The sequence below is a fragment of the Gossypium hirsutum genome, chromosome A12, assembly GCF_007990345.1.
Source record: "Gossypium hirsutum isolate 1008001.06 chromosome A12, Gossypium_hirsutum_v2.1, whole genome shotgun sequence".
NCBI classification, from domain to species: domain Eukaryota; kingdom Viridiplantae; phylum Streptophyta; class Magnoliopsida; order Malvales; family Malvaceae; genus Gossypium; species Gossypium hirsutum.
In genome coordinates this window covers 107015978-107067097 of record NC_053435.1, presented here as the reverse complement: position 1 = coordinate 107067097, position 51120 = coordinate 107015978, and the positions used below count along the sequence as shown (strand labels likewise).

The window sequence follows — 51120 nt, the reverse complement described above, 5'->3', positions numbered from 1 at the left end:
TAATTGTAATTAAGAACATGTTTGATTAAATATTGGTAATCAAAGTACCGAATCCATATTAAAATGAGGCTATAAGCCATGAATGACTAGTTTACCTAGTCGATTTTGATATGATGAAATTGATGTATAAGATATGTATATATGGTGAGGCCGAAATGGCTAATATTAAATGTGTGCAAGTTATCTGAATGGCCTTTATGAAAATGTGTGCTATCTTATTTGTATAGTGAGGCCGAATGGTTACTTAGAAATGTAATATGGCTAAGTGGTTATTTAAATGAAAGCAAAGTATATGATGTATTAGCAAGTAATTATAAAAACATTATCTTATATATGTGCTTGTGTATGTGGTGTGACCGAATGGGCAAGTGTGAAATGTACATATGTTTATGTGTATATAATGTGGCCGAATGACCAATTGTGAAAAGTGTGTATTATTAGATATTTGATGAGGCCAAAGTTAGTAAAAAGTATATAAAATAACTTGTGCTGAGACTGTATCCGAGTTTAAAGTCCCGTAGGCTTCGTGCTGGTGTTATGTTCGGGTTTTATACCTCGCAGGCCAAGTGCTAGTGAATTTGATAAAGTATATGACTACGAGATCCTATGCTAAGATGATAAATTGAAGTCGTATTAAACATTAAGTGATTCATGTATGTTATATATATATTATATATGTGAGATTGATCTGACGAGAATTAAGAATGTGTAATGAGAAGCATATGAAAAGATGTTGTAAATTCATATGTATATTTGTATATGTGTGCATTCAGTTATTATGCAAAGTTACAAGATAGTTTTTGATATGCCATTTAACTATGAATGTTGAAAGTAAGTGTGGGTAAGAAATGATACACTAGTGAAATTTGAAAGAATTAAAGTTAATCCAGAAGCTTGTAAATACTATGTTTATATGAGTTTGAGTATAAACGGAGTAAAATGATATGTGTTTGTGCATAATCAGCCAAATAGTATTGTACTCAGAAAGTGTTATGTGATTTCGAACATTTGGTTTGTTTTTTTTAAAGTTCAACTGTTTAAATTGCTTAAGACTTACTAAGCTTATGAAAGCTTACTTTGAATATTATGTTTCTCTGTTTATTTTTGTAGATCGTTTACTCTTACTATTAGCTCGAGGATCGTCAACACTTCGTCACACTATCTACTATTGTGGTAATCATGTGATTTGGACTTAGCTTATGGCATGTATAGGATAGACTATAAGTAGAATGATATTTTGACTATTGTATATAAGCCATGCGAATATGGCATCTTATGGAAGTTTACTTTTATAATTTTTAAATTCGATCTTTGTTTGTGTCTATTAGTTATATAAATAAATGATCTTTTATTTAAGAAAAGGTTCAAAATTTTACTGTTCTGATCCGATTCCTAATTTATGGTAACGTCTCGTCCTATTCCGACGACGGTTACGGGATAGGGGTGTTACAATAGCAATATTTCATGCTCCATCATTTCCATATATTTTATGTATAATTATTCCGATAACAGCTTATATCAAACTTAACATAAATTATATTCCATGTACTTATACTTATTTCGTTTATCTATCTTCATAATTATTTCATACAACTATTTTGTACATATATTTCCATATGACCAGTTCTTGTAAACATTTCACACAACCATTTCATATAACCATTCGTCATTTGATACATATTACCTAAATATCAATTGTTCAACAGATGTCATAGCGTCTCCCATCCACGGTCTTATTTATGTTTGACATGATGCCATAGTGTCTTTCAACTATGGTCTTACTCATTTTTTGTCATGTTGCCATGGTATCTTTCAACCATAGTCTTATTCATTTCATGTCACGCTGCCATGGTATCTTTCAACCATGGTCTTACACATTTCATATCATGTTGTCATGGTATCTTTCAACCATAGTTTTACACATTTCATATCATGTTGCCATGGTATCTTTCAACCATGGTCTTACACATTTCATTTCAGAGAGCACACTCCCGCGAATCTCATCTTTACAGCGGGATTACCAGTCCAGGCTAAATCCCCTTGTTCTATTGATTTCAATCTTCATCTTAATTTTCTCTCTCCTTCAGCTTCCATTTCTTGAATCCAACTTGATATTTTAACTTCCATAGCCTCTTTAACATTTTTCTCTCTTGGTAGCTATGGGAATTCTTTTGATTTTTGGGTGAAAATGGTGAATTTTTAATTGAAGGACCAAATTGTAAAGAAAATAAAGTTTCTTTCTTCCTTTTCTCTCATACGTTGGGTGCATGGGAAAAAGATAATGATTCTTCATCTTTCTTTCCTTAAATATACTAAATAAAATAACAATAAAATAATAAAATATAATTTAAAAATTAAATTAAAATATTAATAAACTAATATTTATTTATTTAATCTAAAATATCTCCAACATCATCATTGCTTTCTAGATTTCTCTCTCTTCCAATTGACCATTTTACCCTTCATTATCTTTTAAAATTCCATCCTTGAGTCATCATTTAATTTGATAAAATTACAATTTAGTCCCTCATAGTTCTTCATCTATTCAATTTGGTCCTAATTCATCCATTTTCGTTAATTTCTAGATTATTCCAATCTTAAAATATTTACACTATTGGTCCTTCAACTTTTTCATATTTACACTTTAACCCCTCAAATATTGAGTATTTACTCTTGTGCAACAAAATTTTTCTCACTTTTACAATTTAGTCCTTTCTTAAATTAATATATCATAATATACTTCTCAATTTTGACATAACTCAGAATTTCCCTTTTTGTCACTTTATTTCCTTATTTTACTATATCAAGGATAATATCTTACTGTAAAAATTTTCGTGGTATCACAAATACAGCCTGTATTATCATTACCTACCACCCACTACAACAACTAAAAAATAAGGCTATTTTACTAAATTAACCCAAAAAATTCTGATATTTACAAAAATGATCTAGGTTCAAAAACAATCACCAAAATGACTTGAAATGAACAGTAGAATGGGGTTGTGGCCTGTCAATGGCCGGCACCAACTCGTATTTTGCACCCATGATTGCCTGATGATTGTGTCAGGCTTTAAAAAATTGATTTTTTTAGTTTTGGCCTGTCAATGGCCGGCACTAGGGTATTTTTTTTAAATTTGTATCATACTGGTATACAAAAATACGAGTTTTTTTTTAAAAAAATTTGATATTGGCCTGTCAATGACCGGCACGTATTTTGGTGCCGACCATTGACATGCCAGCACCAATTTTTTTTTTTAAAACTTGTATTTTGATGCCGGCTATTGAAATGCCAACACCAAAATTTTTTTGAAAACTCGTATTTTGGTGCCGGCCATTGACAGGCTGGCACCAAATTTTTTTTTAAAAAAAACTCGTATTTTGGTGCTGGCCATTGACAAACCAGCACAAAAAAAAAATTGAATTTTTTTTAATACTGGTGCCGGCCATTGACAGGCTAGCACCAATTTTTTTTTAAAAAACTTATTTTTTTGTATACTAGTATGATACAAATTAAAAAAATACTCTGGTGCCGGCCATTGATAGGCCAAAACTAAAAAAATCAATTTTTTAAAGCCTGACACAATCATCAGGCAATCATGGGTGCAAAATACGAGTTGGTGCCGACCATTGACAGGCCACAACTCCATTCTACTGTTCATTTCAAGTCATTTTGGTGATTGTTTTTAAATATGAGTAATTTTTATAAATATTAAATTTTTTCGGGTTAATTTAGTAAAATAGTCAAAAAAAAAAAAACTCATGAGGAAAGTAATTTAAATCTGAAATTTTTCTGGCATTTAATCTGCTTGGTAAATGGTAATAAAGAGAAACCAGTCTTATTTTGTCTTAAAAGACCACTAGTAATTTTATCATATACATATGTATGAAAATTATATATTTATAATATAAATATGAGTTGAAAAAATAATATTAATAAATTTATAAAATGTATAGTTTAAAGTTAATTAATAAAAAAATACATGCAACATGTACAATATTAAAATGAAAAGAAATAGATTAAATTGGAAGTGAAACAAAAATTAAACACATAAATACATTAGATTAATAATATATTAAATGAACTACAATGGTTTATTATGGTATTATCATCAATCTTAAGTTGATGTCGACTTAATTTGTGATACTAACTCAATTAATAATATTATTAATATATATACAATTGATAGAGGTGATATAATTATTCAAAAAAAAGAAAAAGATAGAGGTGATACAGTATGGATAATAAAATTAAAATGTATAAAAATATATTACAATAAATATTTAGTTTGATGGAAAAATTAAATTTTTATTGACCCAAATAGCATGAGTTCAAATATCATTATATGTAGAAATTATTTATTGTTTTTTAAAATGAAAAAGACTAAAATATCTTTGGATAATATAACTTATTTTAAATACAGAATGATACTTTTTGTAATTTTTCTAGTTGAATTGGTGCCCTGCTGACTCGTGACACAAACTCGGTTAGGGGTTTAAATAATAATATAGATGATATTTAGGGTGTGTTTTATAAATTGAAAAACTAAGTACTGAATTTTAAATGCTAAAATTTTATAAGTGTTGAATTTATATTAGTAAAATATTTGATAAATTTGTTAACATAAGTATTGAATATAATTATGTTGTTTAATAAAAATGAATAGTAATTTAAAAAGATTATTAATTATTAATTTTAATCTTATTAATATTAATATTAATATTATATTATTTTGGATAGCTTTGGATGAAAGATAAATATGAAATTCAATAATATTGTTTTAAAAATAATTTAATTCAATTTTTTAATAGAATAAAATTAATTTAAAATTTTCTACATTAAATTATAAGCCTACCTATTTATCTTATTTAATATTTTTTGAAAATAATTAAAATAATTTTCAAACACAATTAAAATATTAAATATTAAATTTTTTTAATAATTTATCAAACATACCTTTAATATTTTTTCATTAAAAAATCATAATGAATTATTCACATATAATATAATCACCAAGATCCAATAAAATTAGTTGTATTGAACCCATTACACGAGTCTTCAATAAAGAGTTTGATGACCCAAATTCCTATATTTCTCAGATATTTAGCATGGGCTTTTAGGACCAAGGTGGTCTAATTACCCAGCCCGGCCCTTCAGCCATGCGAAACCAATTATTTAGGGTGATAATGATTCAATTCACATCGATTTTGAAAGAAAAATATTATATTATATTTTGATTAAGAAAACAGAGTTAATTCTCCGAAAAATCCTAAATTATGATCCTTATTTAAAATTGATCCTCAAACTTTAAAAAGTTTTAATTATATATCAAATTTTCGATGTTATATTAATCAAGTCTTTCTATTATTGAAAACAATAATTCAACCATTAAATGTCATGTAAAATTTTATGAAATATAATTTAAAATAAAAACTTTAAATAAGAATAAAATGTTGCCACATAACTTTTAAAATTAAAGTAAAACCGAAAAAAAAGGAGTGAGAATGATAGTTTTTTTTTGTAAAAGTTTCAAGAATTTCATAACCAAGACTTTCACAACATCCATCTTTACTATATTCTCTAAAATTTTCATTTTGAATCATGTCACATAAGATTTGGTATATCAATTAAATTAACGATTTTAATAACGAGAGGACCCTATTGATGTAACATCAATAATTTAAAGATATAATTAGAATATTTTAAAATTTGAGGACCAATTTAAAATAAAATTATAATTTGAAGTTATTTGGTGCAATTAACTCAATAAATTAAACAAAAGATCAAAGGTTCCTCCCAATCAATTTTTTTTAAGTATATAAAATTCTAACTTGTTTTCATTAATTTAAATATATAATATATTTTTATATTTGTTATAAATTAATTTTTAAATTAAGTTCAATCCAAATACTTGAAATTTTTTAACTTCTAAATTTAAAATAAAATGGAATAAATTTAAATAATAATCTAATCAAACTGAAATCAAATCAAAGATTATACTTTGAATCTATTTTTTCTTTTCTCTGATTTTTTTTATCAGCCCTAACTCAAATAATTTCTATTAGAATGTTCATCGTCAAATTCAGAACCCAATATAGACATTGATGGGAGGCAAATGAATGAGTAATTGGGCTCTATTCCCCCATACATTCTTTTTGTTAAAAGGTAATGCCGCAGGTGATTGAGGTATCTATGGGCCAAATTGGGCCGAGTTTATATATGGTACTAACAACAATAAGTTATAGTAGAGGTCATTTTGCTATGATTTTTTTTATTAAATTATAAAAGATTACAAAATAATCATTAAATTATAATTTTTTTAGTCACTTAATTATAAAAATTTACAAAATAAATTATTCAACTATTCAATTTTATCTTTTCTGTCATCCGTTGGCTAATGTAAAAATGTAAACACCAAAAGATCCAAGATAGTTGGGTGGCTAAAAAATACAAAATTAAATAATTGAGGGACCATTTTAAAACTTTTCATAGTTGGATGACAAAAAAAAAAGAGTTAAGTCTCTACTAATGTTGTTTACCCTATTATATATTGTTATTCATATTTAGTTTGATAAAAAAGTTTAAAATTTCTATTCAAACTCATCATTGTACATAAATGATTAATCCAAGCGCGTTTAATTTCTTTAATATATCTTTAAATTTGTTATAAAAATATATTAGATTGCGGCATGTTCGTAACGTGGGTAAAAAAAATTATGTAATTATTATAAAAATATGATTAAATTTAAATTTTTAATGATTTTGTTTAATTTTATATTAAGAACAACAAAGTTTAATAGTTATGATTTTATTAATTATAGATTTTCATAATTTAATTTTAAAATATTTTTAAAAATAAATTAAACTATATAACTTAGAAAGGCCAACAAAGCAAAATAATAAATATTTAAGAGCAGGCGTGTAGGTGGTAGTGCTGTCATCTCAGCTGTGCCACCGTCGGCAAACTCATTGGGCATTGCCCGCCCTTAAATGGTTCCCGCTTTGTCCGCTTTTAATAATAATAAATAGTAAATAAGAGGCATAGCCCACAACGAATCTTTAAAGTCAAAGTCTATAATCTAGAGCGTGCCGCTAACGTCCCTTTCTCTAATAATTTTATATTATGTTTATTGTTAGGTCACCGGCGCGTGTGTGTTTTCAATTCCCACCTTCTGTCTTTATTTTTTTTCTTTGGGTAAATAACCTAATTAGTCACTAAACTTTTCAATTTAATTACTAAATTATCCAAATTTGGCTTTTTAAGTTACTATGCCATTAAGTCTGAGATGGTTCAATGATCTGGCTGTTTATTTATCGGATAAATTACATGAATTGTCTATAAGAGTTTTTTTTTGGCCACTTGACTATAATTTTATGTTTCGAGACAAACCTTCCTTATTTTCTTATTTTAGTTTCAATATTTGAATATCTTGAGATACGGGATAATTTATCTATGGAATAAAAAGCCACATCATCTAACCGTTCTAGACATACTTGCGTAGTGACTATAAAACTGAATTTAGATAATTTAATAATTAAATTAAAAATTTTCATAATTAGGTGACTAAAACAGAATCACAATAAAAAATTATTAATTAGTTAGATTGTTTACCTTTTTGCTTTTTAGGTCTAATTTATGCCCATGTTTTCTATTTTAACATGTTATTTTCTATTTTTATGATGTTATTATTATGAAATTAAAATTGTTAACGCCGTTAGTTCAAAAATTAAAGTAATAGTACAATTTTTTTTATCATTATTCAATCACATGACCAAATAATAATAAAATTCAATCAAAAATAAATTTATGTTTGCCAAATGCTTAAATATATTGTTGTTTAAACTAGATTGACCTAGTTGGTCAAATTGAGAACCGATTGGTTTTGGACATTAAGAGATGAATTAGATTAGTTGAACCACGAACCGTTTTGAATTGTAAATCGAAAACTGGTTGAACCGATAAAAAAACCGAAAATTTGATTTTTTTTAATGTTGTTGGCCCAAGAAAAATCAACCCTAAACATACTAGCCAACCGATCAAAGCCCATCCCAAATTAAAAAAAAATTATAAAAATTGATGTTTATGTCATTATTTTTATTTAAATATGTTTATAATTTTTAATGTTTTATTGCTTTTTTTTCAATTTTTTTCCTGAAATATTTATTTTAATATTTTTATTTTTAACAATGAATACTGAAAATAGATAATTTCATCAATTTGACCATCGATTCGATTTTGAAAACAATGCTTAAAACTATTTTACAGATTTTTTTTTCAACTCCTCACTTTAATGACAACAAAATAAAATTAGAAGGACTAAGTTATGTCAAATAAAAATAAAAAATTAAATCCAAACTTTTAAAATAGTTAAGGGACTAAAACCGTAATTAAATGTTTTTTAATTTCCCTCATAAAAAAGGCTTTCGTAAGAATTTACTAATGTCAAGTTAAAAACAGTTTCAAAGAATGGAATTAATTTGATTGATTTGCTCAAATTCACTAAGTTTATATCATATTCTTCACAATAAATTAAAAAAAAAGGAAGTCATCATCATCATTTGTCAAGAAAATAAAAGTAAATGACAAATGGTCTAATTTTTCATTTTTTGGTACGTGCTCTGCCCCACACTCACAGCATCTCCTTTAATCTTTTTTTTCTTCTTAGCTCAAATGAATACAAAAATTTAAAAATAAGCTTCTGTTTTGTATCAGATTTTCTTACCCTTTTTTTTGGCTTCCCATGGTTTTTCCTGGTCCTGCGGTATTTATTTAAAAGAGTACTTAATATTTGCATGTGGGGACTGTGGTTTTTGTTTGTTTTTTTTTTTTCTCTTTCTCGAATGATTATCTAATGGATGGTAGCTTATTTTATAATTATTATTATCATTTTTTTTGCATGTGGTGCTGTTTTCTCAAGCAAGAACAGCTCATAATTCATAAATATCTCTCAAATGATTATCTAATGGATTAGTTTCATTTGATTATTGTATAATGTGCTTTGCTTCCTTTTAATTGTTTCACAGGGATTAATCTGCCAAATTCTTCAATTTTTCTGGGCTTTTCTCTGCAAGTAAGTTCTTGGTCTTTTTTTCTTCTTTGGTGTTTTCATATTAGCTGTTTGGTTGCCGAGAAAATTTTGAATGGTAGTATTGAACTTTCAGTCATGTTTGGGTTGCTAAGTGGACAACAGTTAATGGGTTTCAATTTCTTTTAAGTTTTAAATTTTAGATTGGCTAAATTAGATTCCTTATCTTGTTAGGTTTTTTTTTTAGACATTTTTTTCTCAGTAACCAAATAGGGGAAAAAGTTACAAAGAATGAAAAGTCAACAAATAAACAGACCTAACTCACCTAAAACTACTGCTTTTGAAGCAATTCCGCCTAAAATCAAGTGATTTAAGTCAATCTTTTTTTATACAAGTTTTGAAAACAAACGTCTCTATTGTTTAACTACTGATTATAGCCCACCAACAGATTCTTTTAATGATTATACTTTTACACTCTAGGTTAATTACTCAAGTTCATATGGATATATATACCCTTTTTTTACTGAGAATCTTTTGGTTTGAATTATTGGGATTTTGAAGCAGCTGGGAAAAATGGGCAAGAAAATGAAAATGAACCCATTGTTCATATTCTTATTGGGGACAATTTTCACATCCATAGTTGCTGAACCAGTTAAAGACAAACAAGCATTGTTAGATTTCATTCAACATATTCATCATTCAAGGTCTCTCAAATGGAGCAAACAAGACTCTGTTTGCAACACTTGGGTTGGTGTGGCATGTAACAATGATCATTCCAGGGTTATAGGTCTGCATTTACCAGGAATGGGGTTTCATGGTCCTATCCCACGTAACACTTTGAGTAGGTTATCAGCTCTTGAGGTGTTGAGCCTTAGATCCAATGTTATTTCAGGTTCATTCCCTTCTGATTTTGCCCAACTCAAGAACTTAACCACACTTTACCTTCAATTCAACAATTTTTCTGGTCCATTACCTGATTTTTCCATTTGGAATAATCTTACAATTGTAAACCTTTCAAACAATGGCTTCAATGGAAGCATTAATCCTTCAGTGTCAAAATCCAGTCACCTTACAGCTTTGAATCTTTCTTATAACTCACTTTCAGGTGATATTCCGGATATCAATATCCCTAGCTTACAACAGCTTGATTTATCCAATAATAATCTCACTGGGGTCATCCCAAACTCCCTCGAAAGATTCCCAAGTTGGGCATTTTCTGGTAATACCAACCTTTCATCAGCAAATAGTAGCCTTTCTCCTATTCCAAGCCAGCCGCCTAATGGTCAACCATCAAAGAAAGGAAAAAACCTCAGTGAACCTGCATTGTTGGGGATAATAATAGGAAGTTGCTGCGTGCTGTTCATATTAGTTGCCCTTTTGATCATTTGTTGTCAATCCAAGAAACAAAAGGAACAAGGAGTCCCTGAAAATACCCCAAAGAAAGAAATCCCTTTGAAGAGAAAGGCTTCTGCGAATCACGATAACAACAACAGGCTTATCTTTTTCGAGGGTTGTAATCTTGCATTTGATCTTGAGGATTTGTTGAGTGCATCAGCTGAGGTGCTTGGGAAAGGTACATTTGGTGTAACATACAAAGCAGCCTTGGAGGATGCTACCACTGTGGCAGTGAAGAGGTTGAAAGAAGTAACCTCAGCTAAACGGGAGTTTGAGCAACACATGGAGGTGATCGGTCATATTAGGCACGAGAATGTGTCTGCACTTAGAGCATATTATTATTCAAAAGATGAGAAGCTTGTGGTTCATGATTACTATGAACTTGGAAGTATCTCAGCTTTGCTACATGGTAATATGCTTACCTTGTATACAGTTGAGCTGCACAATGATGAATTTGGGTCCGTTTTGTTTACTGTAATTTGTTTTTTGATCCTCAATTTCAGGTAAAAGGGGCGAAGACCGGACACCGTTGGACTGGGAAACTAGGCTTAAAATTGCTATTGGTGCTGCTAGAGGCATTGCCTTTATCCACACACAAAACAATGGCAAGCTTGTTCATGGAAACATAAAAGCCTCCAACATTTTCCTTAACTCAGAACGGTACGGTTGTGTCTCAGATATTGGTTTAGCAGCAGTGATGAGCCCGATGCCTCTGCCTGTAATGCGTGCTGCAGGTTACCGTGCCCCGGAGGTAACTGATACAAGGAAAGCAACTCAAGCATCTGATGTATACAGTTTCGGGGTCTTTTTACTCGAGCTATTAACCGGGAAATCTCCAATACATGCCACCAGTGGGGAGGAGATCGTTCATTTGGTGAGATGGGTGCATTCGGTAGTTCGAGAAGAGTGGACCGCTGAAGTGTTTGATGTAGAACTCCTACGGTATCCGAATATAGAGGAGGAAATGGTGGAGATGCTACAAATTGCAATGAGTTGTGTGGCGAGGGTAGTGGAGCAGAGACCGAAAATGGCCGGACTAGTGAAAATGGTGGAGGAAATTCGGCGAGTTAACAATGGAAACCAATTGTCTTTCGAAACTAAATCAGAAGCCTCTGCTTCAACATCAATCCCTCATGCAGTAGCTGAAACAACTTCCTCTTCTACTGTTCCACTGTGAGATTCTTTTGGCTTATGAATCACAATAAAGAAGAGAAATTATCATTTGCTTATGAAACAGGGAGAAGGGAAAAGGGGTTTTGATTATTTAAGTTAATGAATTAGTTTAGCTAGCCTCTGATATAGCTATGATCAAAGGCCAATACTTTGGCTACTGTATCATTTAAACAGTATGGTTTTGCTCACTGAATGTCTTATTCGATCTCTTTTATCTCGTGGTTTGTAGTTTCACACTGTTTTTACAGAACCCAAAATCAACCATTATGGGGTTTTGATGGTGCGGAACACCACACAAATCGAGTATTGTTCTCTTTGAATATCATTGCATTGAAAAACGATCATTGAGGAGTGGAGCACTCACAGAGTTTTGTTCTCCGGCTCTACATGTAGAGCTTTGTGTATGAACATAGAGGTCATGCATTGTCCTACTTGCGCAAAGCACTTTTTAACGGTCATGGTTTAGTATGTTCATGTATCAAGAGGTGCGGTTTAGTGTCGAGAGACAACTTTGAGAGCGATGTTTAGCACTCAAATAGAATATTGTTCTCTTCCAAGTACACTTGTTTAAGAGTTGGGCTACTTGTCCAAGCTTACCATCACTACAATGAATGCTATTTATACTATCTGGCTTTGTGAGGAACTCCCACTGGATCATCATGAACGCTACGTTCCGGCTTCCAAAGGCGATCCTAAGGGAAGAATATTTTGAAAAGGGATAAGGCTGCAGCAAGAAGAACAACGAGAGGAAGCTCAGCCTAGTTTAACATCAAGCATTCAAGGTCCAATCTCAACTTAACTCGACTTATTTTTTAAATTTGTAATATATTATATTTTGTTATTATATATATTATGTAATTTTAACATGTAAAAAAAATTAAATTTTTAGTAATATATAATACTATAATATAAACATATTAAAATGTTATATTTTTAATATATAAAATGACTAAATATTAAATATAAATAAATTAAAAATTAATATGAACAGACTTAAAATTAAGCTTAAACTTATAAATACTAATATTATATATATCATATTTAAACTTTGACTGAAACCTATAAACACCTCCACTCGAGAATTGCCATTACTTGGAAGATTTATTTCATGTCCAACCAATGTACTAGAAAACATAACCAAATATAAGTTTCAGAATCTTATGGCCCGGCAAGCAGGCCAGCACAGCACCATTTATTTTGCTTCTAAGCGTGTTTTCTCTCGCAAATGAACTTCAGCATCTAGCCGAATTGTTCTGCCGACTCTCTTAAAACTTGGACGCATTCCAATTTTTACAGGTATGTTCTCAACAAGTAATTGATGGGATTGTGAAATTGACTTTTAATAACAAGGAAGGTGTCCAGATTTTTTAGGAAAATTTTAATGAGATTTTATAAGATTTATATTCAAACAAAACATGTAATGTATTTTACTTCTACTAGTTTGATATAAGCACTTAAGAGTTTGTTACAAGTATTCCAGTTTTACCCCATTCAAATATTTTAGCAAACATTTTATATTTCTGAAAAACAAAACATAATAATAAAAAAAATCATACCTTTAGGATGTTTGAGTTTTTTAAAAAATATTTGAATTTAATATTTCTTACCCCTTACTGTTACTGGTTCACTTTGATGCACTTAAACATGACAATTAGATTTATTTTGGTCTCTAAATTTTAAAAATATAAAAATTGATTTTGTGACAATTTTTTAAATTTCAAGTGATGGTGTAGTAAAATCTTAAAGTTACATTCAATGGTTTAATAACTAGATCAGAACATTAGAAATAAAAAAAAAACTTTCTTTTACTAGTTTTCAAGTTAATCAATTCAACATCTTTATTTGAACCATTATATCGATCAATTTTCAGTCCATTTGATCCTATCTTGTTTTAGTAACATATGTTACATCATCAAATCTTAATAGAATCTAAATTTTGAGATCAAAATTAATCTAATTACTAAATTCAAGGACTGAGGCAGACCAAAAAATATAATTATTAAAATGACCCTAATTACCAAATTTAGAATTTAAAAATTATATAATTCCTTTATTTAATATATTTGTTGAAAAATACAAAAAAAAATTGCAAGTAAAATAATGAATTATTCTTAAATAATAATGCGTCTCGTCTGGAATTTTTTCAAATATTTTTTCGCGCGAATTTATCTAATTTAAATGCCTTCTGGAGAAATAGTGGCGGAAAATGGATGAAGTATGTTGTTGGACATTTTCAGCCATGTACTTTGACCAACAAAAAGAAAAAAGGCTGGCAATTTCATTTGTCTTTTATCAATTTTACTGCAAATTTAATATATTTATTTTACTCTTCCAAGTTTTCTGTCTTTATTTTTACGTTGACCAGGTCAAAAATTAATATATTATTTGGTATCTAATTTTTATTTTAATGATAAATTTGATATTTAATTTTTTTATTTAATATCTGAATTTAGTTTCAATATTAATGATACTAGAGTTTTTTCTATTTGACACTGTCTTAAGTACGTATCTAAGTTCGACTTTAATTTTCAATTTAGTAATTCAACTTTTTTTTCTAATTAAGCATCAATATTTTTTCTGTTAGAGTATAGGTGTCAAACATTCATTGGATTCATTGGATCACATGTTGCCATTTGGTCTAAATGTCAAATTGAACATTAAAACTAAACAAGAAAAAAAAACTTAAATATCAAATTGAATATTGAAACTAAAATTAGGTACCAAATAATATATTAATAAGTAAAAGTACCATGGAGGCCCTTATACTAGGGGTTAAATTACATTTTGCCCTCTATACTAAAAAATTGGCAAATTAGTCCTATACATTAAATCAAAGAGAAAATCATATACATTAAATCAAAGAGAAAATTGGTTTTTTTTGTTAAAATTTTCATTTATATGTACTGTTAAAAATTGGCGCTACTAATAAAATAGTCATATAGCGAGACGTGGCATGCCATGTGTACCTTAAGCTTATAGAACCGATTTTTAACGTAAAAAGTGAACAAAATTTTAAACATAAAAACCGATCTGTTCTTTAATCTAACTTTCGTGAACTAATTTACTTATCTTTTTAATAGAAAAGACAAAATACAATTCAAAATTTCCATAATACCTTTACTATATTAACCCCATAAAATATAATGTGGGAGTCAATATCAAGTGCTCATCATACTTGACCGCACACTTTAATTTAATGCCAAGTTTTTTATTAATCTTTCTTTAAACCTGGACGGCCATTTTTGCCGTTCTCTATAACAGTTGGATATATATATATATACAGAGGTATAGATAGAGAGATAAGGAGCTGAGACGGATAAGGCAAATGGGAAACAAGAGGGCTTTGCTGTTGTGCTTGCTGGTGCTAATGGTAGCCATGGATGGTGCAATAGCAAGTCATAAATGGAGGCCATTTAACCGAAGCTGTTTTCCACCTGGTTTTATTTTCGGTGCCGGATCAGCCGCTTACCAGGTAGCTTACCTACTCCTATTAATATGTACACTATATTTAAGATTTAAAATCGGATAAGTTAAGTTAGTTAGATTGATTAGATTGAAAATTAGACCAGAAATTAATTGAGATATAAGGTAAGTTAATTCAGGCTTTGATATTGTAATTAAACTATATTATTATTATTATTATTATTATTATTAATTCCTTGCTCATTTCGTTATTGCAGATTGAAGGAGCAGCTTTTGAAGATGGAAAAGGACCAAGTATATGGGACATTCTCGTTAGACAACATCCAGGTTCACTAATTTTTCATATTACGACTTCAAAACTTAAAAAAATTATTAATTTATTGAAATAAATTCAAATTAAAACGTTCAATACCAAAGAAAGAATGGGATAAAAATTCAAAAAGGAGAAAATTGAGGTGAGACCAAAGTTCAAGTTTTTGTATTGAAAATAACAATTTAAGCATGAAAAATAACAAATTAATAAAATTCAATAGAAGAAAAAGTATGGACAATGACATTGAAACCACTATCAAGATTTTCAATAATAATATCCCTTTCATTACCAAATAATTATATATAAAATATGTTACCTTCAAAAAAAAAATTATATATAAAATATGTCCTTTGTTTTTACAGGAATAATATATGCCAAATAATTTTCATAAAATAAATGTCCATTATAATTAATTACAATTTATTTTATTGAAAATTCTAAATTTGGCTAATTATGACAGAAAGAATTGTTGATAGAAGTACAGGAGATGTTGCAGTTGATTTTTATCATCGTTACAAGGTTTGTTGTCCAATAAAATATTATTTAATTATTTAGATTTATATTAACATTTTTGGCCATTATATCATCTAACAAAAATCACTTAATTTAATGCTCTACAGGAAGATATTATGCTTATGAAAAAATTGGTTTGGATTCCTTCAGATTCTCCATTTCATGGACTAGAATTTTACCCAGTAAGATCATTCTTTTTAATCTACCCATTTTGATTTTAATTATTTTAATATTAAAATTGAAATTTATGGTCTTTATTTTGCAGCGGGGAAACTTAGTGGCGGGATAAACCGATTGGGTGTCCAATTTTACAACAATCTCATAGATGATCTTCTTGCCAATGGTTTAAAGCCCTTTGTCACTTTACTCCATTTTGATCATCCCCAAGCTCTTGAAGATGAATATGGTGGATTTTCAAGTCCCAAAATTGTGTAAGTTCTTTAATCTCCTTCAAAATATATCGAGAATTGATGATTTTTTTTTAAAGTCCATAAAGCACAATTATTGTATTTTTTTTGGATAAACATGAGCAAGCAATACACTATTTATCTTATCTCACACTCAACAAGGTGCTCTTACTTTTCAAACCCACCACCTCTTTAGGCTACTTTTTTATACACTTGGGTTCTCAAATTCTCAACAAAGTTAAAAAAACAAAACTCCGAAAATAATATCATATATGTTAAGAAGCCTATCGGCTCCCAACAATCAACATTTTTTGAAGTCAAAATCCCTTAACAAAATGTATTCTCTTAGTCATTTCAAATAAAATGGTGGATTTTTCATTTAATCTAAAATATTTTAGTTCAACATCTATATATTAAAAAGAATGATTAATTTGTTTTTTTTTTCCTTGACAGGGATGACTTTGTAGATTATGCTGATTTTTGCTTTAAAACATTTGGGGATCGAGTCAAGCGTTGGGTGACCATGAATGAACCTAATGGGTGGAGCTTAGGCTTCGGCCAGGGCTTACCCCCCTCTTCAACCCGGCCTTATATCTTAGCCCATCATTTTCTTCTTTCCCATGCAGCTGCCGTCAATCTCTACAGGGAGAAATACCAGGTTCGCATCCGATTTTAAATAAATAAACATGAAGGACAAAAGTGAATCATCAACATATAATAGAACAACCCTAATAGTGATAGAAAGTGCAGGCATTTCAAAAGGGAAAAATTGGAATCACCTTAGTAACCACTTGGTTTGAACCAAAATTTGATACAACCGCGGACCGCAAGGCAGCTTCCAGGGCTCGGGATTTCCTTTTTGGATGGTGAGTCGAAAAGAATACCAGACCTGTTATTCATGTTACTTTTCGTGTTATAATCGTATTTAAGGTGTTGCATATGAAAATTTCGACTCACTGATAACTCGTGGCAAATTTTGTGTAGGTTTATGGATCCAATAATATATGGTGAGTATCCAAAGAGCATGCAATCATTGGTAGGAAATAGACTGTTCAAATTCACTGAAGCAGAGTCCAAGCTGTTAAAAGGGTCAATTGATTTCCTTGGTGCAAATTACTACACCACTAACTATGCAGAAAATGGTCCATCGAATAGTCCCTTCCTACCCACTGATGCCAGAGTAAATCTCACAAGTATGCTAATGACTTTCCAATCCACAGCTTATTATCTTATTATATTTGAACCCTAAAATAAAACACTTCCATCATCATTAACATACCTTTTGGTTCTTGCAGCTGAGAAGAATGGAGTTCCGATCGGCACACCCGTAAGTTCTTGCAGCCGAGAAAAAAAAAAACTTTTCCTCTGTTTCTGCCTTCTTCAAACAGCCATTTTGATGACCAAAATATTGGTGTCAATAATTTTGCAGACTGATGTGAGCTGGCTTTTTAATTATCCAAAAGGTTTGAGAGACCTTCTGTTATATTTAAAGAAGAAATATAACAGTCCGACCATTTACATTACAGAGAATGGTTAGCCACATTGCCTGAGTCTTTAATCTTGAGTTAAGATATACTCTAAGTCTCTATACTTTTTATACATTTGAAATTTAATCTCTCTACTTTTTAAATTTTAAAATGCAAGTTTGATTATTAACATCATTAAAACTCTTATGTTAAATTCGTTAGTATGGTGTTTTGAAATAAAAAAAATATTATAATGAACATGAATTTAACAAAAAAAGTTTAACAATGGTAACAATTGAACTCAAATTCTGAAATCTGAAAAGAATAGGGACTAAATTTCAAACGTTTGAATACAGGGACTTGGAGTATATTTTAACCTAATTTTTTTTTCATGCATTTGAACCAATAAGCTATTTTGTTTATTGATTATTCGGTGCAGGGGTGGCTGAAGCAAATAATGCTTCATTGACGGTAAAAGAGGCACTCAAAGATAGCACCAGGATCAGATATCTTGACGGCCACTTAAAGTACCTTCTAAAAGCAATCCAGTGAGTACTTAGAACAAAAGTTACTGAATTCATAGATCAACTTTAGCTTTTAGCTTCAACTTATTGCTGAAATCAATGTTTTTTTAACTCTTTGGCAGGGAGGGTGTTAACATAAAGGGTTACTACATGTGGGCCTTTTTGGATGACTTCGAATGGAATTCTGGATATACACTTAGGTTCGGGTTCACATACATTGATTACAAGAACAACTTGAGAAGATACCTTAAGTATTCAGCTTATTGGTTCAAGAAATTCCTCCTTGATTAACAACAACAATGTCACAATGGATTACAACACAATAGAATAATAATATTACTTCATTAATGTTACACAAAGGATACCATCTTCTATTGTGACAATTTCTACATCGTTCGTACGGAGATGTCACACATGCAAGAGTTTATAAAAACCGTTTTCTCACATAAAAATTACAAAACATACATTAAAGTTCTAGGTGCCTCTAAACTTCTAATGCATATATTGTTAATAGTTTATAATATTGGTAGTAGACTTGATTATAGGTCGAGCTGATACAAAATTTTAGGCCCCTTTTTTAGGTCTAGTCCCTGCTCGACCCGAAAAATGGGCCTAAAATTTGTGTAAGCTCATATCAAATAAAAAAAAATGTTAAACCCGAGCTCAACCCAGTCGATCGGTATTATTTTTTATATAATTTTTTTAAAAAATATAATACATAAATTACACGAAAAACATTAAAATAAATGTTTCTCAACAAGTTAAAAATACATAAAAAAGAATCTTTATACTTAAATAGTTGCAACTTAGCAATTAAATGCCACTAAAATAGTAACAAAATTAATAATAAAGTAAGAGTTATACAATATCCAAACAATAACAATAAAATAGTAGTAATATAAAAATAAAATAACATTAAAACAACAACAAAACAGTAGTAGAAAAAAAATTTAGCTAGATTTGAGCTGGGCCCTGACTAAAAAATCTTACTTGAGGACTGGCTCATTTAGAGATCAGATCTTATTTTTTTATCATAACTTAATTTTTGGGCCTATGTTTTTGCTCAAACCCTCCCACTTTTCGAACGAGCCTTCAAGTCTAAGCAAGTGACTCAGCCAATGATCAAGTTTCGTTGGTAGGTAATAATATTTTATTATCTACAAAAGCCTAATAAATTATAATTATTAATGAATAGTTGTGTTGTAAAAATGTAACTTTTGTACGCAAAATTATTTTATAAAGTTATAACTTTATGTAGAGTTATCTTGTAAAATAACAAAATATTATGAAAGAATATCCCATCAAAAGATACGTCTCTATGAAAGGATATTTTATAGAAAGATGCAATTATTGAATGCTTACCCTACACACCTCAAAGCGATCATATTTTAATAATTTCATTTTTTTCTCCTTTTAATTTTATTAATTTATTTTTCTCACAGGCTTTAAAACGTGTTTTTCATATGATAATTTTATATATGGTCGACAAAGGAAGGGTAATAATTTATCACCATGATGCTTGCTTTAAGGTAACAGTTGAACCAAGAATTATTCTATAGCTACAAAAAGTGTTCTTTGGTCTTTTTTTTTTTTTTGTGAAGAACAAAAAAGAAAAAATTAATTAGTTACATCCAACATACTAGAGAAAAACCCTTTTGACTATTCTAAATCTAACAGATTCCGAACCTTAAGAGAAAAAGTATCAAAAAATCGCAAATCCGTTCTAGACGATAATGCTTCTTTTGCCATGCAATCAGTAGCTTCATTTTGTTCTCTAGGAATATAGCACAGACACCATGAACTCTACTGAGATAGCATACTCTGAATTCGCCTGATTAAAGCAAAGTTTGAGGTGGCAGAATTGCTTCCTTGGATATCACGAATGACATCCAGGCTATCCGAGAGAATTATAACACGATCATGGCCTCTTCTTTGATTAAAGTGTTCTTTGGTCTTTGATTAAAGTGTTCTTTGGTCTTTGATTACGACAAAAGGGAGTAAATTAATTGTTTAATTTTGTTGCGTGATTTTTTTATATTATTTGAAATAAAATTTATAAATTGATAATTCCACGAAATTAGTTAAATTAATGCATAATTTTTTATAATTTTTAAAATGTAAAATTTAAATTTTCTATCATAAATTTTAGGATGAAAAAGTACATCGGTAAATGACTCACGGTGAAGAAATCATCAGTAAAAGGTATTAAAATAATGAGTAGAAAATTGCCGGCAAGAGTTTTACTAACCAAAAGACCGTTAGTATAAATCAGAAGATGCATACCGGTGAAAATTTACCGTGCTAAAATTTTATATCGGCACACTATTATAGCATTGACGTATACTTCGTCACAATATCCCATTTGACAACATATATATATATATTGTTTTATATTGACGATTTTTATATTTATAGTGATAATATTTTATCCATTAATAAATGCTTTTTTGTTTTGTAAAGTAATTTTTTTATAAAAGTAAAATAAATTTGAAAATGTATAAAACTATGTTTATATTTTATATTTTGATATTAAATTTTTTAAAATATTAATTATTTTAGAATAATTTATATTAATGTTAATTTATTTTAAAATATTTAATATTAAAATAATACAAAAATTTATCATGGTTTCAATATTAATATTAATATATTATATTATTAATAATTTATTACATGTTTTTTATTTTATATATTTTTAAGTTAATTTATTTTTAATGTTAGTACTGCAAATATTATATATTTTTAGTAATTTTATATTTATCTTTGCTCTACTTTAATCAATGAATATAATTAATTTTTATTATATTTAAAATCTATAAATTTAATTTGATAAATGTTATTAATATGTGTTTTAACTATATTTTAAGCTTAACAATTTAATATTATAACATTAAAAGTTGATTTGATTAAGTAAAATATTAAAATAAAAAGATAATTTATTTAAAATCAACTTTATATTTGATATATAAAAATTTTTAAGGAAAAATTTAAACAAAATGCATGAATAACTTAAAATTAAAAGACAAGGAGTAAAAGAGTAATTTATCCAAATTATCAATAATTACTTCAAATGTATAGTACCATGTGTCAAGAAACTTTAATGGAACATTATTATTTATTTCCTTTTTTAATATCATGTTGCCATATATATATATTTATATGATTAGCAGTATTTAGTAGTTGAGAGGGATACGACAAATGGGAATGAAGGGGGCGTTGTTGCTGTGCTTGCTGGTGCTAATGGTAGCCATGGATGGTGCAATAGCAAGTCATAAATGGAGGCCATTTAACCGAAGCTGTTTTCCACCTGGTTTTATTTTCGGTGCTGGGTCGGCTGCTTACCAGGTACCTCTCCAACCCCTATTAGTTAATTAGTTATATATTAAGACTAAGAATTAAATTGGAATTAAATTGGATCAGCAGATTGAAATGATTAGATCCAAAAATAATTGTTCAAAATAAGGGGTTGAACTAGTTGAATAGATGGCTTTCTATATATTTTTTAAATAACTTATTTAATAAAACTGGACAGACCAATCAGATTGAGAATTGATATCTGACTGGTTTGATCATCAATCAGATTTTGAAAACCTTAATTTTAATCTTTAATTGAGTTTGTATAACAAATTAATCATATGGTTGTTAGAACCGAACTCACTGGTTAAATTGAAACTCGATACAATAAAATTAAAGGAAGAATAAACCGGTATAAAATCGATTGAACCAAGTAAAAAGCGAGTTAAAAACACTTTGAACTAAATTTATGTTAATTTAAATATTTAATTTTGTTATAATTTGTAAAACTGGTGTTTAATTTTTTTAAAAAAAATTAGATACCTAAGTTGAAAAAGTGGTACAGGGATGATTATTATTATTAATTCCTTGCTCATTTCGTTATTGCAGATCGAAGGAGCAGCTCTTGAAGATGGAAAAGGACCAAGTGTATGGGACATTCTCGTTAGAAAACATCCAGGTTCACTAATTTTTCATGTTACGACTTAAAAACTTAAAATAAATTATTAATTATTTGAAATAAATTCAAATTAATACTCCATATTCAATACCAAATATAGAATGCAATAAAAGTTCAAAAAGCAGAAAATTGAGGTGAGGTTTTTTTAGACCAAAGTTCAAGTTTTTATATTGAAAATAACAATTTAAGCATGAAAAATAATAAATTAATAAAATTCAATTGAATATATATATGCGCAATGACATTGAAAACACTATCAGGATTTTCAATAATAATATCCCTTTCATTACCAAATATCTCTCAAAAAAAAAAAACTATCTATAAAATATGTCCTTTGTTTTTACGGGAATAATATATGCCAAATTTTATCAAAATTTTTAGAGAAAATTTTAAATTTCTCTGCTGCTGTTTAGTGTTTTGAATTGATAGTGGGTTTGCTTTATGTCTTTTCATTTACCCACAAAGCTGCCGAGAGTTATTGCTTTGCTTTATGTTTTCTTTTGTGTGTTACAGCTAAGGGTGGATATTTACTTTCCTGTTTTGCCCTCACTCTGTATTTGGTTTTTCTTTATTGAAAATCAAACTCTCGGTATTTATATCCAATAATAATAATAATAATATATGCTAAATAATTTTCATAAAATAAATGTCCATTATAATTAATTACAATTTATTTTATTGAAAATTCTAAATTTGGCTAATTATGACAGAAAGAATTGTTGATAGAAGTACAGGAGATGTTGCAGTTGATTTTTATCACCGTTACAAGGTTTGTTGTCCAATAAAATATTATTTAATTATTTAGATTTATATTAACATTTTTGGCCATTATATCGTCTAACAAAAATCACTTAATTTAATGCTCTACAGGAAGATATTATGCTTATGAAAAAATTGGTTTGGATTCCTTCAGATTCTCCATTTCATGGACTAGAATTTTACCCAGTAAGATCATTCTTTTTAATCTACCCATTTTGATTTTAATTATTTTAATATTAAAATTGAAATTTATGGTCTTTATTTTGCAGCGGGGAAACTTAGTGGCGGGATAAACCGATTGGGTGTCCAATTTTACAACAATCTCATAGATGATCTTCTTGCCAATGGTTTAAAGCCCTTTGTCACTTTACTCCATTTTGATCATCCCCAAGCTCTTGAAGATGAATATGGTGGATTTTCAAGTCCCAAAATTGTGTAAGTTCTTTAATCTCCTTCAAAATATATCGAGAATTGATAGGTTTTTTTTATTAAAGTCCACAAAGCACAAATATTGTCTTTTTTTGTGGGTAGACATGAGCACGCAACACACTATTTGTCTTATCTCACACTCAATAAGGTGCTCTCACTTTTTAAACCCACCACCTCTTTAGGCTACTTTTTTATACACTTAGGTTCTCAAATTCTCAACAAAGTTGAAAAAACAGAACTCCGAAAACAACATCATATATGTTAAGAAGCCTATCGGCTCCAAACAAAAGTCAAAATCCCTTAACAATATGTATTCTCTTAATCATTTCAAATAAAATGGTGGATTTTTCATTTAATCTAAAATATTTTAGTTCAACATCTATATATTAAAAAGAGAGATTAATTTGTTTTTCTTTCCTTGACCGGGATGACTTTGTAGATTATGTTGATTTTTGCTTTAAAACATTTGGGGATCGAGTCAAGCACTGGGTGACTATGAATGAACCCAATGGGTGGAGCTTAGGCCTTGCCACTGGCTTACCTCCCTCTTCAACCCAGTCTTATATCTTAGCCCATCATTTTATTCTTTCCCATGCAGCTGCCGTCAATCTCTATAGAAAGAAATACCAGGTTCGAATCCGATTTTAAATAAATAAAAATGAAGGGCAAAAGTGAATCATCTACATATAATAGAACCCCCCTAATAGTGATCGAAAGTGCAGGCATCTCAAAAGGGAAAAATTGGAATCACCTTAGTAACCACTTGGTTTGAACCAAAATTTGATACAACCGCGGACCGCAAGGCAGCTTCCAGGGCTCGGGATTTCCATTCTGGATGGTGAATCGAAAAGAATACTAGATCCGTTATTCATGTTACTTTTCGTGTTATAATCGTATTTAAGGTGTTGCAAATGAAAATTTCGACTCGCTGATAACTCGTGCCAAATTTTGTGTAGGTTTATGGATCCAGTAATATATGGTGAGTATCCAAAGAGCATGCAATCATTGGTAGGAAATAGACTGCCCAAATTCACTGAAGCAGAGTCAAAGCTGTTAAAAGGGTCAATTGATTTCCTTGGTGCAAATTACTACACCACTAACTATGCAGAAAATGGTCCATCGAATACTCCCTTCCTACCTACTGATGCCGGAGTAAATCTCACAAGTATGCTAATGACTTTCCAATCCACAGCTTATTATCTTATTATATTTGAACCCTAAAATAAAACACTTCCATCATCATTAACATACCTTTTGGTTCTTGCAGCTGAGAAGAATGGAGTTCCGATCGGCACACCCGTAAGTTCTTGCAGCCGAGAAAAAAAAACTTTTCCCCCTGTTTCTGCCTTCTTCAAACAGCCATTTTGATGACCAAAATATTGGTGTCAATAATTTTGCAGACTGATGTGAGCTGGCTTTTCAATTATCCAAAGGGTTTGAGAGACCTTCTGCTATATTTAAAGAAGAAATATAACAGTCCGACCATTTACATTACAGAGAATGGTTAGCCACATTGCCTGAGTCTTTAATCTTGAGTTAAGATATGCTCTAAGTCCCTATACTTTTTATACATTTGGAATTTAATCCCTCTACTTTTTGGATTTTAAAATGCAAGTTTGATTATTAACATCATTAAAATTCTTATGTTAAATTCATTGGTATGATGTTTTGAAATAAAATAAAAAGACATTACAATGAACATGAATTTAACAAAAGAATTATAACAGTGGTAACAATTGAACACAAAATTTGAAATCTGAAAAGAAGAGGGACTAAATTCCAAATGTTTGAGTACAGGGACTTGGAGTACATTTTAACCTATTTTTTTTTCATGCATTTGAACCAATAAGCTATTTTATTTATTGATTATTCGGTGCACGGGTGGCTGAAGCAAAAAATGCTTCATTGACGGTAAAAGAGGCACTCAAAGATAGCACCAGGATTAGATACCTTGACGGCCACTTAAAGTGCCTTCTAAAAGCAATTCAGTGAGTACTTAGAACAAAATTTACTCAATTCATAAATCAACTTTAGCTTTACCTTAACTTATTGCTGAATTCAATGTTTTTTTAACTTTTTGGCAGGGAGGGTGTTAACATGAAGGGTCACTACATGTGGGCGTTTTTGGATGACTTCGAATGGACTTCTGGATATACTCTTAGGTTCGGGTTCACATACACTGATTACAAGAACAACTTGAGAAGATACCTTAAATATTCAGCTTATTGGTTCAAGAAGTTTTTCCTTAATTAACAACAACAATGTCACAATGGATTGCAACACAACAGAATAATAGTATTACTTCATTAATGCTACGCAAAGGAGACCATCTTCTATTGTGACAATTTCTACCTAGTATGGAGATATCACACATGCAAAGAGTTTATACAACCATTTTTCTCACATAAAAATTACAAAACAATACATTAAAGTGGACAAGAATATGGTACATACTTTTGGGGGTGGCCTCCAAGCTGAGCAGAACCTTCCACAAAGTGCGATGAGTCCATTTCACCTTTAGATTTTGACGAGTGCAATTTCTACTTATTTCTTCACAATTCTTGTCCTAACACTCCCTGAGATTTGCATAAATGTGCATGTTTCAGTGACACATAAAACCAGTATTCTACAAGTGTTAAGTGCATCATGTCACGTACCTTCGGCTTCCTCAAACTGAACTTCCTTAACGAGGTCAGCTGAAGCATTATATTCAAACCTAACAAAAGAATATAACGTTTAATAAAACCAGGGAAATGTTACCTTCAAATGGAAGATTAAAAGATCAAATTGCAAAAAAGGAAAGATGTCCCTTCTTAACAACTAAACCAACTATTATTATGCAGGATATTTTTCGCCAACTAGAAGCTTGATGTAAATGAAATTTAGGCCACTAACTCATGCCATCCTAGAAATGGCATCTATAAGCAAAAATATAGCAGATATCTAACAACTATAAAGGGTCTTAGGCTAAATTATATCTTCTAGAGGTAAAACATCCCTCTCTTTGTTAGTAAAGTTCTGGGTGCCTCTTTGCTTCTAAAGCAGATATGCTCTATCTTCTCTATTTCCTCTTCAACAAGAACATTGATTCTTGTCGGTGAATGATCTCAACAACTAATATTTAACCATTTTCAACATGATTCACAGACATGGAAGCTTTGGAGATACCAATGCACATATCAAGAAATGAATGAAATAACAAATAAAAGACCCCGAATTGAAGGCCCCAATCAACCAGTTATACTAGAATACAAAGGTGTTTGCATAATGTTAATAAATTTTATCTACATTGAGCACAATCATGTTAGTTCAAAACAAAGCTTAACGATTGAATCAAAGCAACAAACAAATTGAAACACGCCAATAGCAGTTGAATCGATAACTAATACCTATTTGAAAAATCCACCTCAAGTTCATATTCAGAAGCATTCTTGGTAGCATCGACCAAGACGGTAACAATTTCAGTTTTGCGAGTACTAGCCATTAGTAAATCATATTCCGTCGGAACGATAATTGCAAAGAAATTATCGCTTAGTTCACTCAAACATATCTTATCTACAGCGGCTAAAGCTATCCGACGCTTAAGCGTACCGGTGTCAGGGTCAACCAAGTAAACCGCAAAATCAGTCACCATAAGAATCCGCCGTTTCATCTTTCCCGTTGAAGTGAACTTCAGAACTTTATCAGCAAAGAAAACTTGCTTGTCACCTGCAGGTTTTATATCATTTTATTCTTAGATCGAAGCGCTAAAATCAAATAAGAATAAGAAACAACCTTCCTCAAATTATGATCTAGATTTTAAATTGATTCGAACTTCAACACAGACCAATAAAATCCTAAAAGATCCTATCAATTCAGTCAAGCTATTAGACTAAATTCCTGTGTGCCTTAGCTTAGATCTTACATATTAAAAAAGAAAGAAAGTATTAACAATGTTTTTCAAGCAAGAACAGGCATTCACAATCTGATCATATCAAATACGAACTGAGATTTAACGCTTATATTGAACAATAGCACCTGATTGATATGATATTTAACGCTGCAAGTAACAAAAAGAGTTAAATAACCTTGTTTTTGCAAAATCTTCATTAAGTAAGGACGGGAGGGGATATCCATGTAGTCTCCTTTATATTCATGACGGCGGGAGGCTTTTCGTCGGACTTTAACTCCCATAAAGGGCTCCTGATCTTCCGTCACGTTGCTATCCGACGGCCTCAATCGCATCCTGATGTCTTCTTGTCGTTCATCGTCGTCGAACTTGGGGGCATCGGAATCGTTCATTTGGACTCGCCGTTGCAGGTTGTGGTGATTCTTTTTCGGTCAGGGCGAGTCCAAATCCGGAGCAATGTTTGGCTTTTGGGAAAGGGAGAGAAGTGGTGGCGGTCCTGGCGGAGCTAGAGGCTAGCTTTGTTCGGGTGTGCATATTACCGATTCCGCATTTGAGGGAATGTCTCGGTAGAAATGGCATTGAATCAGAGCCGTCGGATGTTCAGATTCTTTATTATCGACGGTCTAAATTTACTTTTAATGAATAAATCTTAAAATTATTAGTCCTACGTTGGTAAAAATAATTAATTATCTGATTGTATTTCATTTATTTTATTTAAAAAATAGGTAAATTAATTTCTATAAATTATATTAAAAAATAAATTCATCATTTATCTATATTCCGGTTTGTTTACTCTACTAAAATATATCAATTTACTCACTCTACAATAGCTATATGTTCCGTTTAGGAATATGGATTTAGATTTTATTTATTGGGTAAATTGTAGAAATAAAATGCATGTAGATAAAATTCTTGAGATTCAACATAATGTATATCATAAAAAGTATAAAAACATGAATTTGTCAAATCTAATTTTTTTTTTAAGAATTTCAAATTTATTATTAAATAGATATTTATTAAATCTTAGGATTTGAGAAATTATTATTGTGGCATTTTCAACCCGTTCAGTACTTAATTTACACTATTTTTAAAAAACTAAATTCTAATTCTAAAATCTTACTTCTCAAATGTTACTTTAAAAAATTCATTTAATTATACTATTAAAAATTGTTATGTCTAAAGGAATAATCAAACAGTGACATATGGGATATCACATGTACTTCGTGCTGATGTATAGAGACCAATTTTTAATTGTAGAAATGAATTATTTTTTAAAAAAATAACCAATTTGCTATCTAATCTAACGTGTATGGACTAATTTGTCTATTTTTTTTAGTAAAAGAGACTAAATGTAATCTAACTTCTAGTATAAAGATCTCTATGATATTTTTATTGTCTATATTATGACATGCACCAACATTTGGGTGTAATAAAAAATATAATAAAAATATTTAAGAAATAAATTTATCTTAAAAATAATAAAAATTGTGAATAATTTTATTAATTAAGACAAAAATAATATCAAGACAAAAACAAAACACTCTATTAATTAACTATTTGATATGAACTTATAATCTATTCACGAGGTTGTTTTGATCATACGATAAATACTACAATGAGGCTTTATTCTCTCATCACTCACTTTTTTAATATTATGACATTGTTAAGTATAATTTTATTTTATACTAATTTATAATTTCATTATTTATTTAAATTTAAAATTTTCCATTTTCCCGGCTGCCCCCTGAATTCGTCTGGTGGGACTTGCATTGTTCTCGAAGATCTTTTGTAATTTCTATCAAGCATTTTCAACGGAAAAAAAAATGATTCCAAGTTCCTAATGGTCCAATGTCTCCATTTCTAAATAAAAACGGTCCAATATAAATACATGCATATATTCTTCTTATTTTTTAAGTCGAAATCCAATATTCTTCCAATTCTACTTTTGGTATTTTCTTTGCTATAAAAAAATGCTTTTCTTTTTCTTTTTCTAAACAATAAATATGTTGAATTGTGTAATTTAACTCGTACTCTCAAACTCGATTAGTGATTTTGTAAATAGTAAAGTAATATAAATAACTTTAAAAAAGCATAAAGAGTAGAATAAATTTATTAAATAAATAAAAATATAATGAATAGAAATAGCAAAGTTGATTAAATCTTCGCTAAGCTCATGTTGTTGTAATTGTAATAAATTATAAGAATGTGGGTTCAACCGTCTTTAAATTATAAGAGAGTTATTTATAAAAGTAAGCATTGTATAAATAAAAAAAGGTAAATTATATTTAATGTCACTGAACTATTAATAAGTTTACATTTTGATTATCGAACTTAAAAAAGTTATAAAATATTTATTGGACTATTCAAAAGTTTTTATTTAAGTATGTTGTAATTTTTTTTTAAAGTTTGGCTAACGAGCTCCAAGCAATGATTCGATAATTAATACAATAGATTAGTACCCATTGACGAGTAGAAGAATATATCTTAGATCTAAGTTGATGGAACCATCAGTGTCAGAGATTAGAAAAGAAAGTCATTTGGATTTTGATTTAAAAATTCGTGACATTCAAAGTTATTTTATGAAAAAAATAAACTATAGAAGAGGAGGGAATGAGAGATTTCGATTAGTGGAGACGATACGAATAGAGAATGTCATACAATAACGATTTTTACAACCCAATAACTTAAATAAAAACTTTCGGATAGTTTAATAATCATTTTGTAACTTTTTAAAAATAAGTGATCAAAACATAAATTTACTAATAGTTTAGTAACCTTGGTGTAGTTTACCCATAAAAAAACAATCATTTTGGAAGTAGTGTTGTAATTATTGACTTCATTGATAGTTATCCCTTGGGCCACAGGGTCTTAGTCTTTCCCACACAAAACTCACGGGTTTTGACCCAGACGGCCAGACCAAGCCAACTCAATCGACAAAACGCGTTCGAGACCGGATCCAATCACAAATCGAGGAACCCGAAAGCGACACTCATGTTTAAAAAAGACTCGTGCCTGTTTCGTTTTTTCCCCGAACGACCACGGGCAACGCGTTTAGTCAGTTTAAAGAATCTCATTTTCCAACGTAAAAAAAAAAAAAGATAGAGGAAAAGGAATAAAAGAAAAAGGAAACACAGAAAACCAGAATAATAAATAAACGGACTTAAGTCACTGGCAACTTTCGGCTAAGATGGTGTGATCTTTCATTTTTAAAAGTATGGGACCCACACACAAAGCCAATCAGAGACTATCAATAGAGCTCGGTCCACCCGTATATAATATACCGCCACTACACCTTATTATAAATTCTCCTCTCATTTGTTTTTGTTTTTCTGCTCTTCCCCATATTAAAAGCCTGCCTTCTTCTTCTTCGATTAATATTTCTCTTCTCTAATCCACCTAAAGCTCCTTCAAGTTTTCGAAAAACACAATATATTTAAAAAAGAATAACTAAAAGCACCTTTTTGAGGTTCGATCTGTTCGATTTCTTGCATTTGATTGTTCATTTTTTGCGTTGTTTTGATTTTTTTTTTGTCAATGGTGAATGGATCGTAGGTTTTGAGATGGCATCAAAGCGGATCTTGAAGGAATTGAAAGATTTGCAGAAGGACCCTCCTACATCATGCAGTGCTGGTATAAAATATATATATACGCCTATAAACTCATTCTTTTCGTTATGTCTTTTTATTATCTTTTTTCTTGTATTGATGTATTTAATCTTTGTGTAAGACGATAGATTTCTAGAGGTATATATATTTTTTATTTGAATGGGTGATTACAAATGACCGGTTTGATGTAATTATCAGTTATTTTTGCAGCGGAAAATGATAGATTATTAGTAATGTTTGTTTGTGATTATATTGAAAGGATCTAATTTTGATGTCTTGTTGTTATAATGCTCGTGTGAGAAGACAGTTCTTGGTATTTATGTTTTGGGATTTAAAATAGGATTCAAATTCTATAATTATCAGTAATTTTTTACTCAAAAGATGTTAAATTATCTATAATGTTTATTTGTGATTATTGGAAATGATTGTAATTTCATGTTTTTGATATAATTTTTAGTGATTTTTTTTTTGCAACAAAAATGTTATATTATTAGTTACGTTTACTGGTGATTATTTAGAAAATGGTTGTAACTTTGTCAGCCAACATATGGATTTGGACGGCTGAGTTAAGTTTGTATTCTGCCTCGTAGTGGCTTCTATTCGTCAATTTGTAGTCTTTTTAGAACCAATAAATTGTAGCATCGAAAAAGAACCAAAATAATTGTAAAATGTTAAGCATTGATAAAAAATAGTTTACATTACAGTATGCTCAAATGAAACTTTTCATGAATTAAATGTGTTAAACTTGGAATTGCTCATTTTTTATATTCGGTCTTAAGAGTCATTGTTTATAACATGTCTAATCTATGGTTGTGTTCGAAACTTGTATAAAGATAGCATTTCATCATGCGGTGGCATTATTAATTAAAGTCTTTTACTTTGGAGTTCAGTAGTGGAAGGAAGGAAAAAGACTTCATTCGGTTTTTCCATGTTTGGTATTTTTCTCCTTTTGGTATATTAAGAGATTAAGAGGAACGAACATGAAAACCATAATATTCATTATTGTGTCAGCTAATTCTTGACCCTATCTGTGCAAGATAGGCATGACGGGGTAAACGATGAAGGAGACCCTTACTTCATTTAAATGTAGTATATGATCATATTCGAGTGCAAATGTTTTAATTTTTGGAGTGTAAATCAATTTGATGAACTGTAGTTCCGAAACCAGGTCTGTTGTCTAATTGATTGGGACTATCCTTCCTGAGGAATCCCAAGGTTTTTTGACTGATTTGTTACGTGCCTTCAAAGTAGCATTTTTTTTTCTTTCTGATTTTATGAATTTATACAGTTTTCTAGGTATGCACTTATCACCATTTTGCTTGTAATTACATATTTGACATTGAGTCCCTCATCTGCATGTTCATGATATTTCTTATTGCTCTCGTATGCTGCTTATGCTGATGTTTTTCGGTAATTGGTTGTAGTATCTACAAGTGCTCAAGGAGTATCGTTGAGCTTTATTACTTATATATCGATCATTGATTATTTGACAATTTGCAGGTCCTGTTGCTGAAGACATGTTTCATTGGCAGGCCACAATCATGGGTCCACCAGACAGTCCCTATTCTGGGGGTGTTTTCCTAGTGACTATTCATTTTCCTCCGGATTATCCCTTTAAGCCTCCCAAGGTACTTTTTATATGTAAATTTTGTTTACCATTAGATGCAGGTGTTTACTCTTGACATTTGCAAGGGCACGTAATTTCTCTGTTGTTTCAATGCTTTAAAACACTGATCATTTACTTCTATTCTGTGTTGGGTAGCAACCTTTACGGTCCAGTTTATTTAAAATATCCTGCCCACATTCATCTCTCATTCCATTTTTATCAATATTGGAAGAAATTAACGATTGCTTTTTTGTAGATACTCCTTGCATTACTTGTTTCATACTAGATTAAATTGCACATGGAAGCATAATAGAAATCTTCATTGTCATTTTACTTGCCAAATGCTGGTCTGCCTAATGGCTTGACTGCAGAGAATGAAAAATACAATACATAACAAAATTGGAGTGCTGTTGAGAGGCCATAAATATTCCCATAAGCTTGAAACGGTATAAAATATATGTAAAATGAAAATTGATGTTGCTCTGCATTGGTACAATCCCTTTTTTATTTGTCTGACCGTTCTTAATGTAAGAAGTGGTTTAACCCAAAATTATCAAGGCTAAAAGTTATACAGGTTGTTTATTGCTTCCTTTTCTCTCTTATTTCCATCTCTCTTAAAGGGTTTTTCCAAAATGATAATGAATTTGCAGGTGGCATTTAGAACAAAGGTATTCCACCCCAATATTAACAGCAACGGAAGCATTTGCCTAGACATCTTGAAGGAGCAATGGAGTCCTGCACTAACAATTTCCAAGGTAGTCTATTTTCTGAACACCTCATATTCATGTTCGGTTTATCAACCGTTGATAAAAACAGTTCCAACCTCAGTGATGATCAAATCATAATACCTACTGAATTGAAAAGTTAACCGCCCGAACACAAACCCGGTCGTTTGGCACACAATTTATTAGTCTGAGTATTATGTTTCATCTTTTCAACTGGTTAAACTTTTTTCCTTCATTATTATGTTCTCTCAGGTATTGCTATCAATCTGCTCTTTGCTTACGGACCCAAATCCCGATGATCCATTGGTGCCGGAGATTGCTCACATGTACAAGGCCGACAAAAGCAAGTACGAGACAACTGCAAGGAGCTGGACCCAGAAGTATGCTATGGGCTGAAACAAGCTCACCGTACTTGGGGGTAGGCCCTATGTTTTTCTTATATAGTATATATATTTATTTTGGTTTATCAGTTCTATCTGGAAAAAAAATCTGTTCTGTCACTTCAATTTCTAAGGCTAAAAATTGGACTAAGCTTGTCCATAAAGCGGCCTTAAAGAAGAAAACGCAAAAAAGCTGCTTTTGCTATTGTTGTATGGATAATGCAACCTTGGAACGAAGAAGCTTGTTGTGCCCCTGAATCTGAAAATGTCCACTATTCTCCCTTAAAATCGACATTCAAAATCCTAATATTGGCATTTACAATGCAATTAAATAATGTTATACCAAATTTTTATTTAGTTTTTATATTCAAATGTGACTTGAATAAAAATAGAATGTAAAGGGCCACCATAGTCGACTGAAGATGGCTGCTTCAAGGCTATATAAGTTTTATTTCTGCCAATTTTTTTTTTGTTTTCAGATTTTCTTTGCCATTTACAATATACGGGGTTGTGAATTGTGATGCATTTTTCTCTACTTGTAACCCCATTAACCAATACACTATGAGAAGTATCATGACTGAAATTAAAATTTGCCTGGTTTAGTTCATTGGTTTTTAAATTTAAAAAAAATTGTAATTATGTGTAGCATTTTTTTTAAAAAAATTACTACTTAAATAGAAAATTAAAAAAAAAGTTCAAAAATTATTAACTTTTGAAGTTTTGAATCCAATATCTAACGTAAATTGAATTCAATAAAATCAAAATCAACATCATGATTTAAATCAGTTTTCGATTTTCTATGATATCCCTTTTTTCCGGTCTAGTTAAATATCGTTTCGATTTTCTTCCTTCAAACAGGCCAATAATGTAAGGTAGACGTGGTTAAAGATTTCGACTAAATCCAAAATAGATAATAGGCCTGTCTTGCCACTAAGACCAGCCCATTGTAGGGCCGATTCCTCCGTCCACTGTTCATTGTGCAATTCTCGTTGCAATATTTGCATTGTTGTATTGAGTGCTCTGTAGGTATTGGCCCTACACTGTATATACGTGTATTGAAGGGAGGCCACGTACAAATCAAATTTGATTGACAATTATATTTATACATCTGAATTATCTATCCCAATGAATATGTTTTAAGTTGAATTTTTATACTTTTATCTCAATACGGAAATCTTAATTTAGACATAGTTTATCTTAGAATAATTTTTAAAAAAATTTACATATGTCGTAATTGAAGTTAGACATAAATTTGGACATAATATACGTATAATTCATGCTAGTTAAGACATAAATTTAACACTTAAAATCATAACTTTATGAATAAATTAACGTTTCTTTTTTATTTTATGTCATTTAGGTTCTTTCTTTGATAATTTTTATGTCCGTTTTTATAATTTTTGTTTATAATTTATAATTACTCTTTTTAATAATATAGTTTCGAAAATTTAAAGTTTATTTTTTGAAATTACTATATTCAATACTTATTAAATAGATGATTAAAATTCTTAATAAAATACCATATCTTTCTCGCAATTAAATCGTGTAATAAATAGAAACCGATCCAATTTCATTTATTATGTCGTACACCATCCACAAATACCATTCTACTATGGAATTAACGTGGATCCTTCATCCTTCCCACTTTCACCGAGAAGAAAAATAAAATAAAATACTAGTGTGGTGGGTGTAGTGTTTAGCAAGTGACCATAGGAACGAAAAAAAAACCAAGTCAAATATATCGGCAGATCATTAAATGAAGCTGCCTTTGTCTGTTGAACACCTCATGCCATGACTCAGCCTTTAAAATTCCCACCCCTCTTCCTCCTTCCTCCAGGTTTAAAATAACACCTCTCAACACCGGATCGGCATAAACATGTCCCATGCTATCCCCACTTTTTGCATTCATGGGACGTTCCACAAGTCTGCTAATCCTAATACCTAAAATTAGAGTTTTTACATAAAATTTTGGATTCTAGTTTTGTAGATGAAAACGAAGAACGTTGAAAAGGTTTTATTTTTTATTTCAAAATCAACTCAACTCAATTTTTGATATTAATAAAAATTCAATGTGATTACATGAGGTTTTGATTTACACCAAAGGGAGGTTCTTTAAAGTTCCTGGCATTAATATTATTAGTAAAAATTGAAGTTTTGAGATGTTTGAATATTTACGTTTGAGTTTAATCATCTATATATATTATATATGTGTTCTCTCTTAAATTATTTTGAATATATTTCGATATTAAATTTATTATTTTTTAACGAAAAATATAAACTAAAAATCAAAATATATTCTAATTTGTATAGTAGGTGTAATTTTTTCTTTCATTTTAAAAATTAAAATTGTTAATATTTTATCTGTCATTGTCTTTTAGTTAATAGACTCATCATTATTTTTTACAGAATTAATTTATTGACTCAAATTTATACTTATTAATGATGAAATATGTATTGAAAATAATGAAAAGGAGGCCTAGCCTATTTATTGAGTGGAGTGAACATTTTCAGTAACGGTTCTATCACAATTCACCAAGTCAGCGAGCCAACAACACCCAGAAAGATTCTAAGTAACCTTGGGGAAAGTAGTGTTGCCTGGGAATGCACCCATCTTTTAATATTAAAAATAATTTTTAAAAAAATAACAATTCTTATTCAAAATTTAAAAATAAAAATCAATTCATTGAACTTTACGTGCATGGTTTAAAAATCTTAGGGTCGGATTTGATTGCATTAAAAATTGTGATTTGTTCTCTCATTCAATTTTGTAGTATGTATAAAAGTATGGATTTGATTCTATCATTTAACAACTCCATCAAGATATTTGAGAAATAAATGTTATTTGAGTCAGATCGGATTAAGTAATCAAATTGATTGAATTGAGAACTCGTTAGAGTATCGGTCTGAAAAAGTTTTAAATCGATTGAATTGAAAATCAGTTTAACTAGATTAAAAAATTAATTTTAATTTATTTATTTAATTAAATCATCCTGATTGATCAAAATAGGTTGGTTGATTGGACCGAAGAATCAATGACTTGACTGGTTCAACAACTAATCCGATTCTAACAAACTTGTAGAACTTTCATTAATATGAAGAGAATGTATTATACTAAAAAAGATAAAAAAAATCATCTAAACTCACTTTTTTTGATCAACCTGTTTTAGCGATCATCGAACCAATGATCACTAAGGACAATGGTGGATATTGACATTAAGGTCTTGAGTGGCTTAAGTAAAACTTTTAAAATTTTTAAGGATTTTATTGAGAATTTTCAAAATTTTTAAAATCTAATTGAAATTTTTAAAATTTTCAAAAGTTAACTCCAATGGTACTAATATAGTTCTTATCCTAAATATGAGATGTTTGACACAAGTGCAACTATCCCATTGCGTCCAATGAGTCTTAGGTGGGGTTGGATGGGTGGTGCATTTACTTGCGGTTAATGTAAAAACAACAGTGACGGTGAAATTAGATATTATAATGATATTATAAAGTAAAATAAAAAGTAAACTAAATGCACCACATCGTAACTAATCGCTCATTCAAACCCACCCTAAATCAACATTATTAAAATTCTCTTGGAGTAAGAAACATTTTTAATTTCAAATTAGATTATGGGGAATTAATCAACATTTTAAGAGGAATTGGGAGGAAATGCAATCATCCACGGTGGAAGGAATACATTTTTTAGGTGGACAAAATCAAATTATAAAACTTTCGAGTGATTAAAATATAATTTTATTATGAATTAATTTATATTTTTAAAAAAATTGAACTGAATTTTTTATTTTTATTTTTTTTTGAAAACCAAGGCATTGATCTCTTTCTGCATGTTGCCTTCAACAAATCATTTTACATATTGGGTAGCTAAAGCCACTCGACTTATAATCTGCCCGATTGATTAAATGTTGTTTACCTTTAAACTTATCCCACTCTTGTTATCAACTTTTTTATGGAATGAATATCTTTATACATTTTAAATAAAAAAATATTATAGAATCAATAATATAAATTAATCACGCAATCAACTATATTGATTGAAGTCCTTGTCGAAATTTCTTAACATTGGACCGATATTTTCTATCTACTATTATTTAAATCAACACATGTCTAACCCATCAACTTGACACAAAATCTCAGTCTAAATTCACTCTTAATTACAAAAACATTAAATATAAAAAATTTGGATATTCCAAATATATATATATAAATGTAGTTGCTAGTTGCCTAGCTGCGGCAGATGGGTCGTGACCACGAGTGGAGGCCAGCATGGTCCCTGAAAATCAGCTTCAATTATTTAAAAAAAAAAAATGAACTCAAAAAAATAAAAGAAAATCTTAGTTTGAATGAAGTCCGCATTGTCTTCACTGAAGACAAAGACACAAAAGACTGAGAATCACAAATTGGCGACTTCCCCAAAAACACTCACATTTCTACTACACTATCATTAATTTATATTAACTATAATTATCCAACAAATATATATTAATTTATAAATAATAATAATAAAGTACATCAATCATAAGTCAAAATTTTCAATAATATAAAACTTTAAACATTTAATTAAATGAATAAAATATTATATTTTGGTGTGTATTCATTATTTTTAGGATTTTTAACTGATGTTTTATCAATATTCTACTTATAACTAAATTCAAAATTTATTGGCTAGTTTTAAATTAGATGGTGAATGAATTTCGTTGACCTGATGGTTAGAGTGTTTATCGTTTTAAGTGTGCTTTGAGTTTGAATTGCGTTAATTTTGTTACTGGTAGGACTTTACCCTACACTAGTTCACCAAAAAAAAAATCAAATAATGAATTCTTGATACACTACTATATAATAAAATCATATATTTCAAAATTTGATTTTTTTCATTAAAAATTATTTTTTAATAAATCATGAGTTTTATCAATGTCATTTAGGGTATTGGTACAACAAATTATGATTTACATATTGATCATCACTTCATCCCTTTGTTAATACCCTTTTTTTTACCCTAACTTGTTCTACTATATGGTATTCAAATATTTTCTTTTTCTTTTTCCAAGTTGTAAAAACCCATTTATTCCCCCACCTCATAACATTAATTAATAGGAATGTTAAGGTAAAAAATCATGAGATCTTTGTATTACGAGTCAAATTGTATTTTATTATTTTTATTTATAAATTTGACAAATTAGTCTTTATATGTTATATTAAAGAGTAAAACAGTTATTTTTTATTAAAAATTTCATCCATTTATACTATTAAAAACAGGCGTGGCCAATGAAATAATCAGACAGTGACACATGACGTACACGTATACCTAATGTTGATGTACAGGGATCAACTTTTAATAGTAAAAATGAATGGATCTTTTAATAGAAAAATAAGTTTACTCTTTGATGTAATGTGCAAGGATTAAGTTACTTAACTTTTAAGTAAAAAAGATAAATTATAATTTAAAATTAAATACAAAAATCACTATAGTACCTTTACCAAAATGTTAATACATTAGGTATTGTTCGGTAAGGTAATTAAAAAAATGCATGAAAAGATTAAATCTTCTGCAATTAATTTTTTTCGGGCAATCAATTGGGCATTAAAAGTTTTTATTTAGACTAGCTACCTGTTTGCAAGCATGTTCTTGCCATTAAAAGAAGAAGAAGAAGATATTTTGGTTTTGTATTTTTTTTTTTTGAATTGCTAGTATTTATTTAAAAATTGTAAACGAAAAAAAAAAGTAGTAATTCTTACAAAAAGGATGTAATAATATATATTTTTCATTTATAATATGTGTAAGAGAATTAGGAAAGAATTAATAAATGTGAATTTATTAATTATGATTTGTTGTTCTAATTGATCAACACAAGTTCTCAAGCTTGTGGAACTAGCCATTGTTCAAAGCACTGAATATATGGATTAAAAAAAATGAATACGGACAATCTGTTTAATTTCTGTCTCTGCAGCAGGATAATAAAAACAATTAATTAATTAAAGAATGCAGAAAATGGAAAATTAATGACCTTCATCTCTATTGATCTCTTAAGATGATTTACGTTAATCCGCATACTCCATACATTATATTTGAATGAAAAAATCGAATCAAAATTTGAAGATAATATTATTGAAAGGAACAGTAACAAAATTTAAATATAGGCACGTTGAGTAATATTTTCTCATATATTATTGATAGGAGTGTTTGGGTATTTATACATGTTGTTACAGATGCTATTACAACTCAGGATAGAGCCCTCACTATTTGTCTTGATTATGCTGCTTCTAGTACTAGCATCCTCTGTAAACTCTAGGTTTGTTAGGCATGTGTCTACAGAGCACACGGCCCTTTCTGCAAGCTCCTTGGGTGTATGCGAGCTGGGACAGTAGCCTTCCCTGGATCTGTAGCCTTGCGTTACGAGCTGAGTCCGCGAACTCGCCTTGCTGCTCTTTCGTGGCTCGCTTCTCACTTAATCATCTGGTAGGACCTATCCAGATCATGGGTTAGAGACCTAGATCCCTAGTAGGGCTCGAATCTGTGATTCTTGATGTATAACAAGACCATAAAACAAATATGAAACATATCAAAAAACAAAGCATACTCCATCAACAAATCATAAGTTATCTAAAACCCTAAAATGCAACATTAAACTACTAGACATACCTAATGTTAGTTTTTTTTCCCTTTTTTTAAAATTAATATTAATTTCTAATGGTTTAAGCATCAAAACAAGTATCAAGGATTTTAGAATCAAACTAGTAGTCAAATTGATTAGATCACCAATTTGTCAAATTTGATTGAATAAATTATTGAAAAAATAATTCAATTAATAAATTCAACCAATTTATGAATTAATCGATCTAACCTCTTATTTCAAATTAATATCCAATCGATTTTTAAACCCACCATACTAAACTTACCAATGAGCTATGATTGAAAACATACAGAAATGGAGTTGGTGGTGCAAACAATAAGGAGGGGTCAATGAGTAGGTTAAGTTGGTAACGCTGGATCCTATGGCATGACCTTGCAGTGACTTTTCCCCCACCTTAAGTCTCTAAACAAAAATGCCCCCCCAACATATTATGTCACGAAACAAGAAACACAAACAAACAACATTTTGGTCTGATATTGCAGAAATTGCTGCTCATGTCTCGATTATGGTGTCTGTGTATTAGCCATTTTTTGGGGGGTTGGTTCAACTGAACTGATCAATTGAAATGTGTGGGGAGGAACGAGGGGCAAAACCCAAGGAATCAGCTCCATTTTTGCTTCTTTTTTTTTTTTTGAATGATGTCTTTGCTAATCCATAAATATACGTGTGAGATTTTGTGTGATCTCGATTGCTCTAAAAACATGGGATCTTTAAACAAGTTTTTTTCTCTCTCGGGTGAGGAAAAATTATATTTAAAAACTTATTTTTTCATAAAAATACCATAGAAGTTCATGTCTTAAAAATTAGATTATATTTTACTCTCTTTATTTTAAAAATATCAAATTAGTCTATTTATATTAAATTAAAATTTTCACTATTAAAAATTGACGTTGCTGATAAACTAACCAAAAAATTACATGTGACGTCTAGAAATCAAATTTTAATAATAAAATTAGATAAAAATTTTAAAAGGATGTCTAGTTTATTTTTAATCTAATATACAGTGACTAATTTATCAATTTTTTAAGTAAAAGAGACAAAATTTAATCTAACTCTTAATACAAAAATCCCAATAATAATTCTACTTATATTTTTCATTTTCTTTATTTTTTAAGTCATATCTTGTAATTAAAAAAAATGGTTGAAGATATATTAAAAAATTGAATTTCAATGTTGTGTGGGAGCGTCCTCCCTGTTGCAGTGGTGGGGGTCCTATGGGTTTGGTCGCGGTGAGTATGGCACAAATCGTTATTGGAATCATGGATTTCAGTGATAGAAAACTTGTTTACACCTATATATATAAAATTTTGATTTTAAATAAAATGTATTTATTTAAAAAACAAATATATATTTTCATATCATATTAACATAATTACTTTTGTATATAACATATTAACATAAAATAATATCAAATTCTTTATATTATTGATAATTTAAAAAAAATTAATGTGTTGAATTAAAATTTATATGTATAATTTTAACGTGAATAATAGAATATTCATTTATAGGGGCGGCTTTTAAATGGAAAACTAACGTATTTATTCTTGGATTAGATCAAAATTTTTGGTATTGTAAATACTTAAAATAACGAAATAAAGACATCAATTTTATATTTCTTTTTTATTTAGACCAAATGTAAAGGATAAGTCAAACTTAAATAACAAAAAAATATTGGTTAAGATTCATTTCATTTTATTAGTTTCAATAAATAGACCATTTAAATATATACAAAATACCTACTATATATTTATTAAAGAGCAAGTGCAAGACATATCAAACTCCATCCCATTCTAAACCTACGTTGAAATGGTCTATTCTTAAAATAAAAGCAACATTTAAATCGACATTTTTTAAGTTATTGTAGAATACTCTTGAATCATGATAAAAAATTTTATTTTAACAAATTCTACTTTTTCATTCATTTTATTACTTATATTTTCATTTCATCCATCACATTAGCAATAAGTATGAATATATATGATGTTACAAAAGTTTCATGTGACAAGCAATGGTAACATTAATTGTGTACTTTGAAACAAACATAACCACCCACCTTCCTATATCATGACCTCCATTAATTTTCTCTGTTTTTTTTTTTTACCCCTTTCTTCCATACGCGTGAAAATATCCATAGATTTTTACTACATTGACTGACAACCCCCCCCCCAAAAAAATAAAAAAATAAAATCATAGCTAATCTCTTACAATATTACAAATTATATATATCTAACCACAAACAGATAATATATAATCCAAAAAAAAATATTACACACGTATATATATTTATTTAAGCAAAGCGGCAAATTCCCATAATTAATCTAAAATAATAATTTACATATGATTTTCTTTGAATTTCATGAATTAAAATGGTTAGAATATTTATATTAGAAAAAGGAAGAGAGAAGAAAAGCCATGCGAGAAAAGTTTTGGATAAAACATAAAACAAAAAACAAAACACAGTCGGCTTTTTTGTTGCATGTAATATATAACGGTCGGTGTGGGATTGTTTTTTAAATTTTACAATAATAGTATTTTGCTTCAATTTGAAGGCTTAGACGGTCCATCACTTTATCATATTTATTTGAAGGTCAAATTTTAGAGCAGGTTTCAATAGTAAAACATCTTAGTCTTCTTTATATTTAATATTAAGACAAGAATAATATCGAAACATGTTTTTTTTTTTTTGCATTTGGTATTTAATTTTAGTTACGTACTTCGGGTTTTTTTTTGGATTTTAATTAAATGTTAATTTGATGGTGACAAATTGCTGGAATTATGGGAACAATGGATCCATTTTGATGTAATGTAACAGTAACAAGCATTCAATCAAATTCAAGAACATGTTCCTTCAACCGCAATTTTATGTTTTTTTTATATTATTATTTCAGATTTTTTTTGTTTTTTTTAAAATGCGATGAATAATTATTCTGAATTTTTCTGTCTTTAAATTTAGCTGTTTTATTTTTTCTAGCTCTCGCAGATTGCAAGTTTTTTAATTTATTGTTGTCTAAAATTATGAATTTAGATTATTCTGGTTTTTATTTTGTTTTGTACTTTATAGTAGTTTAATTCTATATCTATTATTATTGTACAATATTGTATTTGTAAGCTCTAAAAAAATCGATATTTTGCAAATGAAGCCTTGATCTTGGGACTTTAAGTGTCTAAATTTAAGTTTTGACTTTCAATTTAGTGCATGCAAGGATCGAATTTGATTAAGTAGGATTTGTTAGAAAACTTTTGTCACGGATAAATTGCTAAATAAGTCCCTCTAAATTTTTTGATTTCTTTATAAGCTTAGATGTTAATGATAAAACTTCAGAAGCTCATATTCAAACCTAGGGTTGATTTTATCACAATCAACATTACTTTGTCTGTGCATTGCATAGGACAAGGGTCCAAGCAGATTGAATTGGAATGTGATAATGCACTTCTGTTCGAGTTGCTTTTAGCTGGATGGCATCCTGATAGTAGATTGGTAGAGTTACACTTAGTACATTAGCTTCTAAGCATGAATTGGAAAGTAATGATTCGTCACATTCCGAGATCTTTGAATGAAATGGCTAATAATACGGCAAAAGGTACTGTAAGTGGGCTCGTACTTCTACAGTGATTTGAGGAACCACCATCCACTGTGGTTAATTTATTGTTGACTAATTGCAACGCTTCCATGCAATTATACGTTTTTCAAAATTAAATCATCTTGAATCCAGTACATATAAATGATAGTAAACAAATTTAGAAAGAAAATATTAACATGGTCAACAAATTGACTACTTTTTCTTTAATGGCAAAATGTAAGACAAATTAACTAATTTTTAACATAGACTAAGATCTCAAACTTTACAATTGTACATGGACTGGAAACAAATTTTGACTTTTGATCCTTTGCAACATTCTACTTTGTTGACTTTTTTTTAGGAGCAACTAGGAAAATAGTTTTACCAAACCAAATTTATTTTAGGTTTCAATCATCTGTAAATTCTGCTTTTTAAGTGCATAATTTTTATCCAAATTTATTTTAATTTTTAATCCTTTATTTTTTTTAACGATTTAATCCATTGTATTTTATATTAATCTGATACTATTTCTAATTGGTTAGATATATTATTTGTTATTTGAACCGTGGTTAAAACTTCTTTTAGTAAAACACTAATTAAATTAAAATTAGATCATAAGGGAGAATAATTTTCAATTTTAACAAAAAAAAATTAACCCATTTAAAATTTTCACGTTTAGTTTAAATGGGTTGATTTTCATCTTAGTTTAATTGGTTAATTCGATCAATTATTTATTTTTAAATTCAGAATCGATTCAACAGAAAACCGATTAATTTTTAAATTATTTGAAATATATTTATATTTATATACATAATAAATATCAAGTCATATAAACCTAGCCCAATAACTCAATGTCAATTAACCAGAAAAAAATTCGAAACAACCGAATCAAAGTCAATTTAGTTTGATCAGTTGAGTCAGTTTTCTCATGTTAAAAATAGTTTGAAAATAAAACGACTGATTAAATTGAGTATATTTCCCTATTAAATTCATAGTCAAACCGATCATATCATTAATTTATTAATGTAATAATTTAATTAAATAAATCATTAAAAATTCATTCAATATCCTATACCAATTCGCGACTAAACTAGTGTAAAACTTTTTTTGAACCAATATTCCAACTTATTCGCGACTTAACCTAACCAATCCATTCGTGGTCAAATATCCATGCTAAAAGTTAAGTTGATGTAGAGAGGGCCATTCGGTGAGAACTAGATGTAACTTGGAAGCTGTATTTTTATTTAGTCACAAAAATAAGACTAAAAATGTGAAACCAACATTTATTAGTTTATGTTCGCTTTTTTAATTATTATAACGAACATTTTTTCCACAAAAAAATTATTGTCAACCGTCTTATTTAGACACGAAAAAGAAAACATTATAAGAATGATATTTAATCGATTTAAATATATATATTTGAATATTTTGAATTATTTTTCGAAATATTTTTTATGTTAAAGAAATAGAATGCTGCAAATAAAAACAAAAAAAAAATGGAAAAGTAGACTTACTTTGCTGCTCCTAATATTCCAAAGAGAATATATACGATTCTTTGTGTTTCAATTTCATTTTTCACGTTATAATTATATCCAGTAATAACAGAAGAAAACAAAACAAAAAAACAGAAAATGAAAATGTTTAAAAGGGAAAAGGTAAAAAAAATGAAAAAAAAAGGGTGTCCAATTTTATGCTAATTTTGTTTAAATTATGTTTAAATGCAATTTTATATTTTTTTCTCTATGTAGTCTTATTTCAAGAATTGTGTTCAATCAAATCCTCATGTCGGTTTAATTTTACGTGAAGGAAAGAACTGCATTGGCATTGAATATAAAAAGAAAATTAATTAAAATGATTTAACCCTTACATTTTGAGTTGTTAAATATTCAGGTTCAGAGTCCTATCGTTTATAAATTTAATGTACAAATTAATGTTTTTAAAATTGAATTTATGGTTGAACCGATTAGATTATTAGTTCATTAGTCTAATAAGGACATGTTTAGTAGTGCTCACTTGTGGCTCTAAAAGCATTTTTGGAAGAAAAGTTATGCTAAATAAGCTGTTTTTTTCTAAAAATTTTAATTTTTCTCTCCGAAAAACACTTTTAGTGCTTAATTACTTTTTCATCACTACAATAACATTGTAATTTCCCTTTTTTTGTACTTAATTACAAATGTGTTAAAATCATTAATTAAAAATAAAAAATATTAATTACAAATATTTAATGGTTATATTTAAATATTTAAAATATAGTTTATATATTCTAATTAAATTTTATAAATAATTAATATTTATTGTTTAAAAATATTAATAACATGTTTAAAATTGATATTTTATAAATTTATATATTATAATAATTAAATTTGATAATAACATGTTTAAAATTGACATTTTATTTTTTAAAAGTACTTTTTGACAACAATGTTAAACATTCAAATTTTAAACCAAATTTTTCAAAAGCATTTTTTCACAACGCCTTATAAAAATATTTTTCAAAAGCGTTACCAAACTAGCCCTAAGTCGAATCGTTTCATCTGATTAAATTAAATAAATTATTAAAAAATCTGATTTAATTGATTTTTTTTGTTTAATTCAAAAAGTTTGTATTAGTTTTTGGTATGATTCAAATAATATTGGTGTGAATCTTTTCTTGTCACGTGTATTTTTAGTATGATAAATTAATTTTAATTTGTATTAGTTTGATTCTATTTTTTAAATTGCTTGAAAATGCATTTTTTATTATATTTTTACTTGTAAACTTACAAAAAAAATTATAGCAAATGAAAAAGAATAGAGACTTATGGAAATTTTAGTAAAAAGAGAAAAAAAAATATCTTCTATAGAAAATAACTTTTTTTTGTGGTTGTCCGATATTTTTATTTTGAGAATTCAAACTCAAAAAATTACCGTTCTACCATTTGTAAGTAATTTTAGCGCGTGAGACACACCTGCCGTAGAAACGTGTGAGAATCCCATGTCTTTATAGTAGAAACAAAGAGAACAGGAAAAAGAACCCAGAGACGTACAACACCGATTTTTATAAAATGGCGGCGAATTCTAGGTTGCCCGCCACGTTCATTCTAGCTGTTAAATAGTAAATTTTTTACTATAATTTTAAAAAATAAAAAAATTTAAATACCCTCAAGTTGAAACTTTTTGTACATAGTTAAAAAATTAACTCTAAGCCAGCCAGAACTGAAGTGTTGTTACATAAGTGAAAATGACTAGGCTACCCTCACTTCATTGACTTGCTAAACTAAGATTAATTAGTAATTAAGGTGACAGATCAGGGTTAGAAAGCGCAATTAACAGCGTGTTGGGAGGCTTTTAAATGGTCAGAATAGGAGGAATAGGTGTATTTCGGCCCTAATCAAAACAATTTGACCGACTAAAAATGATTTAACTAGGCCGGGTATCTTGGGCCTCACGTGACCGGCATCACGCTGTTCGAGAGTCTAAAGTCTCTCGCTGAGTCAGCAGCATTCCCTGTTATCCCATTGGCTGGAACTCCACATTTGGGACCCACAACTCCACGTGTCCGTATCGAACTGCATTTTCGTTACACCTACCGTCTTAATTTGCATGTGATAATAAAAATAAAAGAGATACATGCTTAAAATAAAAGAAAAATTATTAAAAGAAAAAAACAAAAAGAGGGAGTTACAGATTTTACATTAAGGGGTCGGTAACAAAGTTATAAAATTTATTTGGGGGGCATTGTTAAAAAAATTGTATTAAAAAATTTTCCAATTAAGTGAAAGAGTATAAATCATATATTTTTTTAGAACAAAAGTATTCTTCATGTTCGTTTTTAAATTTATAAAAATTAATTTATTTGAGGTTTATAATTTTTTTAATAATACATATTTTAATATTTGAGTATGTATTCTCCCCCATTAGGAGTATAATCTTTATTTTTATTCAGGGTTTGTGGTTGTTTCAATAATGTTATCTCCTCGTATCATTTCATTAGGAGTACAACGTGTATTTCTATTGTACTCGACACTTTCCAGGATTTTTTTCATTTTCGGAAAATTTAAGTAACACATTCATTTTAGTATTAAATTTTGATAAATAAAAAAATGATAATTATCAAATTTATACATAAATTTTGATCCAACATGTAATTTGATATATGAACTTTGATTTGGTGTAATTATACATATGAAACTTGAACTGTGATTCACATGTATACATGAAACTTCCATTTCAATTCAATTGTATACATTTAAAGAAATGAAAACATATATTTACTTTCATATTGAATTAATATAAGTGTTTGTTTATACAATATATTAACGTAAAATGGTGGTAATTCGATAATATTATTATTTATTTATAAAAATGAAATAAAATTTATTTTTTATATATAAAATCGCACGAAATTAAAATTTATATATGACATTGTACATTAAATCAAAGCTTGAGTATAATTTTAAAATTTATTTCATAGAAAAAATTAACTTTTAAAAGCAAAATATTAAACCAATAAAAACATTGTATAGTATATATTGAAGATTTTTTTTCCAATTCCGGCTATTGGGATCCTATAAAACAGCAAAATCAGTGTACGGGACTCCACCGCGACCAAAAAAAAAAAAGAACTCGTAACATTTTTTCACTAACGTTACTACAAACTCGTTTCTTTTTCCCTTGCCTACTCTTGTTGAAATATTTTCCCTCTCCGTACAGTTCGTTCAAAATAAAAAAAAATTCAGCCTTTTTGTGGTTTTTTTTGCTTTTTCCAATTTTCTCAAGTGTGAAAGACCCAGTTTTGCCTCCCTTAATTTTCCCAGTGACCAGTATAGAAACTTCGTGGTACTTAGTTGTCCTCCAAAAGAAATTACTGAACTTGTGTTTTTCAGACAAGGCAATAGCAGTTATTTACTTGCCTTTTGTGTTGTTTCAATTTCTCCATTTAAAGTGTCGTCCTTTTCCATCCTGTGCCAAGTTCAAGATTTCAATAGTGTTTTTCTTTTTAAGACCTTTAATACCCTTTTCGAGTTGATTCAAGCTTCATTTTTACGTTTTTTTTTTGTTCAACTTTATTCTGGGTCGATGCTTATTGGTAGAATCTGAGTCCACAGAAAGAGAAAAAAAGAATGGAGCATAGTATCCTATGTCCGATCAAATATACAGAGCACAAAAACGTTACTCGGAAATTTCGAAAACCGGCGGTGAAATCGAAGAAGGTGTGTTCCGATTACGACCGTACATACGGTAGGGAAGTTGGTGATGTACGGAGGATAGTTCGTGTTACCGTTACTGATCCTGACGCAACAGATTCTTCTAGTGATGAGGATGCGGATTTCTTTGGTCGACAGAGAGTGAAGCGTTATGTCAATGAGATTAATATCGAAGTCGTCGCCGCGGCGGCTACTACTACGAGCGGTGCTCTTAACGGTAACCGGAAAAGGACGGCTGCTGAAGCTGCGACGGGGTGTCGGAGACCGGTTAAGCTCCCTTCGACTAACGGGAGTGGGAGGAAGTTTAGGGGTGTACGGCAGAGACCGTGGGGGAAATGGGCGGCGGAGATTCGTGATCCTGCTCGACGTGTACGGCTGTGGTTGGGGACTTATGATACTGCGGAAGAAGCGGCTATGGTTTATGATAATGCAGCGATCAAACTCCGAGGACCCGATGCTTTGACCAACTTCGTTACCCCACCTGCCAAAGAAAACAACGAGAAACCCGAAAACCTTAACGTCAGTTCGGTTTCCGGGTACGAGTCCGGCGATGAGTCTGCTCACAATCTTTCTTCCCCAACTTCAGTTCTCAACTTCCGAACTCAATCAAGTGAAGAAACGGCTGTGGAACGCAAAAAACAGCCCCACGAATCCCAAGAAGAAGTGAGTAAACTGCCGCCGCTTAAGGAGGAGGAGCATCTGGTTCCAACCGAATGTCAAGGCGAAACCGAAACGAACTTGCCCGACATTTCAAGGTACGATTTGCCGCTCGATTTTCCTTCGGTCGACGAGTTTTTCAACACCTCGGTGTCGGTATTATCGGTTTTCGATGATACCGATATGGTTTTACCAGATAGTAGTGTTTTCACTGATGGTTTTGGTGATTTATTAGTTCATAGTCCTCCAGATTTTGGCTGCTCCTCATCGTCCACTATTTGTCAAGTCGACGATTATTTCGAAGATATCGACGATTTGTTCTTTTCAGATCCTTTAGTTGCATTATGAAAAGAGGCTAATGTCGTCTCCGTTTGCTTGCTGATTTTCCGGCAGATTTTGGATCGGCGACGACCATAGTTTTTTTTGTTTTAACGTTAAGTACTTAGTATTTGTTTAATTAATATCTCCGTTGAAATAAACGGAGACTTGAGTGGAGTTTTGCTGAGATTTTTTTTTCTTTTTAATTTTAAATAATTAGATAGACTGTTGTGAAAGAGTGTACTTATAATTTTCAGGAGAAAATAAAAAAAAATGTTTAAAAGATTTTGTATTTTTTTTAACTTAATGGAATTGATTATGACGTGGCAAATCTTGCAGTGCGTCACGTGTGCAAAATTGAAAGTGCCACGCTGGCATTCTTTTTGCCTCCCCCATACGCTCTGCCGCAATTTACGGTTATGGCCGGTCCAATGTGACTCCGATCGGGCCGCTCATTTCTGAAAACCACCACCCTCGACTTTTCATATGTTTTTTTAATGAAATATATGTTCTTTAAACTTGCCCTTTGTATATTTTAATTAATTTTAAACATAAATTAAATCGATGTTTTATATAAAGATGACAAAACGTTAACTAAAGTCATATTTAAAATAGTGAACACTCTAATTATCGACCCATGACATGAGAATTTTTTTTTTACGATTTTTTATATGGTTATGTTGCAGCAAAATAGAGCCTATAAAGCAAAAGAAATAAAATAAAAGTTGTTATTGTAATTTTGGGGCCAAATTTCATTTACTATATAGTATTAATTAGATATGGTCTAAAGTTGCAAAAACTTTATTGTTAAATTAATTGCCTGATTTTTGAGTTGTTGAGATTGTATCTTTTGCCACAACAACAATAACACATCATGCCAAATTTAGCACCTATATTTATTAACTTTCCTATTATTTTTTTTTATTTTCAACTTTTTCCAATAATGTAATCATCTCCATTTCTTGTTCAGCCATACTTGATAGATGTATATATTGATAAAATAGTTATTTGTAAAATTAGACTCTTTAATTTTGATTTATCAAAAATTTATTAGTATTTAATAAATATATGTTTGTATAGGTATTGTTGTCGACATAGGAAGACATGGATTTGAATGTGTTGAAGCGCATTATCTTTTTATTTATTGGTTAAGAGAG

The 51120-nt window shown here is 29.6% G+C and overlaps 4 protein-coding genes, 2 long non-coding RNA genes and 2 pseudogenes across 11 annotated transcripts; 5 read left to right on the top strand and 3 right to left on the bottom strand.

Annotated features, from left to right (window-relative positions):
• Positions 1 to 8443: 8443 nt before the first annotated feature.
• On the top strand, positions 8444 to 11891 carry LOC121211186 (probable inactive receptor kinase At4g23740). 5 transcript variants are annotated; one of them, XM_041083677.1, is made up of 4 exons: positions 8444 to 8608; positions 9023 to 9069; positions 9589 to 10828; positions 10923 to 11891. In XM_041083677.1, exons 3-4 carry the CDS (start codon positions 9598 to 9600, stop codon positions 11594 to 11596), a joined length of 1905 nt encoding a protein of 634 aa, XP_040939611.1. In that variant the 5' UTR covers positions 8444 to 8608; positions 9023 to 9069; positions 9589 to 9597; the 3' UTR covers positions 11597 to 11891. The 5 variants fall into 5 exon arrangements, with proteins under 5 accessions (XP_040939611.1, XP_040939609.1, XP_040939610.1 ...); XM_041083675.1 differs by having other exon boundaries at positions 9586 to 10828; XM_041083676.1 differs by lacking the exon at positions 8444 to 8608 and adding an exon at positions 8635 to 8760.
• Positions 11892 to 14811: 2920 nt separating this feature from the next.
• LOC121211184 (beta-glucosidase 12-like) lies at positions 14812 to 18597 on the top strand (annotated as a pseudogene).
• LOC121211185 (uncharacterized) lies at positions 16601 to 17706 on the bottom strand. 2 transcript variants are annotated; one of them, XR_005906538.1, is made up of 3 exons: positions 17528 to 17678; positions 17028 to 17137; positions 16601 to 16887 (listed from the first exon to the last, which is right to left on the bottom strand). It is a non-coding gene; the product is annotated as an uncharacterized lncRNA (long non-coding RNA). The 2 variants fall into 2 exon arrangements; XR_005906539.1 differs by having other exon boundaries at positions 16601 to 17137; positions 17528 to 17706.
• A 2816-nt stretch (positions 18598 to 21413) lies between the features above and the next one.
• LOC121211182 (beta-glucosidase 13-like) lies at positions 21414 to 25884 on the top strand (annotated as a pseudogene).
• On the bottom strand, positions 23414 to 24803 carry LOC121211183 (uncharacterized). Its single transcript, XR_005906537.1, has 3 exons — positions 24651 to 24803; positions 24151 to 24230; positions 23414 to 24010 (listed from the first exon to the last, which is right to left on the bottom strand). It is a non-coding gene; the product is annotated as an uncharacterized lncRNA (long non-coding RNA).
• LOC107942312 (myosin IB heavy chain) lies at positions 25674 to 27868 on the bottom strand. Its single transcript, XM_016875962.2, has 4 exons — positions 27467 to 27868; positions 26789 to 27107; positions 26057 to 26115; positions 25674 to 25975 (listed from the first exon to the last, which is right to left on the bottom strand). Exons 1-4 carry the CDS (start codon positions 27678 to 27680, stop codon positions 25944 to 25946), a joined length of 624 nt encoding a protein of 207 aa, XP_016731451.1. The 5' UTR covers positions 27681 to 27868; the 3' UTR covers positions 25674 to 25943.
• A 2525-nt stretch (positions 27869 to 30393) lies between these two features.
• LOC107942309 (ubiquitin-conjugating enzyme E2 28) lies at positions 30394 to 34065 on the top strand. The gene is made up of 5 exons (XM_016875955.2): positions 30394 to 30754; positions 30841 to 30918; positions 32394 to 32521; positions 33150 to 33254; positions 33477 to 34065. The coding sequence occupies exons 2-5, from the start codon at positions 30849 to 30851 to the stop codon at positions 33618 to 33620; spliced, it is 447 nt and encodes a 148-aa protein (XP_016731444.1). The 5' UTR covers positions 30394 to 30754; positions 30841 to 30848; the 3' UTR covers positions 33621 to 34065.
• A 14313-nt stretch (positions 34066 to 48378) lies between these two features.
• Positions 48379 to 50320, top strand: LOC107942306 (ethylene-responsive transcription factor CRF4). The gene has a single exon (XM_016875953.2). It carries the CDS (start codon positions 48905 to 48907, stop codon positions 49991 to 49993), a length of 1089 nt encoding a protein of 362 aa, XP_016731442.1. The 5' UTR covers positions 48379 to 48904; the 3' UTR covers positions 49994 to 50320.
• The last annotated feature ends 800 nt before the right edge of the window (positions 50321 to 51120 follow it).

Coding starts and splice junctions, on each gene's coding strand:
- LOC121211186 (XM_041083677.1), top strand. CDS start 9,598: ATGGGCAAGAAAATGAAAATGAACCCATTGTTCATATTCTTATTGGGG. Junction 10,829..10,922: donor TATCTCAGCTTTGCTACATG/GTAATATGCTTA, acceptor CCTCAATTTCAG/GTAAAAGGGGCGAAGACCGG.
- LOC107942312 (XM_016875962.2), bottom strand. CDS start 27,680: ATGAACGATTCCGATGCCCCCAAGTTCGACGACGATGAACGACAAGAA. Junction 26,116..26,788: donor GAGGTGGATTTTTCAAATAG/GTATTAGTTATC, acceptor TTCTTTTGTTAG/GTTTGAATATAATGCTTCAG. Junction 25,976..26,056: donor TCAGTTTGAGGAAGCCGAAG/GTACGTGACATG, acceptor TGCAAATCTCAG/GGAGTGTTAGGACAAGAATT.
- LOC107942309 (XM_016875955.2), top strand. CDS start 30,849: ATGGCATCAAAGCGGATCTTGAAGGAATTGAAAGATTTGCAGAAGGAC. Junction 30,919..32,393: donor TCCTACATCATGCAGTGCTG/GTATAAAATATA, acceptor GACAATTTGCAG/GTCCTGTTGCTGAAGACATG. Junction 33,255..33,476: donor CTGCACTAACAATTTCCAAG/GTAGTCTATTTT, acceptor ATGTTCTCTCAG/GTATTGCTATCAATCTGCTC.
- LOC107942306 (XM_016875953.2), top strand. CDS start 48,905: ATGGAGCATAGTATCCTATGTCCGATCAAATATACAGAGCACAAAAAC.